Source organism: Choloepus didactylus, chromosome 25 (assembly GCF_015220235.1).
Source record: "Choloepus didactylus isolate mChoDid1 chromosome 25, mChoDid1.pri, whole genome shotgun sequence".
Classification (NCBI taxonomy): domain Eukaryota; kingdom Metazoa; phylum Chordata; class Mammalia; order Pilosa; family Megalonychidae; genus Choloepus; species Choloepus didactylus.
This window is the reverse complement of record NC_051331.1, coordinates 4,151,827-4,223,915: the sequence shown is the minus strand read 5'-3', so window position 1 is coordinate 4,223,915 and position 72,089 is coordinate 4,151,827. Positions and strand designations below refer to the sequence as shown.

Below are 72,089 nucleotides of genomic sequence, written 5' to 3'. Positions count from 1 at the left end.
CCATAATGGCAAATAACACTAAATGGGATGAAGGATCAGAGCTGTCAATAGAAAAAAGTCCGGACACAAAACTGCCTACTTTATGTAAATAAAGTGAAAAGTGAGGAAAGAAAATCCTCTTTTTAAAGGTGTGTAAAAAACAAACAAAACAAAACAGAACATACAAACCAAAAGAATGGTTTCTTTCTTACCCCCTTACAGTACAGGGGAAAAAATAAATATAAATGACATTAAGTGATTTCCCCAAAGTCAAAGAGAGTCAATAAAGAATAGAGCCAGGGTTTGGATCTGGCTGGGTCTTGAAGAGACCAGAGTTCTTTTTGTGACTCCCACCATCTTTTTATTCTTTTTTTTTGTAACTCCCTGGGAGTTCCTCTGCTAGAATTGTAAGAAAGGGATAAGTTTAGCTTTCACATAGAGACAGCATGGAATAGGGAAAATGGAGGCAGCACCATCTTAAACAAGCCCTGTGGTAAAGGGAAGAAAGAGAGTCTTTGCCAACCTCTTATATGGAAAAGTAACCATGGTTACTGGAATGTAAAGAGATATGAGGTAAAATCAGAGGCGAGAACTCCCAGCAGAAAATTTAAACTGAATGAACTCTCTCGGATAGGCTGATCAATTCAAAATCTCAATAATGAGCTAGTTGCCTCTCTCGGATAGGCTGTATGGGCTAGTTAGTTCTCTCGGATAGGCTGTAACCTCTGTAGTACTCAGCCAATGGGGAAACAGAGGAGGGACTTCCGCATTAGGAATAGGAGATTAAAAGCTCACCATTCTCTTCCTCTGGTGTGCCAGCCTACCATGTTTTTGGCTGTGTGGCCTTTCTTGCAAGATCATAAATAAATTCTTTTCTCCTCCAGAACTGGGTGAGCATTTTTTGTATAATGCTTGTTTCTAACAGAATGAGCTTGTGCTCTATCATGTAGATTAACTGAAGGGTCATAATTCTAAATATGCAAGAGGTGTGAAATAGGAGGCTTATATTTGGATTTCCCTATTATTACCACTGTTTTTCTGTTAATTTAAAAGGGATATAATGAGAAAGTAAGTTCACAGCATTATATCCATGTGTGAGTCTGTTCTTTGGGCAATTATCAGTATTTTTTCTGGTTTCTTTGTCTCAACCCAGCAGTGGGTTATTGCTGACAGGGCGACACAGGAATGAGACATGGACACAAAACTAAGAATTAAGGGAGCAGGGGGCCCACTTGCATCTCGTGCTAAGTGGACGACAATGCAGCCTTGCTCCAGCTATTTATTTCAGAAGATCAGGTGTATATGCTAAAGGTCCTCAGGTGGGGGAGAGCCCACCAGATACTTATGTTTACATCAGGTGTATTTACATTAGGTGTGTATGATCTAGGTTTAAGACAATGGTAGTCACAAGACACACATCTTTACAGGGCGGGCCTGCATGGCATTCTATGCAGGCCTGCGGCTCAGTGTTCTAAGCCACCACCCTAGATATGCCTCAGGCAACATGGAAGACTCAGTTTCCCACAGTGGGTAACATGTAACTGGCTCTTTTTTTTTTTAATTATTAAATTCAGTTTTATTGAAATACATTCACACACCATACAATCATCCATGGTATACAATCCACTGTCCACAGTATGATAACATAGTTATGTGTTCATCACCACAATCTATCTCTGAACATTTTCCTTACATCAGAAAGAACCAGAACAAGAATAAAAAGTGAAAAAAGAACACCCAAATCATCCCCCCATCCCACCCCATTTGTCCTTTAGTTTTTATCCCCATTTTCTACTCATCCATACACTAGATAAAGGGGGTGTGATCCACAAGGTCCCCAGCAGGAAATTTAAACTGAATGAACTCTCTCAGATAGTCTGTACAACTCAAAATCTCAAAGATGGGCTAGTTAGCTCTCTTGGATAGGCTGTACAAATTAAAATCTCAAAGACAGGCTAGTTAGCTCCCTCAGACAGGCTGTAACCTCTATAGTACCCAGCCAATGGGGAAACAGGGGAGGGACCTGTGCATGAGGAATAGGAGATTAAAAGCCATCAGTCTGCCTGTGCACAACCTCTCCTGGATCCTTGCTGTGGACTGGCTTGTGGACTGCTCCTGTACCATCATCAACGTGGAAGGGGACGCCTTTGGGGCAGGGCTCCTTCAGAGTTACGTGGACCGCAAGGAGGCCAGGAGCTCAGTGCTGGAGCTCCTCCAGGTGAAGAGCGAGCTGCCCCTGGCTCAACTGTAACTGGCTCTTATAGGGCTAAATACATGTAACTTGAGGGAGCAGACTCAATAAATTCTAGATTTTATTTCTAGAAAATACTCTTGGACATGAATGAGAAAAATAAGGTTTTAAAAATCTGATAAGTAAATGAGACATAAAAGTGGAAACAAAACTCAGCAGGAAGTGCTTTCAGCAAGTTTACATACATTGGATCAGATTCTACTTCCTATATTTTCTCAGACACTTAATCAGATGGAGAGGTGCCCCCAAAAGGAGAGCCATAGCCCTGACCTCTTCACTGAGTTCCAGACTCACCCACTAAATACTGTCTTCTTTGGAATGTTATTCCACAAAAATGTGCAAAACTCAATGCTGGAATGCTATCTTTTCTCTTCAAATCTGTCCCTAGCTCTCCTAAAACATTAAATTCCCTTCCACCCATCCAGTTACTTAAGCCAGAAACATGAGCATCAACCTTGAATCTTCCTGATCCTTCACATCCCACATAAAAATGATCAGGAATTGTATATCCAAAATATGCATGGAATCCAGACATTCTCCAATTCTGCTGTCACTACCATTGTCAAAGCCACCATCAGCTGTCATCTACGTAACTGCATTACTCCTCTGCTGAACCTCCCTGCTTCTAAACTTACCTCCTACCCATACCTATAATAGTCATAGTGATATTAGAGAAAACATAAACTGTTCATGTCCTTTGCCTGCTTAAAACTCTTTACTGGCTTCCAAATGTGTGGGAAACTGAGCCTTCCGTGTTGCCTGAGGTGTATCTAGGGTGGTGGCTTGGAATGCCAAGCCACAGGCCTGCATGGAATGCCATGCAGGCACGCCCTGTAAAGATATGTGTCTTGTGACTATGACTACATTTACCATTTTCCTAAACCTAGATTGTTCCTTCTGATATGCAACAGGATGTAAACATAGGTATCTGGTGGGCTCTCCTGAGCCTGAGAACATTTAGCATATACTCCCTGATCTTCTGAAATAAATAACTGGAGCAAAGGTGCATTATCATCTACTTAGCATGAGATGCAGTGGGCCCCCTGCTCCCTTAATTCTTTAACATTGTGTCTGTGTCTCAATCCTGCACTGCCCTGTCAGCAACACAAATGAATTTCAAATAAAATCTAAACCCCTTTGAATGGTAAAAAAGGTAAAACCCTGCAAGAATGTTCTCTACCTAACATTTCCACCTAATGCCACCCCAATCTTTCCACCTAATGCCACCCCAATCCCCACCATCCTCACTGTCATCTAGCCATACAACCAAGTCTGATGCTGGTCACATTCAAGGTCTTCCCATTTGGGAAATTCTCCACACACTGCCCCCTTTTGCCTGAATTTGTGCTTCTGTGTGTCCCTGATGCTTCCTGCTGATGTTTCTGGTCTCAGCACAAATATCATCCTCTCCAAGAGTGTGAGAAGTATCACTTAGTCTGAAGAGGACTGTCCCCTCCCCACACCCTTAATCTCCACCCAGCATCCTGACTTTGCTTTCTTCAGAGCCTTATGGCTACAAGTAATTATATGCTGATTGCTTTGCTTATTGGCTTATACCTTGTTTTCCTCACAAATTGTAAGCTCTGGGAGACCTGAGTAAATTAAAGTACCCAGAAAACCTAAATTCCTAACAATCAATATGATAAATAAATTAGAAATGCTAAGATATTGTGAGGGTATATTTAAAATATGAAAAAAGTGCATTGCCAATGGAAGGTGACTTGTCCAATAAGGGTCTTACTCTTTTGTGTTGGTGTTTTATGCCTGCATCCACCAGAGACAGAACATTCCTCATTTGTGGAATATCCTTCCAGAAGTAGGAGTTGAGTTCAAAAGGACCCATGAATCCTTCAGAATTGAATATTATTGTGACCATGTTCAACTCAAGTGAATATAATGTGATGCCTAAGGCAGTGTCTTCACTTTGGATAGCCTGGGTTGGAACCCTGTTTCTGCCTCTAACTTTGAGCTCATTGCGTAATTTCTATAAGCTCTGCCTTCCTCATCTGTAACAAAGGAAAAATGATACCAGTCAAATCAAAGACTTACAAAAAGATTAAATGAGACAATTTTTATTGAAAACTTAAATGGTGTTAACCACAGGGAGTGTTGCTATTTTTATTCAATGATTTTTAAGTTCTATTCCAGTTGAAAGGCTTTCTATAATTCAGTATAATTGCATTTTTCAGGTCCAGACTCCATTGTATATTTAACCTTCCACTCATTTGTCACTCCATTCAAAAATATTATCTGAGTATGATTCTCATTTTTTTCATATATGATTTTCATGATTTCCTTTAGTTCTTGATCAGTGGTTTTCATTAGCTCTTTGAGCACATTTAGGACAATGGTTTTAAAATAATTAACCTTATATATCAAATGAAGGGAAAGAATCATCTTCATCACCAATCATCTCTGTCACTTTATTTTCTTCTTTTGAAAGTGCCTGCTTATCCTGCTTCCTTCCTTCTCATGTAATTGTTTTGTTGAAATCTTCCCATTTGAATATTCCAGTGTGTTAATTCTGGAAATAAGAGTCCCCCTTTTCCCAGATGCTATTTATCTTTACATTTTTATTTTAGAAATACATATATAGTATATACACAACTGAAAATTTCCTACTTTAACCTCTCTCAAGTGTACAATTATGTCTTACTTTCCAAACTGCAAAAGCAAATATCATAATATGGGTTCACATAAACATCAGAAATTTATTAGCTCACAACTTTGAGGCTAGGAGAAGTTCAAAAATCAAGGTGTCAGCAAGGAAATACTTTTTCCCTAATGTGTGTGATATTTGGGGGCTGGCTGCTGGATACCCTTATTCCTTCACTTTTCTGTCACATGCAAACCACATGGCAATGCCCTCTCCTTCCTCCTCTGGGTCCCATTGACTTCTGGCTCTCCTCATGGCTTTCTGTAACTAGACCTCTGGTAATAAGGTTAATACCCATCAGGATTCAGTTGGCCAGAAGTTGACTTAAAATAACCTCATCCAAACATCTTATTTACAATGGGATCACACCTACAGGAACATTTTCTAAACTGGGATGCATAATTCTGTGTTTCACAAATTCAGTAGTATTAATTAAATTCCCAATGTTGTGCTACAGTCACCAATATCCCTAACTCCAACTTTTCACCACATTAAATAGAAATTGCACATATTAAGCAAAAACATCCTTTTTGCCTCCCTCCCCAGAGCATGGCAAAACAAAATCCACTCTCTGACTCTCTGATATTTGCTTTTTCAAGGCATATCATATAAACAAGATCATATACTATGTGCCTTCATGTCTGGCTCTTTTCACTCAACATGTTATATTAAAGTTCATCCATGTTGTAACATGCATTAAAACTTCTTTCCTTCATATGTCTGAATAATATTCCATTGTGTTTATATACCACATGTTCTTTACCCATCCGTCAGTGGACAGCTGGGTTGCTTCCAATTTTTGTCTATTATGAATAATCTTGCCATAAAGATTGGCAACAAATATCTCTTCAATTTCCTGCTTCCAATTCTTTTGGGAATATATCTAAAATTGTAATTGATGCTGTTTCTTTATCCTTCATATTTTTGGAAGCTATAATAATCTATTTCATTAGTGATTTGTCCAAACAATTTATGGAAAGTATATGTCCCTTGACATATATATTCATTTAAGACTTTCTTCATTAAACTTGTACTAAGCTAGTTCTAAAACAGAGATTTCCTTGAATCCAGGAGCTTAGCACTACAACAAAAATCTGAAAGAATACAACTTTCTCATTCTTTACACATTAGCTCTGTGCTTCTGTTCTCTTTTAGTGCTTAGATGGTCTTACAATGGCCCTGACAAATAAACCAATGTGAAAGCATAGAGTGTCTCAGTTCTTTTATGAACATAACTGTTTTCCTGCAGGACTTATCCATTGCCCTGTATAGCAGAATTCCCCACAGGATCATCTTCCACCAGTAATTTGAATGTTTTCTCCTAGTACTCGTGTTATATATATGCACTTTAACTGCTAAGCTTCCACCACAGGCAGCTGTGGTTTGTTTTTTTTCTCATGTTGTGATGGTGCCCCTGTCAGCCACTACTACATACAATTCAAGTTATGGGAACTGGTGAGACAGAGACAAGTATCCTGGACCAGCCCTTCAGTTTGTCAACTGTTAGATTGATACAAATACGCAAGCACACCAATATATGCACAAGAGTTAATCTGTTCCTTCTGAACCCAGAACTATGGATCCACACTGGCAGGTTGGAGTGGTGTCCCATCAAATAAGGAAGGGTTTAAGGGAATGTTCAGTCAAGGTGTCACAAAGTTTTCCTACAATTTGTAAATTGCATTTTCTTGAGTCAGTGCTTTCCCAGTTACTACAATCCCTTAGCTGTTTTCCATTGCTCTAAAAAGTTGGTTCTGCTAGTTTCTGCTGGTTTTCCAAAGATTTTATGGGAGGACAGAGCACTAGGGTGTCTCACATTTCCACCTTGCTGATGTCACTCCATTCCCATAACTTGAGACAGAGTTTCTTTGTTCATCAAGGTCATGGGCAGGCACATTTTTCAAAACTCCTGTGTGTAAAAAGCACATTGACTTGGAGTTGTAGAGAGGGGACTCAACCACACCCATCACAAACCTAGTGGTCCCCATAACTTTGAACATCTTGTATTCTTAAAATTGAAGATAAACTCTTAAAAAATGTATCAGGCATGCAGTTAGGGGAAGTAAGTTGAGAGATGAATTAGCTGCCTGTACAGGCACAACTCCTGGGTAAATACACTTTCTCAGGCTCAAAAATATGTGCACTGTGCAGCCTGCAGTGTTCCAGTCTTGATGGGTCATCTTTGTTACATTCACAAAAAGGACTACTTTTGAAATGAGAATCTGACACCAGAAGGACAGACCTATATGAGTTTCTGAATTCTCATGTCATCCTATCAGGTGCTACGCCACTCACATGATCAATACTTAACTCCTGGATCTATATCCCATTTCTCCTTCCCAAAGTACTGCCAATCCTCATTCACACTTGGTGTGAAGGCAACAGTCTACACTAAAGCATATTCTGGAAAGAGTCTGGTGAAACCATTCAATGGTGTGAAACAATGAAAATTGTTGAGGACAGTATTCAGCACAACTGTAGTGACCTCTGTATATGCCTGCATTTTCTATATATTAGGAATAGCTTTTTAGCAACTGGTTTTTGTTTATTTCATCAATAATATGAATCCTGTAATTGATACACCCATCCTTTATTATTCTGCTTGCTGTAGAAACCAGAACCAAATAGGGAGCTCCAATTTAGTGTTTGTATAGAGATTTATGATACATTATAACTATATGAAAATATTTTAGGTAAGACAGGTAGTAGGTGACTCACAGGAAAGATGAAGTGGTAGCCTATGTAGAATCTTTTGGCTTTTTGAAAGATGGTGGATTTTATTCTGAGTGAAATTAGGAGCTATTAGTGGTTTTTTTTCTGGAGGAATCATTAATCAGACTTACAAGGGATAATTTCAGTTCTTAAATGACAAATATTTGTAGGAGAAGAATGATTCTGGGATGTAGTTTGAAAACAGAGTTGATATGTATTGGTGATGGATTTGTTGTAGTTGATAGGGAAAGAAAGGTGTCAAGAGCAACTCAAAGTATATTGGTATGAAAAACTCAAAGAATGGAGTTTTTCCATTTACAGAGAAGTGGGAGAACTGAGAGGAGTAGGCTTTTGGAAAATCCAGAATAAGGGTTTTGAGCATGTCAATTTTGATACATGGATCAACAATACAGGTGAAGATAACTAGGAGTCCATCACTTTGATATGAAGTCTGGAGTAATTGTCTGTGAAGTTATGCATTTTGGAGTCTTCAGCCTACAGAAATGATTTTAAAACTATGAAGGAACAGGAAATCTCCTGGGATGTGGGAAGAGAAAGCAAAGAAGAGAAGATGAATTATTGACCCTGGGAAACTCATTATTGAGAATATGAGAAAATGAGGAGTAGACATCAAAGGAAGCATAAGGGACTTCCAGTGAGATATTAGGAAATCTTAAAGAGAGATAGAGATAGTGATAGAGAGAGAGAGACAGAGAGACAGAGAGAGAGGCATTCTAGAAAGCAAGGTAAGGAAGAGTTACCGACCTTAGAGGGAACGCTTTCAGTCTCTCATCATTGAGTACTATGCTGGCTGTGGGTTTTTCATATATGCTCTTTATCATATTGAGGAAGTTCCCTTCAATTCCTACCTTTTGAAGTATTTTAATAAAAAAGGAATGTTGGATTTTGTTGAATGCTTTTCAGCATCTATTGAGATGATCATTTGATTTTTCCCTTTTGATTTGTTAATGTGTTGTAATACATTGATCGATTTTCTTATGTTGAACCATCCTTGCATGCCTGGAATGAACCCCACTTGGTCATGGTGTATGATTTTTTTAATGTGTCTTTGGAATCGATTTGCAAGTATTCTGTTGAGGATTTTTGCATCTATATTCATTAGGGAGATTGGCCAGTAGTTTTCCTTCATTGTAGCATCTTTGCCTGGTTTTGGTCTTAGACTGATGTTAGCTTCATAAAATGAGTTAGATAGTGTTCCATTTTCTTCAATGTTTTGAAAGAGTTTGAGTAAGATTGGTGTCAGTTCTTTCTGGAAAGTTTGGTAGAATTTCCCTGTGAAGCCATCTGGCCCTGGGCATTTATTTGTGGGAAAATTTTTGATGACTGAGTGGATCTCTTCATTTGTGATGGGTTGGTTGAGGTCTTCTATTTTTTCTCTGGTCAGTCTAGGCTGTTCATATGTTTCCAGGAAATTGTCCATTTCCTCTACATTATCCAGTTTGTTGCCATACAGTTGTTCATAGTATGCTCTTTTAATTTTTTTCATTTCTTCAGGATCTGCAGTTATGTCACCTTTTTCATTCATTATTTTCTTTCTATGGGTCTTCTCTCGTTTTGATTTTGTCAGTCTAGCTAGGGGCTTGTCAATCTTGTTGATCTTCTCAAAGAACCAACTTTTGGTGGTATTTATCCTCTATTTTTTTTGTTGTTCTCTATGTCATTTATTTCTGCTTTAATCCTTGTTATTTCTTTTCTTCTACTTGGTTTAGTATTGGTTTGCTGTTCATTTGCTAGCTTCTTCAGTTGATCCATTAGTTGTTTCATTTTGGTTCTTTCTTCCTTTTTAGTATATGTATTTAGTGCTATAAATTTCCCCCTCAGTACTGCTTTTGCTGCATCCCATAAGTTTCCTTATGTTGTGTTCTCATTTTCGTTCATCTCTATATATTTAGCAATTTCTCTTGCTATTTCTTCTTTAACCCACTGATTGTTTAGGAGTGTATTGTTTAAGCTACAGGTATTTGTGAATTTTCGAAGTCTCTGATGGTTATTGACTTCTAATTGTATTCCATTGTGGTCAGAGAATGTGCTTTGAATAATTTCAACCTTTTTAAATTTATTGAGCCTTGTTTTATGTCCCAGAATATGATCTATTCTGGAGAAAGTTCCATGAGCACTAGAGAAGAATGTGTATCCTGGTGATTTGGGATGTAATGTTCTATATATGTCTGTTAAATCTAATTCATTTATCAGATTGTTTAGGTTTTCAGTTTCCTTATTGGTCTTCTGTCTGGTTGATCTATCTATAGGAGAGAGTGATGTGTTGAAGTCTCCCACAATTATTGTGGAAACATCAATTGCTTCCTTCAGGTTTCCCAGTGTTTCTCACATGTATTTTGTGGCACCTTGATTGGGTGCATGAACATTTATGATTGTTATTTCTTCTTGTTGAATTGCCCCTTTTATTACTATGTATTGGCCTTCTTTGTCTCTCAAAACATCCCTGCATTTAAAATCTATTTTATCTGAGATTAATATTGCTACACCTGCTTTCTTTTGGCTGTAGCTTGCATGAAATATTTTTTCCATCCTTTCACTTTCAATTTCTTTGTTTCCCTGTGTATAAGATGAATCTCTTGCATGCAACACATTGATGGTTCTTTTTTTTGATTCATTGTTTGAATCTATAACTTTTAATTGGGGAGTTTAATCCATTTACATTCAACGTTATAACCGTGAAGGCATTTCTTGAATCAGCCATCTTATCCTTTGGTTTATGTTTGTCAGATATATTTTTCGCCTCTCTCTATTAATATCCTTTAATGTACCCATACTGAATCTCTTTAGTACTGAACCTTTCTCTAAGTCTCTCTCTCCTTTCTTTGTTTCTCTGTCTGTATGGCCCCCTTTAGTATCTCCAGTAGAGCAGGTCTCTTGTTAGCAAATTCTCTCAGCATTTGTTTGTGAAAAATTTAAGCTCTCCCTCAAATTTGAAGGAGAGCTTTGCTGGATAAAGTATTCTTGGTTGGAAATTTTTCTCACTCAGAATTTTAAATATATCATGCCACCACCTTCTCGCCTCCATGGTGGCTGCTGAGTAGTCACTACTTAGTCTTATGCTGTTTCCTTTGTATGTGGTGAATTGCTTTTCTCTTGCTCCTTTCAGAACTTGCTCCTTCTCTTCTGTGTTTGACAGTGTGATCAGAATATGACTCGGAGTGTGTTTATTTGGATTTATTCTATTTGGAGTTCACTGGGCATTTATGATTTGTGTATTTATGGTGTTTAGAAGATTTGGGAAGTTTTCCCCAACAATTTGTTTGAATACTCCTTGTAGACCTTTACCCTTTTCTTCCCCTTCTGGAACACCAATGAGTCTTATATTCAGAAGTTTTATATTGTCTATCATATCCCTGAGGTCCATTTCAATTTTTTCAATATTTTCCCCATTCTTTCTTTTGTGCTTTCATTTTCCATTCTTTCGTCTTCCAGGTGACTGATTCATTGTTGAACTTCCTCTAGTCTTGTACTATGAGTGTCCAGAATCTTTTTAATTTGGTCAACAGTTTCTTTAATTTCCATAAGATCATTTATTTTTTTATTTAGTCTTGCAATGTTTTCTTTATGCTCTTCCAGGGTTTTCTTGATATCCTTTGTATACCGTACTATGGTCTCATTGTTCATCTTTAGCTCTTTGATTAGTTGCTCTATGTACTGTGTCTCTTCTGATCTTTAGACTTGGGTGCTTGGGCTTGGGTTATCCATATCATCTGGTTTTCTCATATGCTTTATAATTTTCTGTTGTGTTTGGCCTCTTGGCATTTGCTGAAATTGATAGGGTTCTTTTAGCATTTCTAGACCAATTGAAGTCCTTATCTCTAATTTATCAAATCTATGGCTTTGAGGAGTACGCTTTCTCTAATTAACCAGAAGGTGGCATCCACAAGCCACCTGTTCCCCAAAAGCCAGTTCTCCCCTGCTTTGCCTTTGTGGTGAGTGGGGGAATGAGTCTTGTGGGTTCCAATTGGTGTACCAAGCTTACATGTGTAGTTGGTGTTGTCCGTCCTGTATATGGGGCATGTGTCTGGGCAGTCAGTGAGGGGGGATGGCTCTAAGAATCAAATCTCCCAGGTGTTCCTGGAGTTTTAAAGCTACTGCAATAGTCTAATCCTTCAATTCAGTCCTGCCACAGTTTGTCTCTGCCACTGACCCACAATTCCTTGGTTTTGGTGTATGGCTCCTGAGACTTGCGAGTGGGTCCCTCTTCCAGGCTGTGCACCCCCTGGTCCTCTGTTGAGGGAAGACTGTGCTATGTCACAGGTGACTGCCATCCCCCCAGGGTGGTTCTGGGCTGGTGGGCTGTTTACAGAGGCTCCCAGTCTGCTGAAATGATGGCTGAAGGGGGCTTTGTTAATTCACACTGCTCCACCTTCCCAACTCTGGGACAACCAGCTGAAGGTGCAGGGAAGGCTGATGTCCATGCCCAGTTTTGTGGTGTGTGCATGTTATTTGAAGCACTTCCATCACACTGGGTTGTCTGGGGCAGCTCTGGGCTTTGGGGCTGGTGATGGGCAGGAGTGTTTCCTGTCCACCAGGATGATGGCTGTGAGCGGACACACCCCTTTTCTTGGGAAGTTGTGGTGTTTAGTGAATTTTGTCAGCCACTGGATTATTGCCTTTTGTCTCAGAGCTCTCTTAGTTCTGCTCTTGTCTTGACCTGCCTAAATTGCAAGTCTTTGAGGCTTTCTGTATTGGGCTTCTTAGAGTAATTGTTTTAGAAACAGAAAAAAAAGGGTTAAAAAAAAAAAAAAGCCCTCCTCCGAGATCTAATGGGTTATTTAAATGCTAAGAGGCAAAGCAATTAGGGCCATTCAGGAAAGGTCCACAGGGCAGAGAGATCAGTTGTTCTTCAGGATTTGCATACAAGCCTCAGGGCCTGAGCTCTGCTCTTCCCCTTTCCATGTTCACCAGAACTCCAAAAATCCTCCGCTTTTATTTTGGAGTTTTTCTTTGCTGTTTTTTGCTATGCCTGTCTCCTCTCTGCTGGGCTGGCTGCTCTCAGATTCTCTGGTGTCTGTTCTCAGTCTATCTATGGTTGGAGTTTGGATCAGTAGAATGAGTTTCCGATAAGAGATGCCACTGCAGTTCTCCCTTCTCCTTCCCAGCTATGACAGCCCCTCCTCCCATGGGACTGAGCCTGGTAGGGAGGGGTGCGGGTCCCCTGGCCACAAAACCTTACAGATTTTGCTGATCTCAGCAGTTTGATGTATTCATGAGTGTTGTATGAAGTATGCCCAAAGTCAAATTACTCTGTGGTGTCCAGTCCACACAGTTCCTGGCTTTCTACGTACTTTCCTGGAGGAGTAACTAAAACATACAGCTCACCAATCTGCCATCTTCTCTAGCATTTAAAATAAAATTGGAATAGAAAATATCAATAAGGATGGTACATGCACAAGACCAATGTACTTTTCATTATTTGTTGAATTGGAAAACTCAGTTCCAGCAGTTTTAAGAATAGATAATTTTTAATGAAAGTGCACAGTTATTGGATAACAGCATCTATGGGAACCACTGCCAGCAAAACAGGGAGGAATAGAAGGGCTCTTCCAGCTGTCCAAACTTACTATATGCAGAATATTAATTTAAATTATTTAAATAAATTTAATTAGGGTGGGTTCTGTTTATCTTAAAAGTTGGGTATTTTATTATATTATTGCTATTTAATTAATTACAACAAATATCTGCCTATTATCCTCTTTGCTAGCCTCTCTTCTACATATTCAGGTGGTGCAAAGTGAGTAACTGAATCATTGACATAAAAATAAAATATATAGGGGGTCCCTTATACTTGAGGTGCAATTCTAGGTTTTTCATAGCATATTATGAAAGAGCAGATAAGCAATTGTTTATGATCCTTACAGCTTCCAGAACACTGTGTACTTAATTCACCCCTAAATATTTTGTAACATTGAATTAACTTTAAGTAAATTGAATTTTTTATGGATGTGTGGATGAAAAATAAATGAAAAATTATGCTGTGTATTCTTCAGACTGAAAATGCATTCATGTTTATGTATTAAAGTCAACGAAATTTGCTTTTATACTTTGTGGTATGAGATCACCTGTGCAATATTCTAGTCAACATTGGAAAGCTTTGCTGTGGTTTGATGCTCCTGCCACCTGCCCATCTGAAAGTGAAGAACTGGTCTTAGTTTTACATTCTCTATACAAATCTTTTCAGAACATTTTATGTTATCTTCTTCTTAACAGAAAATCCCATTAGCAAATGTGAGTCCTGTGTTTTCCTTCTACTACTTTGTTTAAAAACAATAGTACTATGGGTATGTCTCTTCAGAAGTGTGCCAGTTTGAATGTATTGTGTCCCCCAAATGCCATTACCTTTGATGTAGTCTTGTGGGGCAGATGCTTTGGTGATTAGATTTGCTTGGAATGTGCCCCACCGAGCTGTGGGTGATGATTCTGATGAGATATTCCCATGGAGGCATGGCCCCACCCATTCAGGCATGGCTCCCTGATCATTGGAGCCATATAAATGAGCTGACTCAAAGAGAAGGAACTCAGTGCAGCTGTGAATGACATTTTGAAAAGGAGCTACAGCCAACAGGGACACTTTGAAGAATGCAGAGGAACTGAGAGTGGAGCTCCAGATGATGGGACAGTTTGAAGACAGCTGTTGAAAGTAGACTTTTGCTCTGGAGAAGCTGTGAGAGCAAAAATGCCACAATAGTAGAGTGACATTTGTGAGGAACTGCAGCCTAGAGAGGAACATCCTGGGAGAAAGCCACTTTGAAACCAGAACTTTAGAGCAGATGCCAGCCACATGACTTCCCAGCTCACAGGGTTTTTCTGGACACCATTGGCCATCCTCCAGTGAAGGTACTGATTGCTGATATGTTACCTTGGACACTTTATGGCCTTAAGACTCTAACTGTGTAATCAAATAAATCCCCTTTATAAAATCCTATCCATTTCTGGTGTTCTGCATCCTGGCAGCATTAGCAAACTAAAACAGATTTTGGTACCAGAGAAGTGGGGTGCTTTTCCTGCTGAGTCTGCAAATACCAAACATGTTGGATCGGCTTTTAAAATGGATAAGGGGAAGATTCTGGAAGAATTCTGAGGCGCTTGATAGAAGAGGCCTTAACTGCTTTGAAGAGACTGTTTATGGAAATACGGACTCTATTAAGATACTTCTGAGGAGGACTTGAACAGAACTAATGAATGTGTTGTTGCAACCTGGAAGAAAGGTGATGCTTGTTTTATAGTGGCAGAGAATTTGGCAAAATTCAGTCCTGGTGTCAGATGGAAGGAAGAATTTGAAAGCAACCTGGAATACTTAGCTGAGGACATCTCCAGACTACGTGTGGTGGATGTACCCTGGCTTCTTTTTGCAGCTTATAATAAAATGCAAGTGGAGAGAGATAAACTTAGAACTGAACTCTTGGGTTCAAAGAAACCAGAAGCTGATGGCTTGGAAAATTATAAGCTTCCAGGGGGTGGAATCCCAGAAGCTATAGCCCAACGTGAGGATGTAACCAAACATGGAACCCAGCCACCATTTCAGTACACACCAAGATTGGTGATGGAATTATCCAGAAGGGACTTGTGGAAAGTCCTACTGTCTGATGGCTTTGACCCCTGCATGCTTCATGCAAAGCCGACAGAATTTTTGCGAGATCTTTACAGACAGACCCATTGCCAGTATGGACTGGAGAAGACAGACAAGGAACAAACTGAAAGAAAAATTTCTTCAAAAACAGAGCCATGGAGGTTGAGGTCTGAAGTCAAGAGGTCTTGGGCTGGGAGAGCGGAATGGCCCGCATGCATGGAAAGGGTGAGTTTGCCCTGGAGATCGAGGGCGGGCCTTCCACCTTGATGCTCAGGAAATGTCTTGCCACCCCAAGCCCCAAATAGGGTGAAGCACATTCCCAGGGAATTGGGGAGAGCCTGGCTGCCACCACACTGTTCTGAAGGAGTTGAGAATGTGCCCTGGAGATGGAAGGGAATCTGGGAGCTGCCCTAGTATTTGAGGAGGGTGGGGCCAAGAAGGTGGTCTCCCCAATGTGTGGATATGTTGGTGCACTCACCTAAGCACTTGGAGAGGAAATGGCTCCCAAAAAGGCCCTAAGGAAGGGTTAGATTCCCGCTCTCTCAAGCCCCAAGGATGAAACTTCATTCTGTAAATGACTCTCAGACTTTGAAATCTAATGAAGTTTGTTCTGCAGGTTTTAGGAACTGTTTTGGTCCTGTTAACCCTGTTTTCCTTACTGTTTCTCCTTACGGCAATGGGACTGTTTATCCTATAAGTGTCCCTCCTTTGTATATTAGAAGCAGATAACTTGTTCTAAGTTCACAGATCCACAGCTAAAGGAAAATTATGCTTTAAAACTGATCATGCCTATAATTGATTTTGATGCGATCTTGTACTTCACTATTGTTACTGAAATGATTTCAGTTTTTGTGATATTGTGATGGAATGAATGTATTTTGTACTTGGAAAGATAATGTCATTTTGGTGTCCAGGGGGTGGAATGTGCCAGTTTGAATGTATTGTGTCCCCCAAATGCCATTATCTTTGTAGTCTTGTGGGGCAGACGTTTTGGTGCTGATTAGATTTGCTTTGAATGTGCCCCACCCAGTTGTGGGTGATGACTCTGATGAGCTATTCCCATGGAGGCATGGTCCCACCCATTCAGGCATGGCTCCCTGATCATTGGAGCCATATAAATGAGCTGACTCAAAGAGAAGGAACTCAGTGCAGCTGTGAGTGACATTTTGAAAAGGAGCTACAGCCAACAGGGACACTTTGAAGAATGCACAGGAACTGAGAGTGGAGCTCCAGATGATGGGACAGTTTGAAGACAGCTGTTGAAAGTAGACTTTTCCTCTGGAGAAGCTGTGAGAGGAAAAATGCCACAAGAGTAATGAAGAGTGACATTTTTGAGGAACTGCAGCCTAGAGAGGAATGTCCTGGGAGAAAGCCATTTTGAAACCAGAACTTTGAAGCAGATGACAGCCACATCCTGATGTTTTCCAGGTGAAGGTCGAGAAGGCACTCCTGGCAGGGGCAGCAACAGGCAGTTGAAGAGATTACAGGGCCAGCCAAGGCATCAGTCACCACAGCCACCACTCATGCTTCACCTGCTTGGCCTGACAGTGCCCACCACATCCTCCTTCTTAAACCCCAGGTGGCCACTCCCAAGGGTGTAACTGTAGGTGTCTGGTGCAGCCCTGTGTAAGGATGGGGTGTGCAAAGAATTGGAGCCCTTCTTGGAGCCTGTTGCTGGGAGTGCCCACAGGGTAGGGATGTGCAGAAACTCCCCAGCTCCCACCATCTCAGCCCCCTAAGCAATCAACCCACGGCCACCATCATCTGACCACCTCCTGGTGATATATACTGGCAACCCATTTTTTAAACTTTATTTATCAAAAAATATAAAACAAAATCAATTAAAAACAAAAACAGAAACACAAAGGCATAAGAAAAACAACCAGAAATAACTACATTGCTTTCAACATGTTCCTACCATACCCCTCAAATCTTAACAAACCATAATCATTCCTGAGCATTCCAATAACAGTAAGATTACTCTCCATAACTTTTCTGTTCTTATTAGAAAATCAATACCCCTTCAATTGTTGCTGTCACTAGGACCCTCCATTCTACATATAAAAGTTATTTTACATTTTTCACTGAGTTCATATTAGTGGTATCATACAGTATCTCTCTGTAACTGGCTTATTTCACTCAGCATTCCAGCTTCAAAGTTCATCATGTTGTCACGTTTCCTGCTTTATTCCTTGTTATTTGTTTTCCTCTACTTGATTTAGGATTAATTTGCTACTCCCAATCTTGCTGCTTTCAGAACTTGCTCCTTCTCTTCACCATGTGAAAATCTGACCAGTAAATGTCTCAGAGTGGGTTTATTTGGATTTATTCTGTTTGGAGTTCATTGGGCATCTATGATTTGCATATTTATATCATTTAGAAGTGTTGGGAAGTTTTCCCAACAAGACTTTGCACACTCTTCCTAGACATTTACCCTTCTCTTCCCCTTCTGGAACACCTATGAGTCCCATATTTGAGTGCCTCATGTTGTCTATCATATCCATAGGAACCATTTTTAATTTTTCAAATTTTTTCACCATTTGATCTTTGTGGTTTCATGCCTCAGAACACTTTCTGCAAGTGTGCTTATTCATTCCACTTCCTCAACTTATCTGATGCTATGTTCTCCAGAATGTTTTAATTTGATCAACAGTTTCTTTTATATCCATAAGATCCTCTTTTTAAAATTTACTCTTGCAAATTCTTCTTTATGCTCTTCTAGGGTCACCTTGATGTCCTTTATATCCTGAGCCATGATATTGGTATCCACAATTACTTCTTTGATTAATTGCTCCAAGTCTTGTGTCTCTTCTGATTTTTTAAATTTGAGCATTTTGGTTATTCAGTTTCTGCTTTCTTCCAATGCTTTAAAACTTTCTGTTATTTTTGGCCTCTTAGCATTTATCTTGGTAGGCTTCTTTTAGGATATGCAGGGTTATTTCAACAATTAAGTACAATTTCACAGACCTACAGCTTAGTGGAGTGAACTCTCCCTGACCTACCAGCAGATGGCATGCCAAAGTCAACACTTATCCTCAAACCAATTCTCCCCAAATTTGTTTATGCACCAACTGGAGACCAAACCTTGCGGGGCTCCAACTGGTGCAACAATTTTCCATGTGCAGTGGGGACCACCAGCCCTGTGGGTGGAGGGTGTGCCCTGTAGAGTTTGGTAGGGAAGATTGCTTTAATACTCAGTACTACCAGCCATTCCTGGGGCTGTGCCTCGAATACCCTGGGGCTGCGGCAGATGCCTAACACTTCATTTCAGATTGCGCATAGTCCCTCTCTGAAGTGGGCCCACAAGTGCCCGTGACTGGTGCAAGGCTCCTGGCACTTCTTGTGGCAACCCTGCCTCTAGGCTGTGTACTCTGCAGGCTTCTGTGGATGACTGTGTGCCATCAAAAGCCACCAAAATCCCTCAGGAAACCCTCAGCCATTGTCCTGCAGAGGTGTGTCTCCCATCCCGCTGCTTCAATGTTTGTACATGGCATGGAAACAACCCACTTCTGTGATCCTCTGCCTGCTGGAAGGCTCTTACTGGTTTGGGGGCTCTTTGCTGATGCAGGTGCCCAGGGCATGGAAAGCACTCCCCACCACACTTTGATTGTGGCTTCTGCTGCCGGCTCCTCAGCTGCTTTCCAGATTTTACACTAACCTGCCTCCAAACACTCAGTTTCTCCCCACCACAGCATGGCTCTGGCTGCCATTTCCCCAGGGGATTCAAAGACTCACATGATTCCTGTTCCACTTTGTCTCAGATCTCTGCTTGGTTCTCCTGGGGCATTTCTCTCTTAAGCATCTAGAAGTCCTCTCTTAGCTTCTCTGGGGGCAATCTCTGGGCTTCATCTCTTAGCTTAGCATCACCAAATGTCATTCTATCTGCATCTCCAAGTGTCTCCAAACATCTTTGTCTGTGTCACTTCTTAGCTTCTCCCAGGGGCAAACTCTAGATTACATAACTTAGCTTCTCTCCAAAATGTCTCTCTTAGCTTCTGAGCTTTCTTCAAAGTGTCCCTCTTGGCTGTAGCTCCTCTTCAAACATCACTCAGAGCTGCACTGAGTTGCCTCTGCCCATCAGCTCAATTATATGGCTCCACTGATCAAGGCGCACCCCAAATGGGTGTAGCAACACCTCCATGGAAATTATCTTGTGAGAGTGATCACCTACAGCTGGGTGGGGCACATTTCCATGAAAGCACTCAAAGAATTCCAATCTAATCAGCACTAAAATGTCTGCCCTACAAGATTGCATCAAAGAATATGGCTTTTTCTGGGGGAGATAATACATTCAAACCAGCACAATTCCAAACACAGTCTCTCAGTTTCCCCAAGTGCACTGTCACTATGGATGTAGAAGTGCCCAGCAGTGGAATACTGGAACTGCTATTCTGGGGCACTTTGTCTTTTATCTAGCGTTTTTTACAGATGAAAATTTTGCTCTATCTCTCCTAATCTGTGATCTTGTATCCTGCATCACACATTTTTAATGGAGGGAATGACCCCAATGCCTGTTCAAGATTGGGGTATTTTCCATTCCCAGGCTACCGAATACTCCATGACTTACAACCTTATTATTCCTGTAAGAGTTACTTTTAATTCCATTTTAATGTAAAAGACCAACAGTGGCAGTGGAAACGAAAATGTATCACTAGAAATGAATCCAAAGTTAGTATTTATATTCTATCATTATTGGTGTATTCATACATGTTCAGAGTATAAAAGATTTATGACACATAATCTTGGTCTGTACATTATTCAGTTCATGTTCAAAGTTCCCTAGTTTAACAGAGTCATATTTATGTTTACAATTGTGTGAAAAAATAGAAGCTGACCAACATCATAGAATTTTGAGGTACAGTTTTTACCTCATAATTATTTGCAAGTACGCTGAGAAAAACTTTGATTTCATTGCCTACAACTCATTACACAATTCTGCATTTGGCACTCCCAGATCACTTTACAATCCATTTTAATTTAGTTTTCATTAATAGTTCAGTAGGCAAAACTCTGAAATCATGGTTGAATTGTTCTGTGAAGCATTCTTGGTAGGTGTTTTCCCCAGTCTGATATCCTTGAGATGAAATCCAGCTGAACACATTTTGATTTGATTTTAGGGTTGACATTTCCTCAGTATGGGAAATTAAGCATTGATGGATAACTTCAAAGCTACCAAAGACTTTTCTTCAATCCATATATATACAGAATATACTTTATAAAATGTGTAACTTCATGTATATTGCATATATGGCTCTGTAATTTAAGGATTTCACACATTTCCTCATTGAGTAATAATTCCATCAATAATTATCTCCTAGAGTTCTCCTACAGTTTGTTCCTACCGATAATGTCTTTCCTATCCTGTTTTCTGGTTTGGAGTTATTCCTACTCTGAGTTGTACTTGTACACACCAAGCTGGAGATGCACTGAAATCTATTATAGGTAATTACACAGTGTTCCTCCCGGGATAGAGCAATCATGTTATGAAGGATAGATTGCAAATAAAGGGATTTAGACATTGATTACATTGACAGAGATTTACAGTACTGAGGGCTTTTTGTTGTTGTTGTTTTTTACTTTTTCAAGGTGGTAGCTGTGTCTGAAAACTCTTTCATATGCATAGTAGATTTAATGAGTTCTCTGATGTTCCTAATGGCAGATTTATGTCTAAAGGTTTTCACACATAGATGGCAGACATCTTTTCTCCCCAGTGTTAATATCACATGTAGCCTGAAGATAAGTGAAGGTTTCTCCGCAAAAAAACTGCTGACATATGGTTTCTTCCCAGAGTGAGACTCCCAAGTTGCCTAAGAGTACCATACTGAATTTAAGATTCCCTCATAAAAGGCAGACCTATGGTTTCTCCTGAGTGTGACTTCTCACATGTCGCCTATAAGTAGAACTATAACGGAAGGCTTTCCCACATAGATGGCATACATATGGTTTCTCCCCAGTGTGCATTCTCTCATGTAGCCTAAGGCTATGACTTCGTGTGAAGGATTTCCTACATAGATGGCATACATATGGTGAGTCCCCAGTGTGAGTTTTCCCATGTTCCCTAAGGTTACGACGTCGACTGAAGGATTTCCCACATAGATGGCAGACATATGGTGCCTCCCCAGTGTGAGTTTTCTCATGTTCCCTAAGGACACTACATTGACTGAAGGATTTCCCACATAGGTGGCAGACATATGGTTTCTCCCCAGTGTGTGTTCTCATATGCTGTCTGAGATGAGAACTACTAGCGAAGCATTTACCACAAAGATGGCAAATATATGGTTTATCACCAGTGTGAGTTTTCTCGTGTCGCCTAAGGACACTATGATGACAGAAGGATTTCCCACATGGATGGCAGATATACGGTTTCTCCCCAGTGTGCGTTCTCACATGTTCTGTGAAGTGAAACCTATTAGTGAAGCATTTACCACAAAGATGGCAAACATATGGTTTCTCACCACTGTGAATTTTCTCATGATGCTTAAGGCTACTATGATGAGTGAAGGATTTCCCACACAGATGGCAGATATACGGTTTCTCCCCAGTGTGAGTTCTCTCATGTTCCTTAAGGTTACAACGTCGACGGAACGATTTCCCACATAGATGGCAGACATGTGGAAGAATCTGCTTACTTCCATCATGAATTCGCTTATGTCTACTAAAGAATGACTGGGAATTGATAGCTTTCTGAAATTGTTCATTTAGATAGGGGTTTGTTTCCATGTCAGACAATGTGGAGTGAATTAAATCTTCTCCCAAATCATGACTTTCAAAGGGATCCTCTCCAGTGTTAGAAATCAGCTGCTATAAATGAGAAGAGAAACTGTTAAAGGTAAGTCCACATAAACACATTACTTCAATTCTCCAGTCTAATCATTCCGTGAGGCTCCAGTTAAAATTCATCATGTTTCTTACATACACATGGTGTGCTATTTCTTGTATGTATTTTTTCTTTTTAGCATCTCAACTGCAGAGCTATCTAATTAACTTTGAATACTTTAATATGTTGCAAAGTATAGGTATATGAACATGTTTATGCAATTGTACTTTTAAAAGATTTCAGTTTATGGCTTTCACTTCAGGTTAAGTTTTCCCTTAACTGAAACTATCCAAAACTTATTGGTGGAGCAGCGTTTAATCCCATATTTAATTTCAGTCAGATGACTGTGCTGAACTCCTAGACTATTCAATCCCAGCTGTCTATCAGGAAGACCACTGCTCACACTCATGATGCTTACCTTTGACTGGATGGTATACTTGTCCTTATCACAGACACATGGCATGGTCATTTCTTCTTTTCTGTGGTCATTTTGTCTGCCTGAAATAATTTTAAAAACTTTATAGCATGGCATTAGCAGACTGAAATATTTAAAAACTTCCAAGGTTCATGTGATTATGTTTCAAATATAGTCATTTAAATGGGGAAGAACCTAAAATTAAGGTGTACTCTAGAAAGTAGAAAAACATTTTCTGGAAATGGAGAACTAAAACATTCTCAGTATTAAGTAATGGATAATACTAAGATGCCATGTTGGGTAGTAAAGAAAGGGAAATTCCTCAAAGAGGAGGATAAGGACAAAGGCCACTATCTGTAAGTTTAACTCCTAGAAGTACATAAATATCTCTTTCTGTAAGCCAAAGACAATCACAGATGGATTCTTAACTAGAGATTGATACCTGTATGGAATAATTGCACATCTCTGGAGTTTTCCCCCAAAGTCATAGCCTACATTTCAGAGAATATCACTCAGTTAAGGAAATCTTCAGTTGATATTTCTAAAGACCTTCTCATTCACTGACCACTCCCCTGCTCGTAATGAAACACAGCATCCTAGAACTCACTTGTTCTCTGTCCTTGGAGAAATCCTAATCCTTCTCTCCACAATTCCTCACCTTGTTCCAACTGAGAAACCACTTCTGATTTGCAGAGCTGATACCCTATTTATGAGAAACAGAAGCATAGATTTAGAGTTCTATGTTGACACAAGTTCATGATCTTCAAGTCCAGGGCAGATGATTAGGAACAATACGGTAAACTGTGAAGAACACCACAAGGAAGTGTAATTTAAACACACTATGTTAACAATCCATTTCCAGGAAAGGATGACTCCTGACCTGCAGTCAAAGTCATTAAGTATATGTTGTTGCCAATGCCGAAATTCTGAGACAACACATCTTCATTCTTTATATACAAGGAAAAATTAAAACTTCAGTTTTAAAGAGCATTTTATAAAAGCATCCATTAAAATAGGCTCCACCCAAACAATCAATGTTCTATGTGGAAAAGAGCATGTCTATTATTTTTCTACTGTGTGCTGAAACAGTAGGATAATATTATCTAGAGAATATGTACTTTATCTAAAGGAACAATGTTCAGTGAGTTCTCATACTGTTCTGAATTATAGGGGTTGAGCAGCAAGAACAATATGAAATTTTAGTCAGGAATATCACAGGCCACTGGTTTGACAAATGAGACGTAAGGAAAAATAGAAAAGACAGTTTCTTACAAGTATTCATAACATTATGAAAGAATCAGAGTAGAAATAAGAATGGCATATGGGGAAGTTGTATAGATACATGAATAAATTTCTGAGGGATTAGTTAGAGGGATGAATGGATGGATAGATAAATGTATACACTGTAGATAAAACTTTAATAAACTCACCCACTGACACCAGATGACTGATACTCTCCAGCATAACATCTCTGAACAGGTTTCTCTGGATTGTGTCCATCAAGGCCCACTCTTCAGCATTAAAGTCTATGGCTACATCATTGAAGGTCACTGATTCCTAAAACATCATAGGCAATTGACTTCAGACAAGGCTATTCCTACCAATATCCACAGTAGATAGGTAGAAATGATGGCACTGAGGAAGGGAAGGTGTTGGGTATTTAAAAACACCAAGCTGTGTTTGGGATCCCAGTTAGATCATTCTTACCACTAACCTGGGAACTACCTTTCAGACACACTCACAGGGACATAAAAACTCTGCATACATAAAGCTTCATTATGTAAGAAGTTTTATGTATGCAGTACTGCACGACACATGGTGTGATGTAACCTTAAAGTTTTCCCACGAACTGATAATAATGACTTCCAGATGGTGATCATCAGATTTGCTCATGAGAATCCATAACTAAATCTCCAACAATTTCAAGTAAATACACAGACTCATCATTAGGGAAGCATTAATCATGATCTTCCACTTTTTAACATTATGATTATTCAATTATTCCCATCCATCTTATAAAAATATTTTTGTGTTCTGCCTTAGCATCTATCTTGGGCCAAGCTGCTTGCCTCAACACTGATGTTTGGACTAATTAACAGGTTTTTATTCCTCCAGCCTAAACTACCCAGAATTCAAACCTACATCTGTGGTTACCACCCACAACAGTGAAATGCCTCACCCAGAACCCTCTGGTGATCCCAAATGCTATGGTAACCATCCCTACAACCCAGAAACCCTGAGTGTGCTTCCTCTTTGACAGGTATTTGCTTTAAACTAACCAATCTCTGCCTCTTGTAGAAAATCTAACGTACACCCCTATCCTACATTAAAAGCATAAAAGCATAAATCCATTCATCTCTTTAGCTTGCTTGTGTGCTGCCCACACACAAACAGGGTTGTTCACACTCTCTACTGATTCCACATGGCAACAGTATCTCCCTAGGTTCTTGGAGAAATAAACTACGTTTTTCATGTAATATTGTTTCATTAACCCGTTTTTTGATACCTGAAGTCCAACTGGACACAAATCTAAAATTGAATTTACCCAATTTGTGGCACTTGCAAGAATCTCGGTTTCCTCATCTATGAAATGGTTTAACAAAATGTTACAAATTTTGAAAACTCCAATGACTGATGATTCCTATCTAACAACACATGCTAAGTAAAAGAGAAATCTATTTTCAAGAAATTGGTGGAAGACTTGAAGCAATGTGTATAATTCTGTAGAAATCTACACACTTTATACAGAACTTGAGAAGAGTTTCTTCCATTTTCAACTCCTCAAAACTCAAGTGTTTATTATGATATGAGGGTAGGCTGTGCAGTAACATAAACCATAGCTCCCTATGACTGCTATACTAAAGTACAGTCCTAGGCTGACTCTCTGTTAGGAGGCTGCCCATACTCAGTATTCTCCTATACCTCCAAACTGCCATTTCCATTGTATCTCTTGTATATTCATCTTGACTCTGTTCAAGAACAAATAGACTCTTTATTTGTTCTGGTCTCTCTTTCTCACTAGACCTTCAAGTATTTTCACTGGTCCTAAAACTTTACTCTCCGTACAATATGCCTCCTGTATGCACAGCTTAAAATAAGGAAACAATATTCCCTATTCTTTTCTTCAACTTACCAAAGTTGTACAAATGTTGTTAACATCCAAGAAAATGATTAACTGGGCACAACATGATAATGAGAATTTAAAACACTTTTTCAAAATGGGAAAATATATTCTATCAAAACTGTAAGAAGTTTATTATCAGAAAATATACATACACTATTTTCATTGCCTTTTGTGATCTATTTCTTCTAATCTCCTGAATACAGCATAGCCCTGACCCCAGCACTCGTAACACTGGACTGATTGAACTCACCAGATGAACCCTATGCCTCCCTATTGGAGTGTTAGGTTGTGCAGTTACTCATCTCTATCCCTTGTGTTCACCACAATCCTAAGCACATTACCAACACTAACATAGGGAATGAGGGAATTACCTCCCAACTGAGACCATGGGCTCCATGAAGCAAATAAATCCTCTCACATCTCTTCTGTGAACACACAGCCTTAACAGAGGCTGCAACATATTAGTGTAAATGGTAGAGGGATTATTTCTTACTCACTTCTTGGCCCACCATAGTTATACCAGAGTCCTGGATATACTTAAGTGGATCTCAAATATGTGAAGATTTCATGAATGTACTTGGAATCTGCCAGGTCAGTAGGAGAAATAGGCATATTTTTGAAAAAGGTTTTATTTCAGTAGAAATACCATTCCCTTCTCACCAGTGTTTGCATTGTCAAACTTCTGCCATCAACCATTTTCCTCTGGTATTTCACTCTCAGACAGTCTAAGCAAGAAGCATCCAATGCTGAGGAGGGAGAAAGAAGACATGAGACTCAAAACTTGTCTCCATTTTCCAGACCCACCTGTCACAATTACCCGAACATTCACCTGGAAGTAACACCCACAGTCCACCAGTAGAAACATACACTGTTCTCTAAGAGACACAGGGGAAGGCTCTCATCTAAACTCAAATATAAGAATGCTATGACTCATGTTGCTAGTAATGAAAATGTGTATAAAGCTATCTTACAGATAAGAACATGAAAATCATCACTTGTCATGTGTTAATTGTTCCATGGTGGTCAGAAGTTTCTGATCCCCCCCCCCCCCCCATGATTCAAGAACAGGTATCTCTAACTCATACCACATGTGGATTTTGGTCTCTCCTTGCAGGTAAAAACTGGGGCAATTCTCAGATTTAAGTATTCTTTGTTCATGAAGAACCACTGATTCTCCAACATCTATCCCCACACTCAGAACACTCTCTCCCTGCTCCATTCTGCCCCTGTCCTTCTGTATGCAATTGCCCTAAATCATCATGGTTCAACTCCTTTGGATTTTTGGAAAGATCACTCCCTTGACCCCGCAACACTGATTTTCAGATCTTTCCCTAATGGATTTGGATATTTATCATGCCACTAGAAAATTATTTCATGATGAGATGAATCAATTCAAGAACTAACTTCACTTGGAGGGACCAATGATTTCCATCCTCCAAATCAAGAGCTCAAAATCCCCTGTATAAGAAAGTGACAGGAATACATGTTCATCAAGTTTCTGTCCTGTTCCACAATCCCCAGAAGGCAAGGAATGTCAGAAACTATAGATTGAAGGGGTTTCTGAGGCTATCTAGCTGCTCCATCTACAATTTAGTACAGGGGTTGTTTAGACCTGTCCCGTGTCAATCATCATTTGTAGGAATATGTATGCATTCATCTTTCTCTCCCTTTATATGTGGTGTGGGTATCAGTATGTGTGTGTGTGCATCTGTGTGAAATCATTAGTCATCTATAGCCAGTAAATTATCCCTAGAGCACTGTTAATTCTTAAACATATTTCACAGACAATTGATAATTTGTCATAAGCAATAGTAGGCTTTACTCACCAAGTTGTATCTGAGGCCCAGAAATAAAGAAAAAACAAGGTGTATAATGTGTGACTCTGCTTGTTGATTAACTGTATTTGCTTATTTAATCCTCACCATAATCCTGCTGCTTATGGTTTATTTCCCAGGTTAACAAATGACATGATCAGAGTTCAGAAAATTTTAGTATTATGACAAAATTACATGACTAGAAAATTACAAAGCAAGATTTAGAATTTTGTTCTGCCTCTCTGCCAAGCTTAAATTCCTAGAATATTACACATCACTCAGATTTTTACCTGGAATATCCCTTTCATATCAAACATTGGAAGTCCCACCCTGTGGCCACAACCAGCTCTCCTAGCTTTGCCACAGAAGTACTCCCCATACCCAGATTCTCCTTCTCCATGGGGACCTACAGTGTACTGACCCTCATCATAAACATCACCCCCATCTCTCATTTTAACTGCCCAGGGTTTTTTCACATTTGTAATTTCAACACGTACTTACCAAGACCAACATTATATCCCTGCGATTATTTATCACATCTAACAACCTAACCCTCAATACTCAATGACTCCAAATACTTGTAATTTTCCATGACTACATCTGGCACAGTACTGGAGTAAGATATTGATCCTGCTCTAAACACAGAGGCACATCTCCTGGACATTTTCAAATATACCTGGTAACTGTACTGTGTCTTGCTAATTCATTCCTTCATGCATACTCCATAAATACTCCATATCTTCTCAATACCTTTTGAATCTCGTGCACTCTGTCATTTTCACACATTTTCACCAGATGAGATTAAGTTCCTCTGAGCAGATGGATTAGGTAATTTTCCAAATTACACTAAAATACCATAGTATCTTCAAATATCCCTAAATGCATACACATTTGTTATTCCTTCTCTCCTATCAAAAAGAAAAGTCAGTTTACCTGTGTCTAAGTCCAATGTCTCTAACTGATTTCAATCTCATGTTTTGTTGTGAACTACATTTTCAATTTTAAAGAAAGCCTCCCCAATCTTCAGAAACTTTCACATCATATAAGTTCAATTTTTGAGTCTTCCATGTTTAAAAAAATCAAAGGAAATTTTGTCTGAATGTATTGTCTCTCATGTTTCACTAATGATCTCCCAATAAATAATTCCTTACTTGGATCCAAATATTGGACCACAATATCTATTTGGAACTTTATTTTTCCTCACTTGCTCTGACATCACAGTCTTCTGATCATATTCAAACTACTCTAGACACTCCTTCACCATATCCACTACAAAGAACTCAAACAACACTGTTGGAACATCTTGAACTGGTCTGTTGATACATTTATTCAATTTCCTTAATTTCTTCCATGGTTATCTCTAAATTGAAAGTGATAATACACTTATCTGGATACTATTTCTGAGTCAGCACGGATTTTTAATTATTTACACCTAAAATGAAATATACTGCAAGACACTCTTCTACACCCAAAGTGTAACTGTTGCTCTTACCCAGTCTCAAATCTTAAAGACTCCACCAGGCATTCAGGTATATCTCTTACATGACCTCTTGACACAACTAAGCATAACTAAACACTGCTGTTCTCTCTACTGAGGACTATTCTCATGCTTCATTTCGACCCCAAGGGAAACATACCACAAACATACCTTCCCATTCCATATTCATTTTCTTTCAGTCATTCCAAATGTCAGTCTCTCAGAGATCCCTTCACTGAATCCAACCAAACTTAGCCTTTTGATTCCACTACCACACAGTTGTGCTATTACTCATTCAGAAAACTCATCCAATTTTGTGATTATTGATCTATCTATCTATCTATCTATCTATCTATCTATCTATCTATATCTATCTTTCTATCTTTCTATCCCATATCCAGCTATCTATTTAAGTTCTCTCTCAAAACTGGTCTAAATGCAGAAATATCAACCTCTGACTGGTAAGATTGGGCAAGTTTCTTTTAAACAGTAACTTACACATTTTAAATACTGAGAAATATCAGGTTACAACCTTCTAATGTACCCTCAGAATATCTCCCCCTAAATGCCTAAGTCAGTCTAAACAATTACACTCCGGTTAAATTTTGATTTATGACAAAACAGAGTTCTGTCCCTCCTGGTAAAAAAATCTCTCCAACACTCACCAGAACTCAAATAAATTGGGAATCAAAATGAAGCAAACTCTCCATTGAGCATGCCTCCTCTACACTTTGGAGCTCAGAGCTGCTTTTGATCTGTAGCAACTCTCTTTTTATGCCATTGATAACTTCAGGAGACCTAAAATCTTAAGAACATTCTTTGATTAAGTGAAATGTGATTCATGCTTAATATAATTAAATTATGCCTATTTTATACAATATTTACCCTCTAATTAGGTAAATTATTATCAATGCAATAAAGAAAAAGAGATTATGTCCTTTAATTACACCATTTTTTTTTATGTCCCAAAGGCAACCTTTATGTTTTCTAAGCAGACTCCCTGTTTTGTGAGTTTGGGTTGCTCTGATCCGTAATATAAACATCAACAGGAAGATAATGTTTCTTGGTTTTCTTTTGTGTGTTTGTGTGTGTGTGTGTGTGTGTGTTTCATGTCTTGGAGAACTTGCAATCTAACAAGTTTCTCTCAGGCTGTGGGCATCCATGCGGTGACTCTATATAAAGTTAAATAATTTTGCTGAAATTTATATTCAAGGAAAAAGGACATTACTCCATTCTAGAATGTACATATTTTAGTATCGTGAAGAAAAATGCATTTGGCATAGTTCTCTTCAAGTCAAATTGAGCTAAAGTCCTCAGGACTCGAAAGCCAACAAACTTCAAAATATTAGGGATTCCTGTAGTAAATGAGCAGCTACAGTATTGATTTACTATAAGCAAGATGTGTTTTAAAAATTAACAAAATTTCAATTCTACCTGAACTGTTTTATATATTCAATGCAATAACAATTAAAATCTCAACAACTTACTTTCCAGAAATAGAAAAACCAATAACAATGTATTTGGAAAGGCATCATGACCCAAATAGCCAAAAATCTCTTCTTGAGAAAGAGGAATGAAGTGGGAGGTTTCACACTACAAGACTTTGAACCATATTACAAAGCTTCAGTGGTCAAAACAGCATGGTACTGGCATAAAGATAGATATCCTGACCAATGGAATAAAATTGTGAGTTCAGAAAGAGATCCTCTCATTTATGGACAATTGATCTTTGGTAGCATGATCAAGCCATCACTACCAGGACAGAGCAGCCTCTTCAATAAATGGTGTTTGCAAAACAGGATATCCATATCCAAAAGAATTAAAGAGGATCTTATCTCACAACTTATACAAAAATTAACTCAAAATGGATCAACGACCTAGGCATTACATGAAGAACATAAAACTTTAAGAAGAAACTTTAGGGAAATATCTTAAGGCTCTTGTGATAGGAGGGGGTTTCCTAGCCCTTACACCCAAACCATGAGCAATGAAAGAAGAAATAGATGAATGGCATCTACTCAAATCTAAATACTTCTGTATATCAAAGGGCTTTGTCAGAAAAGTAAAAAGGCAGCCAACACAATGGGAAACAATGTTTGGAAACCACATGTCAGATAAGGGTTTAATATCCAGAATATAAAAAGAGATCCTACAACCTAACAACAGGAAGACAAACAACCAAATTTTTAAAAGGGCAAAAGACATGGATAGACACTTTTCTGAAGAGGAAATACAAATGTCTCAAAAACATATAAAAAGATGCTCAACTTCACTATTAAGGAAATGCAAACAAAAACCACAATGAAATATCATCTCAAACCTACCAGAATGGTCATTATCAAAAAATAATGAAAATAACAAGTGATGGAGAGGATGTGGCTAAAGAGGCATATTTATTCACTCTTGGGAATTTAGAATGGTGCAGCCACTCTGGAAGGCAGTGTGCAGTCCCACAGGATTCTAACTATAGAATTGCCATATGAGCCAACAAATCCATTACTAGGTATCTAGTTAGAAGAACTGAAAGCTAAGAAATTAATGGACATTTGTAAACTGATGTTTATAGTGCCATTATTCACAAATGCCAAGAGGTGGAAACAGCCCAGATGTTCGTCAATGGATGAGTGGATAAACAAGCAATGATAAGTAGCATATACATACAATGGAGTGTTATGCAGCTGTAAGACAAAATAAGGACACAGGGCATAAAACAACATGGATGAACCTTGAAGAAGTTATGTTGAGTGAAATAAAAACAAAAGGTCAAATACTGTATGGTCTCACTAATATTAATGAAAAAACTTTGAGAGTTCAAAGCTGGGAACACAGGTTATCATGAGACAGAAAGAGGGTAGAGATTGAGCATTTGATGCTGAAGGACTATAGAATGTTCAAATGGATTGACTGTAGAGGTTGAGAAATGGATAGCAAAATACTGCATGGTTGTAGCACAATATTGTAAGAGCACTGAACAAAGATTACTGTGAGTAAAGTTGAAAGAGGACAGCTAGGGATGTGTATGACACTAAAAGAAAAGATAGAAGAAGACTGGTACAGTATAACATAGCAAAATGTTGAGTGATCAATGATGGTCATTAAATATAAGAAACGGTGATTAAATATAAGAAAATTTCTACATTTGGGAGAAAAATGAATGTCAAGTTTGCAATGTGTTGAGAATGGAATGGTGATGGGGAAAAATATAATCAATGAAAACTAGAGTATATGGTTAAGAGTAACACTGTAATATGCTTTCATTAATTGTAACAAAGGCAATATACCAAACTTAAAGGTCTATAAGAAGGGGATATAATGGATATAGGAGAGAGGAATGCAATTCCTGGTGGTGGTGGTGGTATTGTGTGACCTTTTTGTTGTATTTTATTTTATTTCTACTTTTATTCTTTTTGTTATGTGTTGTGGTGCCCGCAAGTTAAAGTATGAGACAGCCAAACAGAATTTAAAGAGCCTTTATTAGCTGGCCGGCGACTGCCCACAGTCACTCCACACAGGGAATTCAGTGAGCAGCCCCGACCTGAGTGTGCTTGAGACTTATATAGGCAGAAACCACATCCTGAAAATGCTAGCAAGCTATTTTGACAGAAGCAGAGTTGGCGGTTAGTTATTGGTTGCTTAGGATCTTTAGCAAGGTTGAGAAATTTTCTCAAGGTTGGCACAATGGTTGATTGTTGAAATGGTTATGCTTGGCTAATGCGTACAACCGCAAGTTTCACTCCCTAAAAGTACAGTTTCACTCCCTTCTTCTCAGGGCTTAATGCTTACACAACATTTTTCACTTTGCAGTCGTTGCCGGTTGAGGGGGAGGAGACCCTCCTGTTACAGATTAAGGGGAGGGGGCCCACTTCATTCCCCACTGGTTTTTAGGGAGAATCAAATCACTGTTTCTTCTGAGGGTAAGTATTGATACTGAGACTGCAAAACCATGAGTTTTACGCTTTGAATACGCCGTTGGACAAATTTAACTAAACCGTTTATAACACAGGGGCCTATGATTAAGTTTAACATGAGAAGAGCCAAGGGTCCGGCAATTGCTGATATCAAGGTAGTTAACCATGGAGATTGAAAAAATATACTTTCAAACCAATTTGCCTCCTTTTTCCTTTGCTCTTCTTTATCCTGTAGTTTCTTTTGGAGTTGGCTTAGACTTTCTTTATTTACACCTGAGTGGTTAGCATAAAAACAGCATGCTTCGCCTAAGGCTAGACAAAGCCCTCCTTGCTTTAAGAATACAAGGTCGAGTCCCCTCCGATTCTGGAGCACTACTTCTGCTAAAGAGCTTAAGGACTCCTCCAATTTAATAACGCTCTCTTCTAAGGTTTTTAGATCCTGGTCAATTTGAGCACTAAGGCTTTTAAAATTTTGGTCCTCTGTGACGAGTGCTGTGGTTCCTACTGCTGTTGTTCCGGCTACCCCAAGCCCGAGGAGCACTGGCACTAGTATTGGTCCCCCTCGCTTGACTCATTTGAGGTTAGTTAGCCTGAGGTGCTCCCTACCTCCCTCACCAGAGTAGTAATACACCTGGGGAAGGACATGGGTGAGAATGCATAGTCATGGAGCCTTAGGTTGCATGAGGGCGGGGGGGTATAAACACGGCGTTAACCCCGTTGTACAGGCAAACCATGTTCCTTGGGGCGCTACTAAGTAATGTCCATTATGACCCGCAGAGCTGTTGCTGAAAATGGTTACAGAGGTGCAAGAATTAACATAAGAAGTAGATTGAGGGAATTGAGGGGACTGGAAGCATGTTCCTTGTCCTTGAAAGTCACCTAAAGTAAGCTTAGGGGTAGTGCCCCAGGGACAATAGTGTCAGTTTTGGTGAATATTTGATAGGGAGATATTTTGAATGTCATTGTTAGTTACTCCTATACTTCCGTTAGCTCCTAGGCCTGTATAGTAGGGTGGTTCGGGGTTTAGGCATTGTGCCAGTTTGAGTGTATTGTGTCCCCCAAATGCCATTATCTTTGTAGTCTTGTGTGGGGCAGAAGTTTTGGTGTTGGTTAGATTTGCTTGGAGTGTGCCCCACCCAGCTGTGGGAGATAATTTTGATGAGATGTTCCCATGGAGGCGTGGCCCCACCCATTCGGGGTGGGCCTTGATCGGTGGAGCTATATAAATGAGCTGACTTGGGGGGAAGAAAGAGAGTGCAGCTGGGAGTGATGTTTTGAAGAGAAGCAAGCTTGCTAGAAAGGAATGCCCTGGGAGAAAGCCGTTTTGAGGCTGGAGCTTTGGAGCAGATGCCAGCTGCCTTCCTAGCTAGCAGAGGTTTTCCAGACACCACTGGCCGTCCTCCGGTGAAGGTACCCGATTGCTGAGGTGTCACCTTGGATGCTTTGTGGCCTTAAGACTGTAATTGTTTAGTGAAATAAACCCCCGTTTTATAAAAGCCTATCCATCTCTGGTGTTTTGCATTCTGCAGCATTAGCAAACTAGAACAGGCATAGCCAGCAGTCTTTAGTTAAGTTGGGGGAAGTTTAGTTGAAGAATTTGAACATGAGTTTAAGTGTACTGAATAGAGACTCTTGTCAGAAGTTTGGAGGTGGAGGAAGGGGAGTTGCTTTTGGAGATAAGGGGCAGCTCTTTGTGGTGGAGTAAGGACAGGTAAGTGGGAAAGGAGTAGTTGCTACAGGTATTTTATGCATAGAAGACTTTACCCAAAAGCAGCAGAGTACACATTCTTTTCTAGTGTGTGTGGATCATTCTATATGATAGATCATATGTCAGGTCATGAAACAAGTCTCAATAAATTAAAAAAAATGGAAATTATACAACATATTTTCTTTTAGCACAATGGAATGGAGCTAAAAGTCAATGACAGAGGGGAAAATGGAAAATTCAAAAATATGTGGAAACCAGGCAAGGTAAACTTAACAAACGGGTGAAAGAAGAAATCACAAGAGAAATTAGGAATGTTCTGAAAGAGAGTGAAAAGGAAAACGCAACATACCAAAAATTATCTGACGCAGAAAAAATGCTGAGCATGGAAAAAATAAAATAGAGAATTGAAAAAAACAATAGACAGATTCTATACAACCAAAATTGGTTCTTTGAAAAGATCAATGAAATTGATTAAAATTTAGCTAGACTGAAGGGGGAGAAAAAAGAAAATAAAATAACTAAAATCAGAAATGAAAAAGGGAATATTATAACTGACCACACATAAACAAACAAACAAACAAACAAAGGCTATAAGAGGACACTATGAACACCTGTATGCTCCAATAAGTGTCATTGAACAGTCAAAGCAATCTTAAAAAAGATCAAAGTTGGAGGACTTACAATATCTGATCTTAAAACATTACAAAGCCACAGTAACCAAAACATCATGGTACTGGTGCAAGGTCAGACACAGCAACAAATGGAAACAAATTGAGAATTCAGAAGCAGACCCAAACATCTATGGCCAACTGATTTTTGAGAACGCTGACAAGTCCACTCAATTTGGAAAGAACAGTCTTTCCAACAAATGGTGCTGGGAGAATTGCACACCCAAATGCAAAAGAATGAAGGAGGACCCCTATCGCACAACATATAAAAAATTTAACTCAAAATGGATGAAAGGGGGGTGGGCAAGATGGTGGAGTGGGGAGGTGTGGAATCTAGTTACCAATCTAGGGCATCTGGTAAAGAGCCAGGAACTGTCTGGAATACATCCCTCTCTCCATGTTTTCTCCAGCACTTTTACACCTATTTATATTTTTTCCTACAATTTTATAGAGATATATTCATGTAACGTACAATTATACACAGTGTACAATGAGTTGTTCACAGTATCATCATATAGTTGTACATTTACCACCACAGTCAGCACTTGAACATATTGATTAGTATGAAAAAGTTGGGTTTTTTTTTTTTTTTTGGTGAATAAAAAAGATAATAAAAAGAAAAATAAAGTGTCATACTATACAACACATTGGTAAGGACAGAAAACAATACCACTACCAAGAATCCCATATCCCTCCTTTATATCCCCCTCTCATACACATTTAACTTTGGCATATTGCCTCTGTTACATTTAATGGAAGCATACTACAATGTTACTGTTGACCATAGACTCCAGTTTGCTTTGATTATGTTTTTTCCCAAATACCATCCCTTTTTCAACACTTTACATGGTTGACATTCATTTGTTCTCCCACATGTGAGGACATTTTTATATTTGTATATTTAGTAACAGTCTTTGGCCACTCTAGTTTTTGCCAAGTTATACAGTCCCAGCCTTCATCATCTATCTTTACCTCTGGTGTCATACACTCCCTTATCCCACCTCTCTCAGCCTTACTCACAGATATCTTTGTTCAGGGTACTTACAATACTGTGCTACTATTACACAGTATTATGCTATTTATTTCTGGATCTATACAATCAATCCTGCTGAACATTCTGTAGGCCTTCAGCATCAAATGCCTCATCTCTACACTCTTTCTATCTCCCGGTAGCCTGTGTTATCAGCTTTTAACTCTCAAAGTTTGCTCACTGTCCCTGTCTTTGACCTCCAGAAGTAGACACACACTGCCTGAAGTTCACATCACTCATATGAGGTGGGAAGGCCATTTCGGGGAAATTCATAGGCATGAGGGGCCTGTTCTCAGCTTTCTGACAAGGTAAAGGGAGAGGAAGAGGAGGGAGTGGCCAAGTTATAGGCTCTGGGCGGGGAGGGAAAGGGAAGTGCAAAAACTGCAAACTCTAGCAGGAGAGGGAGGGGGAGCAGGGGACCCACAAGCATGGCCCTGGAAATCTTGGTCACTAATATTTCCACCTGGAGTGCAAAAGCCTCAACCACCTGGGGAATGGGAATCTTAGTCCATTTTATATAAGGGGCCAAGGCTTTCCTTTATTTCCTCTGGAGCTTTAAGGAGAGGCTAGGGGATTGGCTGGTGGGTGAAACACCATGCCTGAAACATTCTCCTCAGAACTTTTTTTCTGAAATAAGAGCCAAACACTGCACATATGAAATTGTATATTATTTGTTCATTCTCTTACAAAATAAGTTTAGTTGCAAAATATTGTATTTTATTGATCACTGGCTTGGCCACTTGCAGCCATCCTCTAATTTATACTGAGGCCAAATTACTTTGCATAAATGTTTTAGGCTTTGCTTTTGGTGTGTGTGTTTTTTTTTCTGTCATGGGCTCATACCCGAATTGTTTTTAATGCTTAAGACTGCTATTTAAAAGTTCATCCTTCTTGATTTTCTTAGATTTCTTACTTATGTTGTTTCCCATTAAAAAAAATATATGTTTAGGTAACTTGAGATAAAACAGGACAAGACAAAACACACAACAAAAACGTAACCGAACCACAAACAAAAACAAGACCAAGTTTTAAAGCCAAGTCCTAGGCGACCAACACTCAATGGTTTTATGTGCCACTGAGCACCCAGATAACTAAAACCGAGGCACAAAATTCAGTGAACTCCCTTAATGCCAGGGGCTGCTTCCCTCCAAACCCAGTCGCAATGGCTATTCTCCCATGCCTGGGGCTAAACCCTCCAAAAAGAGTTTTGATATAAACTTATGTGCCACTGGGAGCTCAAACCCAGTGTGGTCTCCCACATACAGCTCCAGCAGGTTATGTGACACTGAAGAAGAAACAAACAGCCCACAAACTAAAAGACAAGACCAAGAACCAGAGAAACAAGACCAAGGCTTGTACAAGCACACGAGACATCCACACTCACCAAACCTGCTTTCATCTCCAGCCCTTAGGGTCCTGGATGCAGGAGGCAAGAAACCCTCTCGTCCAGCTCTCTAAGGGAAGTCTCTCCCTCGGTCACGAAGCTGAGACTCGCGAATGTCCCACCTCAGGGGTCCAGAAACCCACAGAGCAGCACCTTGTTCAGACCTTGTGTCCCAGGTCCGGCGCCAAAACTGGAGCAGGGGCACTTCCGGGATCTGGGATCGTCGCTCGGCGCAGCCTCATGACGTCACAGCGCGCCAGGCTGACGAGGAAAAGGGGGTTAATTTACCCTGGTGGGAGGACAGGGAAAGTTATTTTTCTGGGGACGGGGAGGCTGCTAGGTTTAGGTTTGCTGTCTTTCAGTGGCTGCATTTGGGAAAGGGGGTAGTTGGCAGATTTCCATTGGCTGGTGTGAGAGCAGGGGCTTGGGAGCGGGAAAGTTTAAAATTTTAAATATTTAGGATTCCTGAGGGTGGGGGCAGTGGCTTATTGCAGACCTGCAGGGTTCCTAGGGTGGGGCAGGGTGGTGGCTCTAAAATACCTAAGGGTGGGGATGAGGTGAGGGCCCAAGACCTAAATCTAACACACCCTACTTTTTTTAGAATTACTCTGGGAAACGTGCTTCACAGTCTAGGGAGATAGACAAAAGGCTTATTTTTATCCGGAAGGTTTAAGACAATAGATTAAAGCTTATTTAGGTTTTTCTGCAGACTGACATTTACATATTGCTGCATTTACATCTTGCTCTTTTGTGAGACTCAAAGTTTTCACCCCTTGCTTGCTTCCCGTTTTATGGTTACATTTAAAAGATGCTTTATGGTGACATTTTAGGGTGAAATTACAATTTTCTGCCTGCTTAGAGTTTTCAGGTTATATTTAAAAGGTTGCTGTTACAGAATGGTGCCAGGCTTGGTTTAACACTGCTCTTTCTGCTTCAGAATTACTATAATTTTATCTTTGAACTTGTGTTTTCCAAATGGAGTGCAATAGGATAATGGAGGATGCATGTGAGCAGAGGAGTTATATACAGTACACACTCCTCCTTGCCCCCATTCCGTATATTTAGCGTTCCTGAGTTCAGAATTCTGGTGGACCTAAGAGGTCAGTGAGACTCAAAGCAAGTACAGGGTAAGTAACTTCTACATCTGAATAACTGTGGACATTGACACCTGAGGGGCCATGATTTCCATTTGAATCAGAACTTGCTTCAAACTCAAAAGGAAGATTGTGGCATTCTAAAGAACACAAATGACCAAGGAACCCTATCACACCCTTACTAGTTACTTCCGTGCATTATGCAACCACTTATACTGAAAATGATCCCACAGAAGGAAAGGAAAAGATGGGGCAACTCATAGCTCCTTTCTCTCCATCATTACTCATCAGTAAGTAATGCCAAAGGTAAAAGAATGTTTACAGAATGTGTACAATGTAGCAAGAAGTACGGTTAAATTTTTCGCAGTATTTCCACCATTCTGGTAAGAACAAAATGCATGTGCATGTATGAGCAATGAAAAATGAATTATGTAATTTTAGTGCTTATGAAAGTTTAATACTCTTATATTTGCATTTAAAACTAGCATTGCCCAACATAAGGATGGATGGTAAAAATTCATGCTAATTAATTTTTTTAAATTTTTCTTTATTTAGAAAGAAATTATATAGCAAATAAAAAGTTGTGAGAGAGACTGAAGAGTATATGAAATAGCTTATATTTTACTATCTTTAATGGCATTTTTCTCCTGCTTTTTTACATGGTGCCTCACATGTTTTATTTTAAACAGGGTTCTGCAAATTGTGTAGCCAGCCCTGCCTCTGCCACAGTGATTAGTTCAAAATGGGCATATGATTAATTCCAGGCCAATGAGACTGAGTCCATGGTTACTTTCCTTTCTGGAGCAAGGAATCATAGAAGCCCTCCCTCCATGTAAGCTGACAGCATATATATCAGAAGCTGCTGGTGATCTTTTGCCAACTGAATATGAAAATAACCCAGAGGCCAGCTAAGTCCAGAAATGGAGAAAGTTTCCTGAAAGCATCATCTGAGCACCTGAGACCAGCCAGGCCTAACCATAACATGTTCCCTTTTTGCTCAAAACAGTTGGGATCAAGTTTCTATTATTTGCACCAAAACATTCTTGCTGTTATAATCCCCTTGCCCAAAGGTCTTTGCTCTGTCCCTGCCCCCTCTGCCTGTGTAATAAAGGTGACCCTGAGGAGTTTGGCATTCACATCAGACCCCTTTTTCCAGTATGCAAACCGCAAACCCAACATATTCTGGCCACCCCAGTCTTCTCCTTGTTAGAAACAAGCATTATACAAAAAATGCTGACCCAGTTCTGGAGGAGAAAAGAATTTATTTACAATCTTGCAAGAAAGGGCACACAGCCAAAAATGTGGTAGGCTGGCGCACCAGAGGAAGAGAATGGTGTGCTTTTAATCTCCTGTTCCTAATGCGCAAGTCCCTCTCCTGTTTCCCCATTGGCTGGGTACTACAGAGGTTACAGTCCATCCGAGAGAACTAACTAGCCCATCTTTGAGATTTTAATTTGTACAGCCTATCTGAGAGAGCCAACTAGCTCATTATTGAGATTTTGAATTCATCAGCCTATCCGAGAGAGTTCACTCAGTTTAAATTTTCTGCTGGGAGTTTCCGCCTCTGATTTTACCTCATATGTCTTTACATTCCAGTAACCATGGTTACTCTTCCATTTAAGGAGCTGGTGCAGATCCTCTTTCTTCCCTTTACCGCAGGGCTTGTTTAAGCTGGTTCTGCCTCCATTTTCCCTATTCCATGCTGTCTCTCTGTGAAAGCTAAACTTATCCCTTTCTTACATTATCCAAGTTTAATACTCTTATATTTACATTTAAAACCAGCACTGCTCCATATAAGGATAGATGGTAATAATTTGTTTTTTATTTTTACTAATTTAGAATGAAATTATGTAACAAATAAAAAGTTGTGAGAGACACTGCAGATTAAATGAAAGAGCTTTCTACTTTAGTATCTTTAGTGGCACTTTTCTCCTGCTTTTTTTACAAAGTGCCTCACATTTTATTTTGCACAGGGTTCTGCAAATTATGTAGGCAGCCCTACCTCCCTGCCCCAGTGATTGGTTCAAAATGGGCATATGATTTATTCCAGGTCAAGGGGACTGAGACCATGATTGCATTTTTCTGGAGCAAGGAAACAGAAGCCCTCCCTCCACTGTAAGCTGAGAGTATGTATATCACAAGCTACTGGTGATAATTTGCTGCCTGTATATAAAAACAACCCAGAGGCCAGCTAAGACCAGAGATGGAGAAAGTTTCCTGATAACATCATCTGAGCACCTGAGACCAGCCAGGCCTAACCATAACATGTTCCGTTTTTGCTCAAAACAGTTGGGATCAAGTTTCTATTATTTACACCCAAATATTTTGGCTATTAAAATCCCCTTGCCCAAAGGTCTTTGCTGTGTCCCTTTCGCTAATAAAGGTGATCCTGAGGAGTGGAATTCACATCAGACTCCTTCTTCCCAATATGCAAACTGTATACTCAACATATTCTGACCATTCCAGTTTTCTCCTGGCTACCCATTGTTTATCTTGTAATTTTGGCAATGCCTGGATTTTTGCATTTCAACAGGAGAAGTGAGAGAGGTAATAAATTTGTGAGTAAAAGGTAAGAGGGAAGTGATGGGCAAGAACAAAGCAAGTGGTGTGAAAATGGGGAAAGGGAGAGGACAGCAGTGTAAGGTAAGGTCTGATCTGTAGCCTGGTTTTGCAAAATGAGGAAATGGGAGAGGGGCCCAGGGCCCAGACCTAACAGCCAGTAGATGTAGATTGGGCATATTCACATTTAATTGACAACTAAATCCCTAGCCTTATTTCACATTGCCTGGGAAGAGAATACAGTTGAGAAGAGATCTTTGAAGAACTTGATTGCCCACAAATTAAACCTAACACATAGCTGCAAATCAATTTCTCCTTTGAATGTTTATGTAAATATTTTGGGGTATTTTTATATATAACTTGGAATGACAGTGGTTTGGAAGCCCTGCCTTTTGTTTTCTTTTTCACATTGGTTAGGTTTCTCAATCTCTTAGAGATATTTTTTTCTCTCTGACACAATTTCCACCCAACACACACAACACACACATGCAAGTCTCACACACTTTAAAAATCTGTGATACTTTAATTATTATTTTTGTTATTTTTGTGTGTGTGGTAATGAAGGTGTTAGAGATTGATATTGGTGAGGAATGCATAACTATATAATGGTACTGTAAACAATCAAATGTACACTTTGTTTTGTATGACTGCATGGTATGCGAATATATCTCAATAAAATGAATTTTAAAAATCTGTGATAAAGACTAAGATTAACACAGCTTGAATTATTATAATTTTAAAAAATCTATTTGACAGTGCTCTCAAGTAAGTAGCTCCCTTCGGCCCCTAAAATTTTTAAATGTGAGTTAATTACCTACTGAGCCATAATGGCAAATAACATTAAATGGGATGAAGGCTCAAAGCTGTCAATAGAAATAAATCCAGACACAAAACTGCTTACTTTATGTAAATAAAGTGAAAAGTGAGGAAAGAAAATCCTCTTTTTAAAGGTGTGTAAAAAACAAACAAAACAAAATGGAACATATAAACCAAAAGAATGGTTTCTTTCTTACCCCCTTGTAGTACAGGGGAGAAAATAAATATAAATGACATTAAACGATTTCCCCAAAGTCACAGAGAGTCAATAAAGAACAGAGCCAGGGTTTGGATCAGGCTGGGTCTTGAAGAGACCAGCATTCTTTTTGTGACTCCCACCATCTTTTTATTTTTATTTTTGTAACCTCCCTGGGAGTTCCTCTATTAGAATGAGCCTGTGCTTTATCCTGTAGATTAACTGAAGGGTCATCATTCTAAATATGCAAGAGGTGTCTAATAGGAGGCTTATATTTGGATTTCCCTGTTATCACCACTGTTTATCAATTAATTTAAAAAGGACATAATGAGAAAGTAAGTTCACAGTGTTATATCCATGGGTGAGTCTGTTCTTTGGGCAATTATCAGCATTTTTTCAGGGTTCTTTGTCTCAACCCAGCAGTGAGTAACATGTAACTGGCTCTTATAGGGCTAAATACATGCAACTTGAGGGAGCAGACTCAATAAATTCTAGATTTTATTTCTAGAAAATACTCTTGGGCATGAATGAGAAAAATAAGGTTTTAAAAATCTGATAAGTAAAATGAGACATAAAAGTGGAACCAAAACTCAGCAGGAAGTGCTTTCAGCAAGTTTGTATACATTGGATCAGATTCTACTTCCTATATTTTCTCACACACTTAATCAGATGGAGAGGTGTCCCCAAAAGGAGAGCCATAGCCCTGACATCTTCGCTGAGTTCCAGACTCACCCACTAAATACTGTCTTCTTTGGAATGTTACTCCACAAAAATGTGCAAAACTCAATGCTGGAATGCTATCTTTTCTCTTCAAATCTGTCCCTAGCTCTCCTAAAACATTAAATTCCCTTCCACCCATCCAGTTACTTAAGCCAGAAACATGAGCATCAACCTTGAATCTTCCTGATCCTTCACATCCCACATAAAAATGATCAGGAACTGTATATCCAAAATATGCATGGAATCCAGACATTCTCCAATTCTGCTGTCACTATCGTTGTCAAAGCCACCATCAGCTGTCATCTACATAACTGCATTACTCCTCTGCTGAACCTCCCTGCTTCTAAACTTACCTCCTACCCATACCTATAATAGTCATAGTGATATTAGAAAAAAACATAAACTGATCATGTCCTTTGCCTGCTTAAAACTCTTTATTGGCTTCCAAAGATGTGGGAAACTGAGCCTTCCGTGTTGCCTGAGGCGTATCTAGGGTGGTGGCTTGGAATGCCAAGCCACAGGCCTGCATGGAATGCCATGCAGGCACGCTCTGTAAAGATATGTGTCTTGTGACTATGATGACAATCCTTACCATTGTCCTAAACCTAGATTGTTCCTTCTGATATGCAACAGGATGTAAACATAGGTATCTGGTGGGCTCTCCCAAGCCTGAGGACATTTAGCATATACTCCCTGATCTGAAATAAATAACTGGAGCAAAGGTGCATTATCGTCCACTTAGCACGAGATGCAGTGGGCCCCCTGCTCCCTTAATTCTTAACACTGTGTCTGTGTCTCAGTCCTGCACTGCCCTGTCAGCAACACAAATGAATTTCAAATAAAATCTAAACCCCTTTGAATGGTAAAAAAGGTAAAACCCTGCAAGAATGTTCTCTACCTAACATTTCCACCTAATGCCACCCCAATCTTTCCACCTAATGCCACCCCAATCCCCACCATCCTCACTGTCATCTAGCCATACAACCAAGTCTGATGCTGGTCACATTCAAGGTCTTTCCCGTTTGGGAAAGTCTCCACACACTGCCCCCTTTTGCCTGAATTTGTGCTTCTGTGTGTCCCTGATGGTTCCTGCTGATGTTTCTGGTCTCAGCACAAATATCATCTTCTCCAAGAGTGTGAGAAGTGTCACTCAGTCTGAAGAGGACTGTCCCCTCCCCACACCCTTAATCTCCACCCAGCATCCTGACTTTGCTTTCTTCAGAGCCTTATGGCAACAAGTAATTATATGCTGTTTGCTTTGGTTATTTGCTTATACCTTGTTTTTCCCAGAAATTCTAAGCTCTGGTAGACCTGAGTAAATTAAAGTATCCAGCAAACATAAATTCCTAGAAATCAGTATGATAAATACATTAGAAATGCCAAGATATGATGAGGATATACTAAAAATATGAAAAAAGTGAATTGCCAATGGAAGGTGACTTGTCCATTGAGGGTCTTACTCTTTTGTGTTGGTGTTTTATGCCTGCATCCACCACAAACAGAACATTCACTTTTGGGGGCATCCTTCAAGAAATAGGAGTTGAGTTCAAAAAGACCCTGAATCCTTCAGTATTGAATATTATTGTGATCATGTTCAACTCAAGTGAATATAATGTGCTTGGATAGCCTTTGTGACTTTGAACTTATTGCCTAATTTCTATGAGATCTTCCTTCCTCATCTGTAACAAAGGAAAAATGATACCAGTCATATCAAAGACTTACAAAAAAATTCAATGAGACAATTTTTATTAAAATCTTAAATGGTGTTAACCACAGGGAGTGTTGTTATTTTTATTCAGTGATTTTGAAGTTCTTTTCCAGGTGTAAGGCTTTCTAGAATTCAGTATAATTGTATTTTTCAGGTCCAGGCTCCACTGTATATTTAAGCTTTCACCCATTTATTTGTTACTCTATTGAAAAATATTATCTATGATTCTCATATTTTTCATATATGATTTTCATGATTTCCTTTAGTTCTTGATCAGTGCTTTTCATTAGCTCTTTGAGCACATTTAGGAAAATTGTGTTAAAATAATTTGCCTTGTATGTCAAATGAAGGGAAAGAATCATCTCCCTCACCAATCTTCTCTGTCACTTTATTTTCTTCTTTAGAAAGTGCCTGCTTATCCTGCTTCCTTCCTTCTCATGTAATTGTTTTGTTGAAATCTACACATTTGAATATTCCAGTGTGTTAATTCTGGAAATAAGATTCCCCCTTTCCCCAGATGCTATTTATCTATTACATTTGTATTTTAGAAATACATATATAGTATATACACAACTGAAAATTTCCTACTTTAACCTCTCTCAAGTGTACAATTATGTCTTACTTTCCAAACTGCAAAAGCAAATATCATAATATGGGTTCACATAAACATCAGAAATTTATTAGCTCACAACTTTGAGGCTAGGAGAAGTTCAAAAATCAAGGTGTCAGCAAGGAAATACTTTTTCCCTAATGTGTGTGATATTTGGGGGCTGGCTGCTGGATACCCTTATTCCTTTGCTTTTCTGACACGTGCAAACCACCTGGCAATGCCTTCTCCTTTCTCCTCTGGGTCCCATTGACTCTGGCTCTCCTCATGGCTTTCTGTAACTAGACCTCTAGTAATAAGATCAATACCCATCAGGATTCAGTTGGCCAGAAGTTGACTTAAAATAACCTCATCCAAAGCTCTTATTTACAATGAGATCACACCTACAGGAATAGATTATGTTTAGGAATATTTTTTAAACTGGGATGCATAATTCTGTGTTCCACAAATTCAGTAGTATTAATTAAATTCACAGTGTTGTGCTACAGTCACCAATATCCATTACTCCAAATTTTTCATCACATTAAATAAAAACTGCACATATTAAGCAATAACATCTTTTTGCTTTCCTCCCCAGAGCATGGCAAAACAAAATCCACTCTCTGACTCTCTGATATTTGCTTTTTCAAGGCATATCATATAAGCAAGATCATATAGTATGTGCCTTCATTTCTGGCTCATTTCACTCAACATGGTATATTAAAGGTTCATCCATGATGTACCATGCATTAGAACTTCTTCCCTTCATATGTCTGAATAATATTCCATTGTGTTTATATACCACATGTTCTTTACCCATCCATCTGTCAGTGGACAGCTGGGTTGCTTCCACTTTTTGTCTATTATGAATAATCTTGCCATAAAGATTGGCAACAAATATCTCTTCAATTTCCTGCTTCCAATTCTTTTGGGAATGTAACAAAAATTGGGACTGATGCTGTTTTTATCCTTCATATTTTTGGAAGCTATAATAATCTACTTCATTAGTGATTTGTCCAAACAATTTATGGAAAGTATATGTCCCTTGACATATATATTCATTTAAGACTTTCTTCATTAAATGTGTACTCAGCTAGTTCTACAACAGAGATTTCCTTGAATTCCAGGAGCTTAGCACAACAAAAATCTGAAAGAATATATCTTTCTCATTCTTTACACATTAGCTCTGTGCTTCTGTTCTCTTTTAGTGTTTAGATGGCCTTACAATGGCCCTGACAAATAACCCAATGTGAAAGCATAGAGTGTCTCGGTTCTTTTATGAACATAACTGTTTTCCTGCAGGACTCATCCATTGCCCTGTATAGCAGAATTCCCCACAGGATCCTCTTCCACCAGTAATTTGAATGTTTTCTCCTAGTACTCATGCTATATATGGACTTTAACTGCTAACCTTTGGCCACAGGCAGCTATAGTTTGTTTTTTTTCTCATGTTGTGATGGTGCCCCTGTCAGCCACTGGTATATGCAATTCAAGTTATGGGAACTTGTGAGACAGAGACAAGTATCCTGGACCAGCCCTTCAGTCTGTCAACTGTTAGACTGATACAAATATGCAAGCACACCAATATATGCACAAAGGTTAATCTGTTCCTTCTTTTTTTTTTTTTAATCATCATTTTATTGAGATATATTCACATACCACACAGTCATACAAAACAAATCGTACTTTCGATTGTTTACAGTACCATTACATAGTTGTACATTCATCACCTAAATCAATCCCTGACACCTTCATTAGCACACACACAAAAATAACAAGAATAATAATTAGAGTGAAAAAGAGCAATTGAAGTAAAAAAGAACACTGTGTACCTTTGTCTGTTTGTTTCCTTCCCCTATTTTTCTACTCATCCATCCATAAACTAGACAAAGTGGAGTGTGGTCCTTATGGCTTTCCCAATCCCATTGTCACCACTCATAAGCTACATTTTTATACAACTGTCTTCGAGATTCATGGGTTCTGGGTTGTAGTTTGATAGTCCCAGGTATCCACCAGCAGCCACCCCAATTCTTTAGAACCTAAAAAGGGTTGTCTAAAGTGTGCGTAAGAGTGCCCACCAGAGTGACCTCTCGGCTCCTTTTGGATTCTCTCTGCCACTGAAGCTTATTTCATTTCCTTTCACATCCCCCTTTTGGTCAAGATGTTCTCTGTCCCACGATGCTGGGTCTACATTCCTCCCCGGGAGTCATATTCTACGTTGCCAAGGAGATTCACTCCCCTGGGTGTCTGATCCCACGTAGGGGGGAGGGCAGTGATGTCACCTTTCAAGTTGGCTTAGCCAGAGAGAGAGGGCCACATCTGAGCAACAAAGAGGCATTCAGGAGGAGACTCTTAGGCACAAATATAGGGAGGCCTAGCCTTTCCTTTGCAGCAACTGTCTTCCCAAGGGTAAAACTTATGGTAGAGGGCTCAACCTATCACACCACCAGTCCCCTATGTCTGTAATCATGTTAGCAACCATGGAGGTGGGGTAGGCGAATACCCCTGCATTCTCCACAGGCTCCTCAAGGGGGCACTACATCTTTTTTTTTTCCTTGTTTTTCCTTCTTTTTTTTTTTTTTAACTTTCCGTTCTTTTTTTTTTTTTTTTTTTTTTTAAATGTTATATTTTTATTTGACTTTATTTTTTAGAACAGTTGTAGGTTATGAGTTGCTGTTGTTAAAATATCCAATCTACTATTAAAGCAGAGGATTACCTAATAATTAATGCCTTATGTGTCACAAAATTACAGGTAACTCTACTTCGAACACATTGTCACTACAGAAAATAAGTGGAAGCAACTGATAGAATGAAAAAAAGCAAGATTAAATCTGGGATTCCAGGATAATTTCTATGGCTCCTTCCTTCCGGACAACTTACGAGTCTGGTGGAAGCCTAAGAAGTCTGTTTCTTTAAAATCAGTAGAATAGAGAGCAATTGCCTTTTTTCCTGTTTCTTCCTCTCTCTTCATTCTCATGCCAGTCTTACATTATTTAAATATCAGTTGGAAAATGCAATTAGTTTTTTTTTTTTTTTTTTAATCATCATTTTATTGAGATACATTCACATACCACGCAGTCATACAAAACAAATTGTACTTTCGATTGTTTACAGTACCATTACATAGTTGTACATTCATCACCTAAATCAATCCCTGACACCTTCATTAGCACACACACAAAAATAACAAGAATAATAATTAGAGTGAAAAAGAGCAATTGAAGTAAAAAAGAACACTAGGTACCTTTGTCTGTTTGTTTGCTTCCCCTACTTTTCTACACATCGATCCATAAACTAGACAAAGTGGAGTTTGGTCCTTATGGCATTCCCAATCCCACTGTCACTCCTCATAAGCTACATTTTTATACAACTGTCTTCGAGATTCATGGGTTCTGGGTTGTAGTTTAATAGTTTCAGGTATCCACCACCAGCTACCCCAATTCTTTAGAACCTAAAAAAGGTTGTCTAAAGTGTCCGTAAGAGTGCCCACCAGAGTGATCTCTCGGCTCATTTTGGAATCTCTCTGCCACTGAAGCTTATTTCATTTCCTTTCACATCCCCCTTTTGGTCAAGAAGATGTTCTCCATCCCACGATGCCGGGTCTACATTCCTCCCCGGGAGTCATATTCCACGTTGCCAGGGAGATTCACTTCCCTGGGTGTCTGATCCCACGTAGGGGGGAGGGCAGTGATTTCACCTTTCAAGTTGGCTTAGCCAGAGAGAGAGGGCCACATCTGAGCAACAAAGAGGCATTCAGGAGGAGACTCTTAGGCACAAATACAGGGAGGCCTAGCCTCTCCTTTGCAGCAACCGTCTTCCCAAGGGTAAAACTTATGGTAGAGGGCTCAACCCATCAAACCACCAGTCCCCTATGTCTGTGGTCATGTTAGCAACCATGGAGGTGGGGTAGGCGAGTACCCCTGCATTCTCCACAGGCTCCTCAAGGGGGCACTACATCGTTTTTTTTTTGTTTTTTTTTTTTTTCCTTGTTTGTCTTTTTTCTTTTTTTTTTTTTTTTAACTTTCCCTTCTTTTTTCAAATCAACTGTATGAAAAAAAAAGTTAAAAAGAAAACAAACATACAATAAAAGAACATTTCAAAGAGACCATAGCAAGGGAGTAAGAAAAAGACAACTAACCTAAGATAACTGCTTAACTTCCAACATGTTCCTACTTTACCCCAAGAAAGTTACATACTATAGCAACATTTCAGTGAACTTGTTCCTACTATATCCATCAGAAATTAAAAGACCATAGTCAATTCTGGGCATCCCCAGAACGTTAAATAGCTTATCTGTTCTTCTTGGATTATTGTTCCCCCTTCCTTAATTGCTCTCTACTGCTAGTTCCCCTACATTCTACATTATAAACCATTTGTTTACCATTTTTCAAAGTTCACATTAGTGGTAGCATATAATATTTCTCTTTTTGTGCCTGGCTTATTTCACTCAGCATTATGTCTTCAAGGTTCATCCATGTTGTCATATGTTTCACGAGATCGTTCCTTCTTACTGCCGCGTAGTATTCCATCGTGTGTATATACCACATTTTATTTATCCACTCATCTGTTGAAGGACATTTGGGTTGTTTCCATCTCTTGGCAATTGTGAATAATGCTGCTATGAACATTGGCATGCAGATATCTGTTCGTGTCACTGCTTTCCGATCTTCCGGGTATATACCGAGAAGTGCAATCGCTGGATCGAATGGTAGCTCTATATCTAGTTTTCTAAGGAACTGCCAGACTGACTTCCAGAGTGGCTGAACCATTATACAGTCCCACAAACAATGAATAAGAGTTCCAATTTCTCCACATCCCCTCCAGCATTTGTAGTTTCCTGTTTGTTTAATGGCAGCCATTCTAACCGGTGTTAGATGGTATCTCATTGTGGTCTTAATTTGCATCTCTCTAATAGCTAGTGAAGCTGAACAGTTTTTCATGTGTTTCTTGGCCATTTGTATTTCCTCTTCAGAGAACTGTCTTTTCATATCTTTTGCCCATTTTATAATTGGGCTGTCTGTACTATTGTCACTGAGTTGTAGGATTTCTTTGTATATGCAAGATATCAGTCTTTTGTCAGATACATGGTTTCCAAAATTTTTTTCCCATTGAGTTGGCTGCCTCTTTACCTTTTTGAGAAATTCCTTTGAGGTGCAGAAACTTCTAAGCTTGAGGAGTTCCCATTTATCTATTTTCTCTTTTGTTGCTTGTGCTTTGGGTGTAAAGTCTAGGAAGTGGCCGCCTAATACAAGGTCTTGAAGATGTTTTCCTACATTATCTTCTAGGAGTTTTATGGTACTTTCTTTTATATTGAGATCTTTGGTCCATTTTGAGTTAATTTTTGTGTAGGGTGTGAGGTAGGGGTCCTCTTTCATTCTTTTGGATATGGATATCCAACTCTCCCAGCCCCATTTGTTGAAAAGAGCATTATGGCTCAGTTCAGTGACTTTGGGGGCCTTATCAAAGATCAGTCGGCCATAGATCTGAGGGTCTATCTCTGAATTCTCAATTCGATTCCATTGATCTATATGTCTGTCTTTGTGCCAGTACCATGCTGTTTTGGCAACTGTGGCTTTATAATAAGCTTCAAAGTCAGGGAGTGTAAGTCCTCCCACTTCGTTTTTCATTTTTAGAGTGTCTTTAGCAATTCGAGGCATCTTCCCTTTCCAAATAAATTTGATAACTAGCTTTTCCAAGTCTGCAAAGTAGGTTGTTGGAATTTTGATTGGGATTGCATTGAATCTGTAGATGAGTTTGGGTAGAATTGACATCTTAATGACATTTAGCCTTCCTATCCATGAACATGGAATATTTTTCCATCTTTTAAGGTCCCCTTCTATTTCTTTTAGTAGAGTTATGTAGTTTTCTTTGTATAGGTCTTTTACATCTTTGGTTAAGTTTATTCCTAGGTACTTGATTTTTTTAGTTGCTATTGAAAATGGTATCTTTTTCTTGAGTGTCTCTTCAGTTTGTTCATTTCTAGCATATAGAAACATTACTGATTTATGTGCATTAATCTTGTATCCCGCTACTTTGCTAAATTTGTTTATTAGCTCTAGTAGCTGTATCGTTGATTTCTCAGGGTTTTCTAGATATAAGATCATATCGTCTGCAAACAATGACAGTTTTACTTCTTCTTTTCCAATTTGGATGCCTTTTATTTCTTTGTCTTGTCGGATTGCCCTGGCTAGCACTTCCAGCACAATGTTGAATAACAGTGGTGACAGCAGGCATCCTTGTCTTGTTCCTGATCTTAGAGGGAAGGCTTTCAGTCTCTCACTATTGAGTATTATGCTGGCTGTGGGTTTTTCATATATGCTCTTTATCATGTTGAGGAAGTTTCCTTCAATTCCTACTTTTTGAAGTGTTTTTATCAAAAAGGGATGTTGGATTTTGTCAAATGCTTTTTCAGCATCTATTGAGATGATCAATTGATTTTTCCCTTTCGAGTTTTTAATGTGTTGTAATACATTGATTGATTTTCTTATGTTGAACCATCCTTGCATGCCTGGAATGAACCCCACTTGGTCATGGTGTATGATTTTTTTAATGTGTCTTTGGATTCGATTTGCAAGTATTTTGTTGAGGATTTTTGCTTCTATATTCATTAGGGAGATTGGCCGGTAGTTTTCCTTTTTTGTAGCATCTTTGCTTGGTTTTGGTATTAGATTGATGTTAGCTGCATAAAATGAGTTAGGCAGTGTTCCATTTTCTTCAATGTTTTGAAAGAGTTTGAGTAAGATTGGTGTCAGTTCTTTCTGGAAAGTTTGGTAGAATTCCCCTGTGAAGCCATCTGGCCCTGGGCATTTATTTGTGGGAAGATTTCTGATGACTGATTGGATCTCTTTGCTTTTGATGGGTTGGTTGAGGTCTTCTATTTCTTCTCTGGTCAGTCTAGGTTGTTCATATGTTTCCAGGAAATTGTTCATTTCCTCTACATTATCCAGTTTGTTGCCATACAGTTGTTCATAGTATCCTCTTATAATTTTTTTAATTTCTTCAGGATCTGCAGTTATGTCACCTTTTTCATTCATTATTTTGTTTATATGGGTCTTCTCTCTTTTTGATTTTGTCAGTCTAGCTAGGGGCTTGTCAATCTTGTTGATCTTCTCAAAGAACCAACTTTTGGTGATATTTATCCTCTCTATTGTTTTTTTGTTCTCTATGTCATTTATTTCTGCTTTAATCCTTGTTATTTCTTTTCTTGTACTTGGTTTAGGATTGGTTTGCTGTTCATTTTCTAGCTTCTTCAGTTGATCCATTAGTTCTTTGATTTTGGCTCTTTCTTCCTTTTTAATATATGCGTTTAGTGCTATAAATTTCCCCCTTAGCACTGCTTTTGCTGCATCCCATAGGTTTTGGTATGTTGTGTTCTCATTTTCATTCATCTCTATATATTTAGCAATTTCTCTTGCTATTTCTTCTTTAACCCACTGATTGTTTAGGAGTGTGTTGTTTAACCTCCAGGTATTTGTGAATTTTCTAAGTCTCTGATGGTTATTGACTTCTAATTGTATTCCATTGTGGTCAGAGAATGTGCTTTGAATAATTTCAATCTTTTAAAATTTATTGAGGCTTGTTTTATGTCCCAGCATATGATCTATTCTGGAGAAAGTTCCATGAGCACTAGAAAAGTATGTGTATCCTGGTGATTTGGGATGTAATGTCCTGTAGATGTCTGTTAAATCTAATTCATTTATCAGATTGTTTAGGTTTTCAATTTCCTTATTGGTCTTCTGTCTGGTTGATCTATCTATAGGAGAGAGTGATGTGTTGAAGTCTCCCACAATTATTGTGGAAACATCAATTGCTTCCTTTAGTTTTGCCAGTGTTTCTCTCATGTATTTTGTGGCACATTGATTGGGTGCATAGACATTTACGATTGTTATTTCTTCTTGCTGAATTGCCCCTTTTATTAGTATGTAGTGGCCTTCTTTGTCTCTCAAAACATCCCTGCATTTGAAGTCTATTTTATCTGAGATTAATATTCCTACACCTGCTTTCTTTTGGCTGTAGCTTGCATGAAATATTTTTTTCCATCCTTTCACTTTCAGTTTCTTTGTGTCCCTGTGTCTAAGATGAGTCTCTTGTATGCAACATATTGATGGTTCATTTTTTTTGATCCATTCTGCGAATCTATATCTTTTAATTGGGGAGTTTAATCCATTTGCATTCAACGTTATAACCGTGAAGGTATTTCTTGAATCGGCCATCTTATCCTTTGGTTTATGTTTGCCATATTTTTCCCTCTCTCTATTAATATCCTTTATTGTACCCATACCGAATCTCTTTAGTACTGAACCTTTCTCCAAGTCTCTCTGTCCTGTCTTTGTTTCTCTGTCTGTAGGGCTCCCTTTAGTATCTCCAGTAGGGCAGGTCTCTTGTTAGCAAAATCTCTCAGCATTTGTTTGTTTGTGAAAAATTTAAGCTCTCCCTCAAATTTGAAGGAGAGCTTTGCTGGATAAAGTATTCTTGGTTGGAAATTTTTCTCACTCAGAATTTTAAATATATCGTGCCACTGCCTTCTCGCCTCCATGGTGGCTGCTGAGTAGTCACTACTTAGTCTTATGCTGTTTCCTTTGTATGTGGTGAATTGCTTTTCTCTTGCTGCTTTCAGAACTTGCTCCTTCTCTTCTGTGTTTGACAGTGTGATCAGTATATGTCTCGGAGTGGGTTTATTTGGATTTATTCTATTTGGAGTTCACTGAGCATTTATGATTTGTGTATTTATGTTGTTTAGAAGATTTGGGAAGTTTTCCCCAACAATTTTTTTGAATACTCTTCCTAGACCTTTACCCTTTTCTTCCCCTTCTGGGACACCAATGAGTCTTATATTTGGACGTTTCATATTATCTATCATATCCCTGAGGTCCATTTCAATTTTTTCAATTTTTTTCCCCATTCTTTCTTTTATGCTTTCATTTTCCATTCTGTCATCTTCCAGGTCACTGATTCGTTGTTCAACTTCCTCTAGTCTTGTACTATGAGTGTCCAGAATCTTTTTAATTTGGTCAACAGTTTCTTTAATTTCCATAAGATCATCCATTTTTTTATTTAGTCTTGCAATGTCTTCTTTATGCTCTTCTAGAGTCTTCTTGATTTCCTTTATATCCCGTACTATGGTCTCACTGTTCATCTTTAGTTCTTTGAGTAGCTGCTGTAGGTGCTGTGTCTCTTCTGGTCTTTTGATTTGGGTGCTTGGGCTTGGGTTATCCATATCGTCTGGTTTTTTCATATGCTTTATAATTTTCTGTTGTTTTTGGCCTCGTGGCATTTGCTGAACTTGATAGGGTTCTTTTAGGGTTTGTAGACCTATTGAAGTCCTTATCTCTAATTTATCAGATCTACAGCTTCGTGGAGTACACTTTCTCTAACTAACCAGCAGGTGGCGTCCACGAGCCACCTGTTCTCCACAAGCCAGTTCTCCCCTGCTTAGCCTTTTTGGTGAGTGGGGGAGTGAGTCTTGTGGGGCCCAATTGGTGTACCAAGCTTGCGTGTGTAGTTGGTGTTGCCTGCCCTGTATGTGGGGTGTGTTTCTGGGCAGTCGGGGAGGGGGGGTGGCCCTAACAATCAAATCTCCCTGATGATCCTAGAGTTTTAAAGCTGCTGCAATAGTCTAATCCTTCAGTTCAGTCCTGCCACAGTTTGTCTCTGCCACTGACCCACAAGTCCTTGGTATTGGTGTATGGCTCCTGAGACTTGCAAGTGGGCCCCTCTTCCAGGCTGTGCATCCTGGGTCCTCTGTTGAGGGATGACTGTGCTATGTCACAGGTGAGTGCCGACCCCCAGGGCAGTTCTGGGCTGCTGGGCTGTGTAGGGATGCTCCCAGTCTGCTCAAGTGATGGCTGAATGGGGCTTTGTTAATTCACACTGCTCCACCTTCCCAACTCTGGGACAATCAGCTGAGGTTGCAGGGAAGGCTAATGTCCACGCCCAGTTTTGTGGTGTGTGCCTGTTATTTGAAGAACTTCCGTCACACTGGGTTGTCTGGGGCAGCTCTGGGCTATGGGGCTGGCGATGGGCAGGAGTGTTTCCTGTCCACCAGGATGATGGCTGTGAGCGGACACCCCCCTTTTCTTGGGAAGTTGTGGTGTTTAGTGAATTTTCTCAGCCACTGGATTATTGCCTTTTGTCTCAGAGCTCTCTTAGTTCTGCTCTTGACTTGACGTGCCCAAATTGAAAGTCTTTGAAGCTTTCTGTATTGGGCTTCTTAGAGTAATTGTTTTAGAAAAAGAAAAAAGGATTAAAAAAAAAAAAAAAAAAAGGGCCCTCCTCAGAGATCTAATGGGTTATTGAAATGCTAATAGACAAAGCAACCAGGGCCATTAAGGAAAGGTCCACAGGGCAGAGAGATCAGCTTTTCTTCGGGATTTGCATATGTGCCTCAAGGCCTGAGCTCTGCCCTTCCCCTTTCTGTGTTCACCAGAACTCCAAAAATCCTCTTCTTTTATTTTGGAGTTTTTCGTGTTGTTTTTTTTTTCTATGCCTGTCTCCTCTCTGCTGGGCTGGCAGCTCTCAGATTCTCTGGTGTCTGGTCTCAGTCTATCTATGGTTGGAGTATGGATCAGTAGAATGAGTTTCCGATAAGGGCTACCACTGCAGTTCTCCCTTGTCCTTCCCGGAGCTGGCAGCCCCTCCTCCCACGGGACTGAGCCTGGCAGGGAGGGGAGCGGGTCCCCTGGCCACAAAAACTTACAGATTTCACTGATCTCAGCAGTTCGACATTTTCATGAGTGTTGTATGAAGTATGCCCAAAGACAGATTGCTCTGTGGTGTCCAGTCCACACAGTTCCTGGCTTTCTACCTACTTTCCTGGATGAGTAACTAAAACTTACAGCTCACCAGTCTGCCATCTTGCCCCGCAAATCTGTTCCTTCTTAACCCAGAACTATGGACCCACACTGGCAGGTTGGGGTGGTGTCCCACGAAATAAGGGACGGTTTAAGGGAAAGTTCCATCAAGGTGTCACAAAGTTTTCCTACCATTTGTAAGCTGCATTTTCTTGAGTCAGTGCTTTCCCAGTTACTACAACCCCTTAGCTGTTTTCCATTGCTCTGAAAAGTTGGTTCTGCTAGTTTCTGCTGGTTTTCCAAAGATTATAAGGGAGGACAGAGCTCTAGAGTGTCTCACATTTCCACCTTGCTGATGTCACTCCATTGCCATAACTCGAGACAGAGTTTCTTTGTCCATCAAGGTCATGGGCAGGCACATTTTTCAAAACTCCTGTGTGTAAAAAGCACACTGACTTGGAGTTGCACAGAGGGGACTCAACCACACCCATCACAAACCTAGTCATCCCTATAACTTTGAACATCTTGTGTTCTTGAAATTGAAGATAAACTCTTAAAAATGTATTAGGCATGCAGTTAGGGGAAGTAAGTTGAGAGATGAATTAGCTGCCTGTACAGGCACAACTCCTGGGTAAATACACTTTCTCAGGCTCAAAAATATGTGCACTGTGCAGTCTGCAATGTTCCAGCCTTGATGGGTCATCTTTGTTACATTCACAAAAAGGACTACTTTTGAAATGAGAATCTCACACCAGAAGGACAGACCTATATGAGTTTCTGAATTCTCATGTCATCCTATCAGGTGTTACGCCACTCACATGATCAATATTTAACTCCTGGATCTATATCCCATTTCTCCTTCCCTCAGTACTGCCAATCCTCATTCACACTTGGTGTGAAGGCAACAGTCTATACTAAAGCATTTTCTGGAAACAGTCTGTTGAAACCATTCAATGGTGTGAAACAATGAAAATTATTGAGGACAGTATTCAGTACAACTGTAGTGACCTCTTTATGTTTCTGATGAGGATAATTGCCTGCATTTTCTATATATTAGGAATAGCTTTTTAGCAACTGGTTTTTGTTTATTTCATCAATAATATGAATCCTGTAATTGATACACCCATCCTTTATTATTCTGCCTGCTGTAGAAACCAGAGCCAAATTGGGAGCTGCAATTTAGTGCTTGTATAGAGATTTATGACACATTATAACTATATGAAAATATTTTGAGTAAGACAGGAAGCAGGTGACTCACAGAAATATGAAGTGATAGCCCATGTAGAATCTTTTGGCTTTTTGAAAGATGGTGGATTTTATTCTGAGTGAAATTAGGAGGTATTAGTGGTTTTTTTCTGGAGGAATCATTAATCAGACTTACAAGGGATAATTTCAGTTCTTAAATGACAATTATTTGTAGGAGAAGAATGATTCTGGGATGTAGTTTGAAAACAGAGTTGATATGTATTGGTGATGGATTTGTTGTAGTTGATAGGGAAAGAAAGGTGTCAAGAACAACTCAAAGTATACTGGTAAGAAAAACTCAAAGAATGCAGTTTTTCCATTTACAGAGATGTGGGAGAACTGAGAGGAGTAGGCTTTTGGAAAATCCAGAATAAGGGTTTTGAGCATGTCACTTCTGATACATGGATCAACAATACAGGTGACAATATCTAGGAGTCCATCACTTTGATATGAAGTCTGGGGTAACTGTCTTTGAAGTTATGCATTTTAGAGTCTTCAGCCTACAGAAATGATTTTAAAACTATGAAGGAACATGAAATCTCCTAGGATGTGAGAAGAGAAAGGGAAGAAGAGAAGGTGGATTACAGACCCTGGGATACCCATTATTGAGAATATGAGAAAATGAGGAGTAGACATCAAAGGAAGCATAAGGGATTCCCAGTGAGATATTAGGAAATCTTAAAGAGAGATAGAGATAGAAATAGAGAGATGAGAGAGAGACAGAGACAGAGACAGAGAGAGACAGAGAGAGACAGAGAGAGAGAGAGGCATTCTAGAAAGCAAGGTAAGGAAGAGTTCCCGACCTTAGAGGGAAGGCTTTCAGTCTCTCATCATTGAGTACTATGCTGGCTGTGGGTTTTTCATATATGCTCTGTGCCGGTTTGAATGTATTGTGTCCCCCAAATGCCATTATCTTTGTGGTCTTGTGGGACAGACGTTTTGGTGCTGGTTAGATTTGCTTGGAATGTGCCCCACCCAGCTGTGGGTGGTGACTTTGGTGGGATACTCCCATGGAGGCGTGACCCCACCCATTCAGGGTGGGCCTTGATCAATGGAGCCATATAAAACATGCTGACTCAAAGAGACTGAACAGAGTGCAGCTGTGAGTGACGTTTTGAAGAAGAGCAAGCTTGCTAGAGAGGAATGTCCTGGGAGAAAGCCATTCTGAAAACCAGAACTTTGGAGCAGATGCCAGCCACGTGCCTTCCCAGCTAACAGAGGTTTTCCGGACGGCATCTGCCATCCTCCAGTGAAGGTACCTGATTACTGATGTGTTACCTTGGACACTTTATGGCCTTAAGACTGTAACTGTATAGCCAAATAAACCCCCTTTTTATAAAAGCCAATCCATCTCTGGTGTTTTGCATTCTGCAGCATTAGCAAACTAGAACATGCTCTTTATCATATTGAGGAAGTTCCCTTCAATTCCTACCTTTTGAAGTGTTTTAATCAAAAAGGGATGTTGGATTTTGTTGAATGCTTTTCAGCATCTATTGAGATGATCATTTGATTTTTCCCTTTTGATTTGTTAATGTGTTGTAATACATTGATTGATTTTCTTATGTTGAACCATTCTTGCATGCCTGGAATGAACCCCACTTGGTCAAGGTGTATGATTTTTTTAATGTGTCTTTGGATTTGATTTGCAAGTATTTTGTTGATGATTTTTGCTTCTATATTCATTAGGGAGATTGGCCAGTAGTTTTCCTTTTCTGTAGCATCTTTGCCTGGTTTTGGTCTTAGATTGATGTTAGCTTCATAAAATGAGTTAGATAGTGTTCCATTTTCTTCAATGTTTTGAAAGAGTTTCAGTCAGATTGGTGTCAGTTCTTTCTGGAAAGTTTGGTAGAATTTCCCTGTGAAGCCGTCTGGCCCTGGGCATTTATTTGTGGGAAGATTTTTGACGACTGATTGGATCTCTTCACTTGTGATGGGTTGGTTGAGGTCTTCTATTTTTTCTCTGGTCACTCTAGGCTGTTCACATGGTTCCAGGAAATTGTCCATTTCCTCAACATTATCCAGTTTGTTGCCATACAGTTGTTCATAGTATGCTCTTATAATTTTTTTAATTTCTTCAGGATCTGCAGTTATGTCACCTTTTTCATTCATTATTTTGTTTATATGGGTCTTCTCTCTTTTTGATTTTGTCAGTCTAGCTAGGGGCTTGTCAATCTTGTTGATCTTCTCAAAGAACCAACTTTTGGTGATATTTATCCTCTGCATTGTTTTTTTGTTGTCTATGTCATTTATTTCTGCTTTAATCCTTGTTATTTCTTTTCTTCTACTTGGTTTAGGATTGGTTTGCTGCTCCTTTTCTAGCTTCCTCAGTTGATCCATTAGTTGTTTGATTTTGGCTCTTTCTTCCTTTTTAATATATGTGTTTAGTGCTATAAATTTCCCCCTCAGTACTGCTTTTGCTGCATCCCATAGGTTTTGGTATTTTGTGTTCTCATTTTCGTTCATCTCTATATATTTAGCAATTTCTCTTGCTATTTCTTCTTTAACCCAGTGATTGTTTAGGAGTATGTTGTTTAACCTCCAGGTATTTCTGAATTTTCTAAGTCTCTGATGGTTATTGACTTCTAATTGTATTCCACTGTGGTCAGAGAATGTGCTTTGAATAATTTCAATCTTTTAAAATTTATTGAGCCTTGTTTTATGTCCCAGAATATGATCTATTCTGCAGAAAGTTCCATGAGCACAAGAGAAGAATGTGTATCCTGGTGATTTGGGATGTAATGTTCTGTATATGTCTGTTAAATCCAATTCATTTATCAGATTGTTTAGGTTTTCAATTTCCTTATTGGTCCTCTGTCTGACTGATCTATCTATAGGAGAGAGTGATGTGTTGAAGTCTCCCACAATTATTGTGGAAACATCAATTGCTTCCTTTAGTTTTGCCAGTGTTTCTCCCATGTATTTTGTGGCACCTTGATTGGGTGCATAAACATTTATGATTGCTATTTCTTCTTGTTCAATTGCCCCTTTTATTAGTATGTAGTGGCCTTCTTTGTCTCTCAAAACATCCCTGCATTTAAAGTCTATTTGATCTGAGATTAATATTGCTACACCTGCTTTCTTTTGGCTGTAGCTTGCATGAAATATTTTTTTCCATCCTTTCACTTTTAATTTCTTTGTGTCCCTGTGTAGAAGATGAGTCTCTTGCATGCAACATATTGATGGTTCATTTTTTTTAATCCATTCTGCAAATCTATATCTTTTAATTGGGGAGTTTAATCCATTTACTTTCAACTTTATAACCGTGAAGGCATTTCTTGAATCAGCCATCTTATCTTTGGTTTATGTTTGTCATATATATTTTTCCCCTCTCTCTATTAATATCCTTTAATGTACCCATACCAAATCTCTTTAGTGCTGAACCTTTCTCCAAGTCTCTCTCTCCTTACTTTGTTTCTCTGTCTGTAGGGCTCCCTTTAGTATCTCCAGTAGGGCAGGTCTCTTGTTAGCAAATTCTCTCAGCATTTGTTTGTCTGTGAAAAATTTAACCTCTCCCTCAAATCTGAAGGAGAGATTTGCTGGATAAAGCATTCTTGGTTGGGAATTTTTCTCACTCAGAATTTTAAACATATCATGCCACCGCCTTCTCGCCTCCATGGTGGCTGCTGAGTAGTCACTAGTTAGTCTTATGTTGTTTCCTTTGTATGTGGTGAATTGCTTTTCTCTTGCTGCTTTCAGAACTTGCTCCTTCTCTTCTGTGTTTGACAGTGTGATCAGAATATGACTCAGAGTGGGTTTATTTGGATTTATTCTATTTGGAGTTCACTGGGCATTTATGATTTGTGTATTTATGTTGTTTAGAAGATTTGGGAAGTTTTCCCAACAATTTCTTTGAATACTCCTCGTAGACCTTTACCCTTTTCTTCCCCTTCTGGAACACCAATGAGTCTTATATTCAGATGTTTTATATTATCTATCATATCCCTGAGGTCCATTTTCATTTTTTCACTTTTTTTCCCATTCTTACTTTTGTGCTTTCATTTTCCATTCTGTCATCTTCCAGGTGGCTGATTCAGTGTTGAACTTCCTCTAGTCTTGTACTATGTGTATCCAGAACCTTTTTAGTTTCATCAACAGTTTCTTTAATTTCCATAAGATCATTTTTTTTTAATTTAGTCTTGCAATGTCTTCTTTATGCTCTTTTAGTCTTCTTGATATCTTTTGTATCCCATACTATGGTCTCATTGTTCATCTTTAGTTCTTTGATTAGTTGCTCTATGTACTGTGTCTCTTCTGATCTTTAGACTTGGGTGCTTGGGGTTGGGTTATCCATATTGTCTGTTTTTTTCATATGCTTTAAAATTTTCTGTTGTTTTTGGCCTCCTGGCATTTGCTGAACTTGATAGGGTTCTTTTAGGATTTCTAGACCAATTGAAGTCCTTATCTCTAATTTATCAGATCTGTGGCTTCAAGGAGTACACCTTCTCTAACTAACCAGCAGGTGGCGTCCACGAGCCACCTGTTTGCCATAAGCCAGTTCTCCCCTGCATTGACTTTGTGGTGAGTGGCAGAGTGAGTCTTGTGGGGTCCAATTGGTGTACCAAGCTTGCGTGTGTAGTTGGTGTTGCCTGCCCTGTATATGGGGCGTGTTTCTGGGCAGTCAGGGAGGGGGGTTGGCTCTAACAATCAAATCTCCCTGGTGATCCTAGAGTTTTAAAGCTGCTGCAATAGCCTAATCCTTCAGTTCAGTCCTACCACAGTTTGTCTCTGCCACAAGTCCTTGGTTTTGGTGTATGGCTCCTGAGACTTGTGAGTGGGTCCCTCTTCCAGGCCGTGCATCCCCTGGTCCTCTGTTGAGGGAAGACTGTGCTATATCACAGGTGAGTGATAAATTTAATTAGGGTGGGTTCTGTTTATCTTAAAAGTTGGGTATTTTATTATATTATTGCTATTTAATTAATTACAACAAATATCTGCCTATTATCCTCTCTTTGCTAGCCTCTCTTCTATATGTTCAGGTGGTGCAAAGTGAGCAACTGAATCATTGACATAAAACTAAAATATATAGGGGATCCCTTATACTTCAGGTGCAATTCTAGGGTTTTTTTCATAGCATATTATGAAAGAGCACATAAGCAATTGTTTAACATCCGTACAGCTTCCAGAACACTGTGTACTTAATTTACCCGTAAATATTTTGTAACATTGAATTAACTTTAAGTAAATTGAATTTCGTATGGATGCATGGATGAAAAATAAATGAAAAATTATACTATGTATTCTTCAGACTGAAAATGCATTCATGTTTATGCCTTAAAGTCAATGAAACTTGCTTTTATACTTTGTGGTATGAGAGCCCCTGTGCAATATTCTATTTACCAGTGGAAAGCTTTGCTGTGCTTTGATCCTCCTGCCACCTGCCCATCTGAAAGTGAAGAACTGGTCTTAGTTTTACACTCTCTATACAAATCATTTCAGAACATTTTATGTCATCTTCTTAGAAAATCCCATTAGCAAATGCGAGTCGTGTTTTCCTTCTATCTCTTGGTTTAAAAACAATAGTACTATGGGTTTAGGATGGAAGAAAAGTAAATGGTGAATGCATAACAATGCTTTTGTCAGTGATTTTTAATACTTTTTAAATTTATTTTTCTTCAACATCACCACCGTTTTGAGAATCGGCTTTATTTGAAATATTTTCTAAATATTAAACTCATGAGGAGGGTATTATTACAAATGCTATTTATAAGGAAGTGGTGTTTTGAAGATGTTCAAACACTTCTCAGAGCTACAAAGCAAGTAAATGGCAGAGTCAAGACATAAAACATGCCTTCCTAGGATGGTGTGAAGTTTCAACTGTCCTGGACTGTCACACGTAAATTAAAACTAGAAACTAAATGTTGATTCAAGAGTGCAACATAATAATTTTCTATTTTGTGTTCAAACCATGGAATCCTGTTGCACTTCTGTAATACAGCAGTAACAGTTTTATAATTGCCTTGGAAGATTAGTTTGATTTGTAGAAAATGTAAACAAAGTCTTCCTAAGATCTCGACCTTCATGCTGAAATAAGTTTTACTAGTTTAGAGCTACTTATAAATGTTGAAGTGGCTATTTTTAACCAACTTACTTACTCATATGATGTTAACACTAAACTTAAGGTAAACAAGCTGACATAAAACTGAAACAACAAGTAAAATAAACCTTCACAAAGAACTGTCTCAAATGGTCCTGAAATTACGAACAAGAAGGAGGAGAAAAATAAGAGAATTTTGCAAGCAGGAGGTCACTCTGAAAGTGACACCTGCCCTGCCTTCTCGAAGTTATCAGAGGTTCTCTGTGTATTAAATGATCATATTAATCACTACTAAAAGGGAACAAGTAAACCAGAATATGAAATATGGGGGCACGATTACTGTTCCTTTAGAGAAGTTGACGATGGAAGGCTTGGCCTGTCAGCAAATGTCTGTTCAGAAGTGTGCCAGTTTCAATGTATTGTGTCCCCCAAATGCCATTATGTTTGAGGTAGTCTTGTGGGGCAGACGCTTTGGTGCTGATTAGATTTGCTTGGAATGTGCCCCACCCAGCTGTGGGTGATGACTCTGATGAGATATTCCCATGGAGGCATGGCCCCACCCATTCAGGGTGGGCCTTGATCAGTGGAGCCATATAAATGAGCTGACTCAAAGAGAAGGAACTCAGTGCAACTGTGAGTGACATTTTGAAAAGGAGCTACAGCCAACAGGGACACTTTGAAGAATGCACAGGAACTGAGAGTGGAGCTCCAGATGATGGGACAGTTTGAAGACAGCTGTTGAAAGTAGACTTTTGCTCTGGAGAAGCTGTGAGAGGAAAAATGCCACAAGAGTAATGAAGAGTGACATTTTTGAGGAACTGCAGCCTAGAGAGGAGCACCCGGGAGAAAGCCATTTTGAAACCAGAACTTTGGAGCATATGCCAGCCACGTGCCTTTCCAGCTCACAGGGTTTTTCTGGACACCATTGGCCATCCTCTAGTGAAGGTACTGATTGCTGATGTATTACCTTGGACACTTTATGGCCTTAAGACTGTAACTGTGTAACCAAATAAACCCCCTTTATATAAGCTGATCCATTTCTGGTGTTTTGCATCCTGGCAGCATTAGCAAACTAGGACAAGAAGTTTCAACTCATCAAGGAAAATAGTTAAAGCAAGTCCATGAGAATATGTGCTGTTCACCAGGGTTTATTATGAATTTAGCCTAGGGGCTTGTAAGGATAGAGGCTTCAAATACAGGCTAAAATTTCACAAATTATAGTGACAGTTATGAAGACAAACATTAACAAGGAATTAGCCTTGAATCAACATCCATTAATTATTCACAGGCTACCAACAATGAATAAAACAATCTCTTTATATCTCAGCTTATTCACATCCTGAAATACGATCAACTTGTAGGGTAAAACATAATATTCTACAGAAGACTCAACACATTTCATCTTATTCAAATCCACAATGTTATTAAACAATGATTCCAATAAATAATGTCTACTTTCATAAGTTGAAAGGAAAAATAGTAGCTGCCATTATTCCTATTTTTCAGATCTGTGAATATTCATCATAGTGTAAATAATGAATGCATAAATCAACTGATCAATACAGCAACCCATCACCTTTTCTGGTAAGGTTATCACTCTTGGCTTTTTTCTCTCCAAATATATAAATGCGTATTGATAGTAATAAAATCACTATAGCTTAAAAAATCAAATAGTACAAATGAAAGCATAATATAAAGCACAAATACAATGACTCTCAAATAACTTCCCCCAAAGCACAGGATTTTAAAAATTTTTATAACATCCCAGAGACTTTAGTTTTGAAACAATTTAGTAATACTAAATTAATGGTATTACTGGACATATCCTTTGAGTATATTTTCTCAGGATTTCGATTATGACATATATTGCATCCAAGTTGATATTACTTCAATTACACATTGACGGAACTTAAAGAATTTTATAGTAAAATGGTGGAGATATAAGAGATACTCAAGTTAAATCAATTTTAAGTAGTATGGAGTCTTTTTATCAAAAACGTTGACTGGGGGGAGGAGGGAAGATGGTGGCATAGAGAGGAGTGGAAGATAAGTAGTCCCCCTGGAACAACTAAAAAAAACCAGAAACACAAGTAAATAATCCAGAATAACTCCTGGGGGACAAACGAGACCATCCACTCATCATACACCAACCTGAATTGGGAGGAATGTCTGAGATCACAGCATAAAATCTGTAAGCAAAACCTATGGATCCAAGTCAAGAGACCCCCTCCCCCATAGCCTGAGATGCAAAGCCTCATGGTGCCAGAGAGCTCTCTCCCAGCAAGCAAATATAGCTCAGCTGAGCTCCAACTGGGGTTTTAAGTAGCGAGTGTGAACTGCTCACTACAGGTATGCATCCCCAAAAAACAGACAGAGGCTTTGGGTGATGACTGACCTTGGAGAGCCAGAGGGTCACTTGGGCTGGGTCTGAAGGGGACTATCTGTTTGTTTTTTGGCTCAGTGGAGAAAGCCCCAGTCATTTCCAGTTCCCAGGACTGTGACTCAGACAAGGGTGGGGATAGCACCCAGGACTGTGACTCAGACAAGGGTGGGGATAGCACAAGCAGAGAGAGAGACCATTGAAATACTAATGACCTCCCCCTAGAGGGTCTATCTTCTCTAAGAGGAAAGGGGTGGGGCCCTTTCCATGGAGAACAAGACCCCAGAGCCTGGGGGAACACAGCCACACCTCCCCACACCAGTCAAGAATTACAGGCTAACAGGCACCACCTGCTGGGCAGGAAAGCACAGGGACCTGAGGCATCATAGGGTGAAGCAATTTTCTAAGACACACCCTCAGGGAAATGAGATACTGAATATTTCTTCCCTCTGGGACCTAAGCCTGTTCTGGTCTGGGAAAGCCTGATGTGGATAACCAAGGAAACCATGCCTAGACAACAGAAAATTACAACCTACACTAAGAAAAACAAAGTTATGGCCCAGTCAAAGGAACAAACGTACACTCCAACTGAGATACAGGAATTTAAACAACTAATGCTAAATCAATTCAAAAAGTTTAGCGAAGATATTGCAAAAGAGATAGAGACTGTAAAGGAAGCACTGGGCATGTATATGGCAGAAATCAAAAGTTCAAAAAAACAACTAGTAGAATCTATGGAAATGAAAGGCACAACACAAGAGATGAAAGACACAGTGGAAACATACGAGATGAAAGACACAGTGGAAACATACAACAGCAGATCTCAAGAGGCAGAAGAAAACACTCAGGAACTGGAGAACAAAACACCTGAAAGCCTACATGCAAAGGAGGAGATGGAGAAAAGAATGAAAAAAATATGAGCAATGTCTCCGGGAACTTAAGGCTGAAACAAAGTTCAATAATGTACATATCATTGGTGTCCCAAAAGAAGAGAAGGGAAAGGGGGCAGAAGCAATAATAGAGGAAATAATTAATGAAAATTCCCCATCTCTTATGAAAGACATAAACTTACAGATCCAAGAAGCGCAGCATACTCCAAACAGAAGAGATATGAATAGGCCTATGCCAAGACACTTAATAATCAGATTATCAAAGGTCAAAGACAAAGAGAGAATCCTGGAAGCAGCAAGAGAAAAGCAATCCATCACATACAAAGGAAGCTTAATAAAACTATGTGCAGATCTCTCAGCGGAAACCATGAAGGCAAGAAGGAAGTGGTGTGATATATTTGGGATACTGAAAGAGAAAAACCACCAACCAAGAATCCTATATCCAGCAAAGCTGTCCTTCAAATATGAGGGAGAGCTCAAAATATTTTCTGACAAACAGACAATGAGAGACTTTGTGAACAAGACACCCACCCTACAGGAAATACTAAAGGGAGCACTAAAGAATGATAAAAGACAGGAGTGCATGGTTTGGAACACAATTTTGGGAGATGGTGGCACAACAATGTAAGTACAGCGAACAAAGACAACCATAAATATGGTTGGGAGAGGAAGGTTGGGAGCATGTGAGACACCAGAAATGAGGAAAAATAAAGACTGAGACTGTGTAACTTGGTGAAATGTAGAGTGTTCAATGGTTGTGATAAGATATACAAATACGTTCTTTTATGTGGGAGAATGGGCAAACGTCAACCTTGCATGGTGTTAGAGGTGGGGAGGCATTGGGGGAGGGATGCAATCAACATAAACTAGAGACTGTAACTAATAGAATCATTGTGTTATGCTTCCTTTGATCTGACAAGGTGATATACCAAGGTAAATGTAGATAAGAGGGGGGTACAGGGGAGACATGTTGGACACTTGACATTGGTGGTGGTGTCTGATTCTTTGCTCTGCTTTGATTTGAGGTTATTTTTTCCTTTTGTTGCTTCTTAGCTGTCATTTTTTTCCTCTTTCTTTTGCCTCTCTACCTTCTTTGACTCTCCCTCCTGCCTTGTGAAAGAAATGTAGATGCCCTTATATAGATAGTGGTGGAGGTGGTGAACACATAAATATATGACCATACAGAGAACAATGGATTATTTACTTAGGATGGAATGTATGGTGAGTGAACAAAACCATATTAAAAAAAAAAAAATGGGTTGATGACAAAACCTTGAGGGCAATATACTGAGTGAAACAAGCCAGAAACATAAGGACAATTATTGCAGGGTCTCACTGATAGGAACTAATTATATGTAAACTCATAGACATGAAATATAACGTACCAGGATATAGGACGAGGCTTAAGAATGGAGCAGTTGCTTAGCATGAGTGGAATGTTCAACCAGGATGAACTTGAATGTTTGGAAATGAACAGACGTGTCAGTAGCAAGATGTGCGAATGACTAACAGTGCCAAATGGTGTGTGAATGAGGTGGAAGGGGGAAGTTCAGGGTCATATATGTCACCAGAGGGAAGGTTGGAGATCGAAAGACGGGAATGTATAAAACTGAATCCTGTGGTGGGCAGTGTCCATGATTAACTGTGCAAATACTGGAAATTACTTCCATGAACCAGAACAAATGTATGACAATACAATTGGAAGTTAATAATACAGGGGTATATAGGGAGAAAATATATACCTATTGCAGACTGTATACTGCAGTTAGTAGTATTTCAGCACTTTTTCATGGACAGTAGCAAATGTACTATACCAACACTATGAGTCAACAATTGAGGGGGGTTGGTTGGGGATAGGGGAGGATCTGAGTTTCATTTTCTTTTTTTGTTTTTCCCTTTATTTATTGTCTGGAGTAATGAAAAGTTTCTAAAAATTGAACAGAAATTAAGTGTGGTGATGGATGCACAGCTGTATGAGGGCACCCAGGGGCAACTGATTGTAATGGTAAAATTATGTCACTTGAATTATTCATTAATGAAAAATATTTTCTTTTCTTTCCAACAAAAAAAGTAAATGTACAATGTGGGGAGGAAGGGAATGGGATATTTTGAATGTTCTTTTCTATTTTAATTTTTATTTTATTTCTTCGACTAATGAAAATGTTCAGAGATTGATTGTGGTGATGAATGTACAACTATTTGATGATACGTTGAACAACGGATTGTACGCTTGGAATGACTGTATGTTATGTGATCATATCTCAATAAAATTGCATTAAAAATTTAAAAAAAAAAACATTGGAGTGTTGAATGGAAGCTAGAAACATAAGTTTTACATCTGAGATCATCAAGGGCAGTTTTATGTTTGAAATATGATGTGAGATTCATCTTACTTGTCAGAATTATGACAGCTCCTGTCATAACTTTCACCCCCAAGGGAAATTTTCACTTCCTTTCCCTTGGCTTTGCTAACTCCACAGCCCCATCCAGGACAGAAAGTAATGGGCACAAACCCATAGATGTATTCTAGCTTAATGGGGAGCCACAAACAACTGCAGCAATAACTGGAGATGCCAGGACTGACAAAGACACTCTACCTGCAACACACAAATTCCTCCTGTGCTTGGGGGGTTTTCCTTCCCTCACACCTGCTGAGGATCCTCCTGCCAACACAAACAGGACTGCCAGTGACCATGGCAGGAAAGGCAATGCCAGCCATGAGGGAAACCCCCACTGGAGCACCAATCAGTGTCCAGTGGCCAAAGAATTTTCTGGCTCCGTGGCTTCTTGCCCTAGAAGGGGAAGCCAGCAGTGCTGAGGTAATATGATTCTGAGATCTCATTTAGACAAAGCCAACCCAATCCCAAGCCATATTTTGCAGAGGTCATCTGAGTACACCTTCTCTCATCCATTGTGGTGATGTCAGCATTGCATCCTGCTCAGGCTTGCTGTCATCTTGTACAGAATCTTGCCTTTATCTGAAACCTGAAGGGTGCATGATCCTTACCTGCAGACTCTGTACCCTCTGCTGATGGGCCATACCATAGATGTTCTGAATGCCAGGATGCTTCTCGTGGTCACACAAATCAGTCTGGCAGCTGTCCCTCTTGCAGGTCAGCCTGGGACAGCTGATGACCACAGGCAATGACAGTGAACCCACAACTTGGCACAGCCTACTGGAATCAAGGTCAGAGATCAGGCAGTTGAGCAGCAGGAACCACTAGTTCTAGTGAATTGGTGACCAGACTGTGAGCAGTGGGTGGATGGAACCACTGGGATCTCTCAGGTGGCTGATGGGCACCAGGTCCTGATGTTTGCCAGGTGAAGGTCGAGAAGGCACTCCTGGCAGTGGCAGCAACAGGCAGTTGAAGAGATTACAGGGCCAGCAAGGCATCAGTCACCACAGCCACCACTCATGCTTCACCTCCTTGGCCTGACACTGCCCACCACATCCTCCTCCTTAAACCCCAGGTGGCCACTCCCAAGGGTGTAACTCTAGGTGTCTGGTGCAGCCCTGTGTAAGGATGGGGCGCGCAGAGAATTGGAGCCTTTTTTGGATCCTGTCGCTGGGAGCATCCACGGGGTAGGGATGTGCAGAAACTCCCCAGCTCCCACCATCTCAGCCCCCTAAGCAATCAACCCACAGCCACCATCATCTGAGCCATCTCCTGGTGATATGTACTGGCAACCCATTTTTTAAACTTTATTTATCAAAAAATTTAAAACAAAATCAGTTTAAAAAAAAAAAACAAAAACACAAAGGCATAAGAAAAACAACCAGAAATAACTACATTGCTTTCAACATGTTCCTACCATACCCCCGAAAACTTAACAAACCATAATCATTCCTGAGCATTCCAATAATAGCAAGATTACTCTCTATAACTTATCTGTTCTTATTAGAAAATCAATACCCCTTAAATTGTTGCTGTCACTAGGACCCTCCGTTCTACATATAAAAGTTATTTTACATTTTTCACTGAGTTCATATTAGTGGTATCATACTGTCTCTCTCTTTTTGTAACTGGCTTATTTCACTCAGCATTCCATCTTCAACTTTCATCATGTCATGTTTCCTGCTTTATGCATTGTTATTTCTTTTCCGCTAATTGATTTAGGATTAATTTGCTACTCCCAATCTTGCTGCTTTCAGAACTTGCTCCTCTTCACCATGTGAAAATCTGACCAGAATATGTCTCAGACTGGGTTTATTTGGATTTATTCTGTTTGGAGTTCATTGGGCACCTATGATTTGAATATTTGTATCATTTAGAAGTGTTGGGAAGTTTTCCCAACAAGACTTTGCATACTCTTCATAGACCTTTACCCTTCTTTTCCCCTTCTGGAACACCTATGAGTCCCATATTTGTGTGCTTCATGTTGTCCATCATATCCATAGGATCCATTTTTAATTTTTCAGTTTTTTTCTCCATTTGATCTTTGTCATTTCATGCTTCAAAACACTTTCTGCAAGTGTGCTTATTCATTCCACTTCTTCAACTTAATATGATGCTATGTTCTCCAGAATCTTTTAATCTGATCAACAATTTCTTTTATTTCCATAAGATCCTCTTTTTAAATTTTGCTCTTGCAAATTCTTCTTTATGCTCTTCTAGGGTCACCTTGATGTCCTTTATATCCTGAGCCATAATATTGGTATCTGTGATTACTTCTTTGATTAATCGCTCCAAGTCTTGTGTCTCTTCTGATTTTTTTTATTTGAGCATTTTGGTTATTCAGTTTCTGCTTTCTTTCAATGCTTTAAATTTTTCTGTTATTTTTGGCATCTTGGCATTTATCTTGGTAGGGTTTTTAGGATATGCAGGGTTATTTCAAGAATTATCTACAATTTGACAGACCTACAGCTTAATGGAGTGTACTCTCCCTGACCTACCAGCAGATGGCACGCTAAAGTCAACACTTACCCTCAAACCAATTCTCCCTAAATTTGTTTAGGCACCAACTGGGGTCCAAACATTGTGGGGGTCCAATTGGTGCAACAATTTTCCATGTGCAGTGGGGACCACCAGCCCTGTGCAGTTCGGCAGGGAAGATGGCTTTAATACCCAGTATTCCCAGTCATTTCTGGGGCTGGGGACAGAATACCCTGGGGCTGCAGCAGATGCCTAACACTTCATCTCAGATTGCCCACAGTCCCTCTCTGCAGTGGGCCTACAAGTGCCCGTGATTGCTGCAGGGCTCCTGGCACTTCTTGTGGCAACCCTGCCTCTAGGCTGTGTGCTCTGCAGTCTTCTGTGGATGACTGTGTGCCATCAAAAGCCATCAAAATCCCTCAGGAAACTCCCAGCCATTGTCCTGCAGAGGCCTGTCTCCCATCCCGCTGCTTCAATGTTTGTACATGGCATGGAAACAACCCACTTCTGTGATCCTCTGCCTGCTGGAAGGCTCTTACTGGTTTGGGGGCTCTTTGCTGATGCAGGTGCCCAGGGCATGGAAAGCAGTCCCCACCACTTTGACTGTGGCTTTTGCTGCCGGCTCCCCAGATGCTTTCCAGATTTTACACTAACCTGCCT

General features: G+C 39.4%; 1 protein-coding gene across 7 annotated transcripts; it reads right to left on the bottom strand.

Annotated features, from left to right (window-relative positions):
- Positions 1-19,792: 19,792 nt before the first annotated feature.
- On the bottom strand, positions 19,793-37,750 carry LOC119520618 (zinc finger protein 596-like). Of its 7 annotated transcripts, none has more exons than XM_037818582.1 (6): positions 37,543-37,750; positions 26,209-26,294; positions 23,855-23,981; positions 23,083-23,127; positions 22,428-22,507; positions 19,793-21,993 (listed from the first exon to the last, which is right to left on the bottom strand). In XM_037818582.1, the coding sequence occupies exons 1-6, from the start codon at positions 37,550-37,552 to the stop codon at positions 21,046-21,048; spliced, it is 1,296 nt and encodes a 431-aa protein (XP_037674510.1). In that variant the 5' UTR covers positions 37,553-37,750; the 3' UTR covers positions 19,793-21,045. The 7 variants fall into 7 exon arrangements, with proteins under 7 accessions (XP_037674510.1, XP_037674513.1, XP_037674507.1 ...); XM_037818585.1 differs by lacking the exon at positions 26,209-26,294 and adding an exon at positions 23,305-23,371 and having other exon boundaries at positions 19,794-21,993; positions 23,032-23,127; positions 37,538-37,750; XM_037818579.1 differs by having other exon boundaries at positions 19,794-21,993; positions 23,032-23,127.
- Between the last annotated feature and the right edge of the window lie 34,339 nt (positions 37,751-72,089).

What these genes read in the sequence shown, in the direction of transcription:
- LOC119520618 (XM_037818579.1), bottom strand. An exon ending in CAGTCATCTGGTGTCAGTGG is followed by an intron (nt 23,128 to 23,854) that starts GTGAGTTTATTA and finishes TCTCATAAATAG; the next exon opens with GGTATCAGCTCTGCAAATCA. An exon ending in AGTATACCATCCAGTCAAAG is followed by an intron (nt 21,994 to 22,427) that starts GTAAGCATCATG and finishes TCTCATTTATAG; the next exon opens with CAGCTGATTTCTAACACTGG.